Consider the following 69854-nt stretch of genomic DNA (forward strand, 5'->3'; position numbering starts at 1 on the left):
GTTTGCGGTTAACCGCAGCCCAATTGACTGCCATCAGGGTGGTCAACATTCGTATGTAAAAGGTCGAATGGGGTGCCGAACTAAAAAGGTAAAAGAACTCCCGAACGACTGACCACCCAGACCCTGACGTGTGTCCCTAGTTAACTACTTTGAAGCTGCATTTTTTGTGGTTAACCGCAACATAATTGCTTGTCGCCAGGGTGGTCGCCATTCGTATGCCAAACATGTGGCGGTAGCCATCTTTTGTCGTCGAACGCCCAGCGGGACTTGGTCGGCAAACTCATGGTACTGTTTTCGGACAATAGTTTGCATGAATCCCGCTGGGATACAGCTTGCCCCGTCTATTTGGACCTAAACCCCGAAAGACATACTGTTCGACAATTGGTAACTACGAAACTTACACCGGCCCCTGGCCAGACCCCGTGGCCGAGGCTACACGGGCTACTAACAGTCGAATGGCCCCAGAGACAAGTTTCCTCCCCATGACATTCGTATACCATTCATGAGATCTGAGCGCTTTTCGTATATTTTGTGGGCTCAGATCCAAGCTGTCTGGGGATGGGTTGAAGGGGATATCGGAAACCTTATAATATAAAAGTTATTCATTTTCATTTTATTTTGTTCCTATTGGCTGTGACACTGTATTGTCCTGTGTACCATCAGGTCCAGAGGGGTGTTGTCATGCCTTAATTATGATATCCTCTTACTTCCTGGTTCCACGGAGCTTAGCCACACCTCTTCATGACACGGTCTCCCTATTTAATCTGACCGCACCAGCTGATCGACGCTGGATTATTGAACTACGTTCCGTACTCACGAACCGGCTGCAACATCGTTGTGAAAGCCCTCTGTTACCAGACCGGACTGAAAGACTTCAAGTTCCCTTCACCTTTCCTCATCCACGACTAAAGCTGAACTCTCTCCATTCAGGATAAACCGCCTCTGAGGAAATCTCGGGAACTCGTTACAGCTAACTTCAACTCATACTTTGTCTCAGTTAGCTGCATCTGTCTTACTTCAGTTAAAGTCTATGGAACAGCTATTGTAACTTCTTATCACCTAATTAATTAATACTACTAAAGGACTCTTTCTGATTCAGTCACCGTTTACTACTTAAAGCTACAGTACATATAATTGTGGACTTCAGTTATCGTTTATTACTTAAAGCTACAGTGCATATAATTGTGGACTTCAGTTATCGTTTACTACTTAAAGCTACAGTGCATATAATTGTGGACTTCAGTTATCGTTTATTACTTAAAGCTACAGTGCATATAATTGTGGACTTCAGTTATCGTTTACTACTTAAAGCTACAGTACCTGTAAATTGGAATTAAAGTCAATACCTTTTACTTTTTATAATAAATATTCAAACTATACGAAATCTGCAGTTGTGTTCCTTCATAACAAATGTTTAGACGTGACAGAATAATCCAGCCATTGTAATGGATCCAGCAGATTTCGATTCTACTATAACTACGCTGAATCAACGAGTCAATACACTAGCCCAAGGTTTGCAAGACCTTCAAGTTACTAATGAAAGACTTCTCACTTATGTCAGAGATTTACAAACTCGTACTCCTCATACTACTCTGCTCTCGGCTAGCGATCCTGCTGTATGTAACCCTGAAAAATTCTATGGTGATCGTTCCAAATATAAGGAGTTTTTTTATTCCTGCAAATTATTGATTGCTTTAAAACTTAGATCTTATCCCACAGAAAGATCTAAGGTTTATTCAATTATCTCATTTCTGAGAGGTGAACCTATGTCCTGGGCCCATTCCTTTTTGGACAATGATGACCCCATCTTAGATTCACTGGAGGAATTCCTTAAAGCCATGTCTCTTCTTTATGAAGATCCATACAAACAAAATACTGCTGAATTAACAATTAGAACCTTGTTACAAAACCATAGACCCGTTGAAGATTATATTGCTGAATTTAAAAGATGGGCAGTAGAAACGCAATGGAATGACATCGCATTGCGCAACCAGTTTCGAATCGGCTTATCTGAAGCTGTTAAAGATGAACTATCCAGAATAGAACTCCCTACTACTTTGAATGCTCTGATTCATTTATCGATCAGCATTGACAGAAGGCTTAGAGAAAGAAAGTCCGAAAAGGCTCTCTCAACTTCAACTGGGAAAAAAATCATTTCATCCTCCAAAGCCTCCTGACAACCCATCCGAACCAATCGAACCTATGGAAATAGGGATAATAAGAAGTCCCCTCACTCCTGAAGAGAAAAATCGAAGACGTACATTAAACCTCTGCATGTATTGTGCCTCTCAAGTTCATTTAGTCTCTGATTGTCCTTCATTGAAACGGATAAAAGGCAGTAGGCAGTCTCATGCCTCTTCCATCCTAAGTGTACTTCCCTCTACAGCAAATACTCAAATGTCCCCTATCGTTCTTGTATTACAGTGGGACAATAAAATAATTATGACTGAAGCTATCATCGATTCTGGTGCAAATGGAGTATTCATCGATTCAACCTTTGTAACAAAGAATAAAATTCCTTGTGTTCAAAAAGCCATTTCTGTTCCTATTAAAGTGATTGACGGCTCCTTTATCTCCTCGGGACCGATTCTTCATGAAACCATCCCTCTAAAGGTAACCACCAATCATATTCATACTGAATTTCTAGTATTTGATGTTATTCCATCACCTCTCTATCCCGTTATAATAGGGATCAATTGGTTAAGGAACCACAACCCTCAAATTTCATGGTCTCCTTTCTCTATCACCTTTAACTCACATTATTGTAAAGAAACATGTTTACAACGTATTCCAATTCTTCAGTCTACTAAAGAACCAGCTAAAACCTCATGTTGTTCTGAATACCAAAGATCCAATCATATGTCCTCTTCATTCAAGAAATTACATGAGAATCTAGAATTGGCCTCCTCCAATCAAAATAAGTTTTTTGATACAAAAAGACAACCTTCACCCTCTTATAAAATCGGTGATCTTGTCTGGCTTTCCTCAAAGAACATCTCTACAAATCGTCCATCAAAGAAGTTAAGTTCTCTTTTTCTTGGTCCTTTTCCAATCATATCGGTTATCAACCGTAATGTTGTTAAATTGAAACTTCCACCAACTTTAAAGCTACATCCTGTTTTTCATGTGTCCTTGTTGAAGCCTCATCATCCTGACCCTTTCCAAAGAAATGTCACTACTTCTCCTGATCCCATATTGGTCCAGGGTGAAGAAGATTACGAAATTCAAGGTATACTGGATTCAAGGATCCATCGTGGCTCCTTACAATACCTCATCAGATGGAAAGGATATGGAATTGATGAAGATACATGGGAAAACTCCTCTATCGTTCATGCTGACAAATTAATTTCCAAATTTCACAAACGTTACCCTTCTAAGCCAAGTCAATAGCACCCAGAGGTTGCTCATTAAGGAGGGGATACTGTCATGCCTTAATTATGATATCCTCTTACTTCCTGGTTCCACGGAGCTTAGCCACACCTCTTCATGACACGGTCTCCCTATTTAATCTGACCGCACCAGCTGATCGACGCTGGATTATTGAACTACGTTCCGTACTCACGAACCGGCTGCAACATCGTTGTGAAAGCCCTCTGTTACCGGACCGGACTGGAAGACTTCAAGTTCCCTTCACCTTTCCTCATCCACGACTAAAGCTGAACTCTCTCCATTCAGGATAAACCGCCTCTGAGGAAATCTCGGGAACCAGTGTTCTATGTGCCGGAAGCTAAGTAAAACCTCTGTGATAAGCGTTGCATCTCAAAGCTGTTATTTCCTGTCTCCAAAGTCCTTCGTTAAAACAAACTCGTTACAGCTAACTTCAACTCATACTTTGTCTCAGTTAGCTGCATCTGTCTTACTTCAGTTAAAGTCTATGGAACAGCTATTGTAACTTCTTATCACCTAATTAATTAATACTACTAAAGAACTCTTTCTGATTCAGTCACCGTTTACTACTTAAAGCTACAGTACATATAATTGTGGACTTCAGTTATCGTTTATTACTTAAAGCTACAGTGCATATAATTGTGGACTTCAGTTATCGTTTACTACTTAAAGCTACAGTGCATATAATTGTGGACTTCAGTTATCGTTTATTACTTAAAGCTACAGTGCATATAATTGTGGACTTCAGTTATCGTTTACTACTTAAAGCTACAGTACCTGTAAATTGGAATTAAAGTCAATACCTTTTACTTTTTATAATAAATATTCAAACTATACGAAATCTGCAGTTGTGTTCCTTCATAACAAATGTTTAGACGTGACAGGTGTTCCTCTGGCCTGAAAATATGTATTTAAGTATTTAAGGCCTAGCATGAGTACCCATTAAGCCACTTCTATTTTTACCCTCAACTCGCAGCCTCGACTCGTGTTGTAGGGAAAGGCGTATACTAGCTCTACTAATAGCTAGTGGGATTTCTACATTTCCAGGATTATTTGCTGTATGCTGTCCGGACCGGCGCTCTCACTCTCCAAGATCAGGAACTAGGACATCTAAGCTGTCCAACTTCCAGCTAGCCTGGAGGCAACCGTAACAACCACCTTAGCGGTCCACAAAGTAGAGACACTGGGGCAAGCCCTGCTTCGTCAGCTCCCTACCGTATACCTGAAGCAGTCTGAGAAGGAATGTGGAAGGAGATACAGGATGTTATCTCGCCACATTGCATTGGAGAAGCCTGGTTGCCCGCCTGCTGCCTTTGGACCATGGACCAGACTTTAAAAGACTTATTTTCCCTGCATAAAGGCTTAGTCGTGTCTTTCTGCCGGGGTGTTCGGTAGATTTTATCTACCGAACAAACTGCCGAAGGATCAACCACCTGGGAGCTGGAGTGTGCCGCCAATTTATCTCCCTGAAGCTGCGGTTAACCGCAGCTTAATTGACGAATGCAGGGTGGTCTTTGTTCGTTGTGCGCTCAGATCCCAGCTATCTGGGGATATGTGAAATGTCTGTGCTTTATGTATAGAAGGTGACTTTATGTATTTTAAGGTGTTTTACTGTCTTTGTGTCCCCACGTGTATAATGGAGTCTTGCCTCTGTCCTGGGAGATAATTGGATTACTTCTCAATTATCCCCAGGATAGAGAGAGGGAATTAGGATGCATTGTGGGGATGTTTTACCTCTGTGTGTCTGAAATGTGATACATGTCTGTCTGTGATACAGTCTTCCATCTGGTCCCCTAGGGGAGTGTCCACCAGGTGGGAGACCTGCATAAATACTGGGCAGGTAGCCCTGAATAAACCAGACCACTGCTTGACCCTCAACACGGAGCTTTGTCTGTGGTCCTCGTACCAAAGAAAGATGGAACCACACGGTTCTACTTGGACTACAGGCGACTAAATGAGCAGACCACCACCAATGTGTATCCCGGGTAGATTAACTATTAGATCGTATAGCGAGGGGACGTTATCTGACCACAATCGACTTATGCAAAGGCTATAGGCAGATTCCTATGGCCGAGGAGGCTATCCCCAAGTCACATCACCCCATTTGGCTTGTACAAATTTAGGGTCATGCCATTAGGGATGAAGAACGCCCCGGCCACCTTTCAGTGTATGGTGGATAGGCTCCTCGATGGCTTCCAGGATTTTGCCTGTACGTACCTGGATGACATTGCAATCTACAGTGAGTCCTGGGAGGAACACTTGGTTCATGTAGGGGTAGTACTGGATAAGATTCAGGCCGGGCCTGCCTCTTAAACCAGACAAGTGCAACCTGGGTATGGCAGCGGATACATATTTGGGACACCGGGTGGGGTGTGGGAAGCAGTGGCCAGAACCTGCTAAGATAGAAGCGGTCGGTTACTGGCCCACATCCCGCACCACAACCCAGGTATTGGCCTTCTTAGGGAACGCTGGGTACTAAAGACGCTTTGTACCAGCTACAGTACTGTTACGATTGCCTCCGGTCTAGCAGGAGGTTGGATCGCTTGGATGTCCTGGTTCCCGAAGTCAGAGAGTCGAACGAGGTTCCAATCAGTAGAAACCTGTAAATGTAGAGTATCCCACTAGCTATAGTAAAGCTAGGATTCCCGGATCCCTACAACACGAGTCGAGGCTGCGAGTTGAGGGTAAAACGAACTGGCTTTAATGGCACACAAGCATCGCAATTTATGCAAGTCCCCAGGTCCAGGGACAGCCCCCTATGGACCTGATGGGATACAGGTACAGTACAAAGATTCAACCAATCACAATACAATGTATCATTCAAACTAGTACCCGCCCAGCTTGGAGATAATGAGGCCAACGGTTATACAATCTAATTATCTCCAAGCACCCATAAGACCATGCTTTATTGTGTTCCAGAAAACAGCATAAAAATATATAACTTAGGCATTATAGAGAGAATATAGTTCATTCCACGAATTGTTCAGTAGCTCAGATCTGGATGCATCAAGTATGCGAATTGCGCCCAGATCCCACGAACAGAACAGGAGGTTTCTGCTATAGAAAGTCTTGTTCGGTATTTGGATTGTAAGCCCTCGATGGCGGCCATGTTTTTGGGTCCGTCAATGGACAGCAGGACCTCGACTCCATACTTATGGAGCGGAGGTCGGGTACATAGTCACACGAATCCCCGCTATCAGTCTGGTTGTCCCGGCCGATCGGGATACGAACAGTGACCGCCCGGAAGGGGTACTTAACCTGCGGTTAACCGCAAGATGAACGTTCTAATCGATGCCACATGCCAGAACGTAGGTGGTCCCCCATTCGTGAGTTTTTCGGTAGTTTCCCTTTGGGGAATTGTATACGAATGGGGGGTCCCCTGGGACCGTCAATTAGTTTGTGGTTAACCGCAGACCGCAACGCCTTGTGCGGTTAATGAGCGGCACACTCCGCTCGCCGGGTGGTCGGCCATTCGGTACTTCGAGGGGTGACGAGGTTAAGTGGCGGCACACGCCAAAGGCTGGGTGGTCCATCGTAAGTACCGACGTATGAGACTTTATAACAGTTCGTGTAATCCGTTTGTATGGATGGAATGCCGGTAAAATAGGGTTTTAACAAAAAGAGGTAGAGTGTAACAATATAACGGGTCCTTGTAACAAGTACTCTAGCCAAACCCCTGATTGACCTGACGATAAAGAGTTTACCTAGGCAGGTTCTGTGGTCTCTTGCATGTGAAGCCGCTTTCCAGTCTCTTAAACAAGCTCTAGTGAATGCTCCTGTCTTGGCTGCCCCAGTCCCTAACAAATGTTTTATTGTGCACACAGACGCTTCCATGTTCGGACTGGGGGCAGTTCTAAGTCAAGTTGGAGAAGAAGGAGGAGAACACCGTGTCGCGTATCTCAGCAGGGTATTGTTACCCAGGGAGGTGGGCTACGCGGCAGTGGGAAAAGAGTGCTTGCCGTTTGTGACAGACCGCAGGCACTCCGACCGAGTACCTCCACCAATCGATGCTCCTAGTGCTTGCCGAGGACTCCAAGCACTCCAACCGACAACATCAGCGCTGCAGACCCCACTTCCAGCGATGCAGCTACGCCGGGGTCTCGCCGTCCTTCACCCACCCTGGACCCAAGGCCAGGATCCAGCTTTCAATGGGCAGACCTCTCTTCCTCCAGAGAGCTTAGCAGGAACAAGAACAGCTCTTACAAGAGCTTACCCTGGGGAGTATAGTGTGATTATAGCAATCCCCAGTGTGTAGTTATCCCATCCCCCAAGCATGAGCCAAGGCTTCAAGAAAGGGTCAAGCAGGTCTGTTTAATCACCAATAAGTTCAAATAGTGTTTTTAACTGGCAAAGTCTCCCAGGGACCATAGTCACATGGCAAGAGGCTGGCAATTAGTCCTCCAGGCACAAGTGGCGAAGGGCACTTCGTCAGAGCGTTGGTTTGGGTTTTAACCCCTTAAGGACACATGACATGTGTGACATGTCAAGATTCCCTTTTATTCCAGAAGTTTGGTCCTTAAGGGGTTAAAGAAATTGACTCCTTACATGCACGGACAATAATTCACCTTGATTACCGACCCGTTGGTGTGGCTTGACCGCGTCGCAGGGGACAATGGCCGATTACTACGGTGGAGTTTGGCCCTGCAAACCTACAACTATACCATACACTACTGGCCCGGGAAGCAAAATGGCAACGCTCACCAACTGACTAAAACCCGGTCGGCTGCGTTCGTGGGATCTGAGCGCTTTTCGCATTTGTTGTGCAGATCCAGGGTATGCGAAGATATAGGACTTTAGGGGGTACATACTTGTTAAATATGTATTTTAGGGTGTTTTTCCTATGCATGTCATGGACCCAGGGCCGGTGCAAGGATTTCTGCCGCCCTAGGCAAAAAAAATGCTCTGTCATATGGGCCAACGCCAGTCTTCACAAAGTGTCTTTTATCTGAAAAGACAGTGTGTTTACATTAAAAAGCCTACAGGCACAGGCTATAGACACCAGAACCACTACATTATGCTGTAGTGCTTCTGGTGACTATAGTATCCATTTAATGTGAGGTAAATTAGAGATTAGTGCCACTAATAATATATTGGATTGCCTACTTACCACCAGATGAGGACAAGAGGCTGATGATGGGCTCAGTCTGGCTCCACAGGTCTGGTGTAGAAGAGGCTCTCTGGAGACTGCTTTTAACAGTGCTCACAACAATTAACGAACAGGAAGCAGCTCCATTTTTTAGGGCCCCTTACACAGCTCAAGGTCTGGGCCCCCAGGGCTTGAGCATGAGTATGCCTACAATGCCCACCCATAAATACCTACATGGTCCACCCATGAGTTCTCTCACAGGAAGTGGAGTGTATGTGTGTAGGGGATGTTTTATGTGTTATTACCTTCTCCCCCCCCCCTTAAAGGTCCTTACCCTCCTCCCCTCTCCTTAGTGGTCCTCCCTCCTTACCCCCGTTTGGTGTTCCTTCCCCCCCTTAGTTGTCCTTACCCCCCCCAGTGGTCCTTACTCCCCCCCTCCCCTAGTGGTCCTTACCCCCCTCCCCTCCCCTAGTGGTCCTTACACCCCCCTCCCCTCCCCTAGTGGTCCTTACCCCCCCACGCTCCCCTTTTGGTCCTTACCCCCCCACCCTCCCCTCTCCTAATGGTCCTTACTCCCCCCTCCCTTCCCTTCCCCTAGTGGTCCTTACTCCCCCCTCCCCTAGTGGTCCTTACCCCCCCTCCCCTAATGATCCTTACTCCCCTCCCCTAATGGTCCTTACCCCCCTCCCCTAATGGTCCTTACCCCCCTCCCCTAGTGGTCCTTACTACCCCCCTCCCCTAGTGGTCCTTACCCCCCTCCCCTCCCCTAATGGTCCTTACTCCCCCCATCCCCTAATGGTCCTTACTACCCCCCCTCCCCTAATGGTCCTTACTCCCCTCCCCTAATGGTCCTTACTCCCCCCATCCCCTAATGTCCTTACTACCCCCCTCCCCTAATGGTCCTTACTACCCCCCCTCTCCTAATGGTTCTTACTCCCCCCCCCCTTCCCTAATGGTCCTTACACCCCCCTCCCCTAATTGTCCCCTCTCAGGTCTAGTGGGGAATGCCCCTGGAATATGTAGTAAGAAACCCCTTGCATGGGGACTTGCATATAAGGCCAGTTTGAGCTTCCAATAAATCAGTTCCTGCTTACCCTCAACAACAGAGTCTCATCTCATGTTTGTAGGGAACAGCTATACCATGTTTGGATTAGCGTGCTTTGGATTATGATAGCATCACTCTAAATAGGGGAAAATAAAAATCCTTGGCGGCGAGACCCCTCTTCTTCTCGGGGTGGCCGCTACATTTCATTTTCCAGACATAAATTGGAGGACACAGGGACTTGTTAACCAGTTAGGGGAGACATTTTTAACCCCTTAAGGACCAAACTTCTGGAATAAAATGGAATCATGACATGTCACACATGTCATGTGTCCTTAACCCCTTAAGGACACATGACGTGTGTGACACGTCATGATTCCCTTTTATTCCAGAAGTTTGGTCCTTAAGGGGTTAAGGGGTTAAACCTGCTAAATGACATCTTTATGTCTAAGTTAGTAGAAGCACCAACTAGAATTAATACTTGCCTGGAGGAAGATAACATAACTGCACACTGCTCTGTTAGTTAGCGTGGCTTGTTTCAGGCTGTGTTTTCAGTGAGATCCTGGAAAACACAGACTGTTCATGGGTGGAGACATCAAGAAAGGTGCGATATCACCCAACATTCCCACCTCTGTCAATGTAGGGGCTATCAGGGTTTTGCTTTGGGCTGAAGGCCAAGGTAATTCTGGAAGCTAGCAATGCCCCAATAACATATTATGTTACATTTGTCATACAGTAGTGGAGGACTTAAGATACCATATCGCCAACGCACCTAATTTTGACAACACAGTAGTGTTTTTTTATTTTATTTTTTTTATTCACAAAAAAGGGCTAATGGTGAAGCGCTACAGTGGTCTAAAGTGGAAACTATTTTTATATCGACACTGTGTAGTGGAAGATACAGAAAAGATACAACAAGGGATTGTATATCTTAAAATGGTTCCCTACTTTGGAGTCCTAGTTTAGGTATGGTTTCCCTTTAAAATATGAAAAACATATCATAGTCCATGTGGCTTATGCTACATTGGGAAGACCACCAGATCTCTTCATATAAGAATAGAAGAACATGGCCGTAACATCACTAAGGGCTTTGAAAAGCATAAAGTTTCTTTACACTTTTAACAATACCATAATAGTGAGACTAAATGTACTATATTTGTAGGTTTAAACAAAATAGAAAAAGATTGGAGAGGAGGCGATTTTAATACAAAACTAAGTAAGGTAGACTGTGGCAGCTCTAGACTTTGTGAGGCCATAGGCGAAACTCAAACATGAGGCCACCACTAACACCTAAAGTTAAAAATAGGGGTTGCATTGTGTGTATAAGGTGCTGTTGTTGTATTTAAGGACAAGCTTGCAGCGCTGGATACAGAGAGCTTGTCTCTGTATTCATTGTTCGTTGGGTGGGGAGCGGAGGCATAAATACCTTAGGAGTAACTTCTTCCCTCGTGGTCCAGTGGGCTCCCTTTACGGTCTGCCGCTCCGCCGGGTGCAGAGCTGCAGACCATGTGGTAAGTCTAGCCTCGCGATCGCAGCCAGTTACAGCGTTGCCGTGGTAACCCGCGGCAATGCTCTGATTGGGTGAGATCGTGAGACCCCCTCAGTCTGCAGCTCTGCACTCGGCGGAGCTGCAGACAGGCTGGCTCTCCGGGGCAGGCATAGGAGGGGCCTCGCACCCGGTGGCACAAAGGGCACGCCGCCGGGCCCCCTCCTGTGTCAGAGACCGAGGACCCGATCTGTCACACTGCCCTAAGGGGATTTAGGCGGCCGCGAGGCCCCTATCAGCGCGAGGCCTTAGGCGGATGCCTAAATCACCTAATTAGAGAGCCGCCTCTGAAGGTAGAAATGGAGTGGATTTTCAAATTAAACACTCTAATCCCGAACGGATTAAAAAAGCTGATTTTGAAATGTGCCACTTTTTAAAATAAGGACCCTTCGATGACCTATGTGTGTAACGGACCGTTTCGCTCACAAGAGAATAAAAACCGTTTAGGCGATAATCCCCTTTCCAGATGCACCGGCAGCTACTGTAAGCACCAAACTCCTGAACCGCATATAAGGGAATGCTCCAAACTCCCGAACTGCATACAAGGGAATAAGGTAGCACTCCAAACTCCCGAACCGGAACCTCACGAATAGCTGCTAGCAGACGAATAGGAAAAGCATCCAAGCGGCTTACACTCCTAGCAATCAGTCTCTATCAGCATACAGTGAATGCCCCGAAGAACGAGACAAGGCTCCGTGTTGAGGGTCAAGCAGTGGTCTGGTTTATTATGGGCTACCCACCCAGTATTTATGCAGGTCTCCCACTTGGTGGACACTCCCCTAGGGGACCAAATGGGAGACTGTAACAAAAGACAGACAGGTATCAATTTAGGACATACAGTCACAATACTTTCCCACAATGCAACCTGGCTTCCTCCCTTCTGCCTTGGAGATAATTGAGAAGTAATTCAATTATCTCTCAGGACAAAGGCAAATTGCCATTATGCACGTGGTGGGCACAAAAACATTAAAACACTTTAAAATACACAAAGTCACATTTTATACATAAAACACAGAAATGTCACATATCCCCAGATAGCTGGGATCTGAGCGCACAAAACTACCGAATAGCGCTCAGATCCCATTCACACAGTTCAATTGCCATGGAGCCAAAGTATTTAATTACACGAATAGGCTCTATGGCATAGCTATCTGGGTTAACACATTCACATAACAAAAGGAAGCAGACGGCTCAGCGGTGTTCGTGCCAATAAGTGTCCGTCTTTAGTTCCATAGTTCAAGCGCTGAACACCGCTGGGCGTTCGGGACTTCTAAAATGGCCGCCGCCACATGTTCGGTAAATGAACAAAGACCACCCTGCATTCGTCAATTAAGCTGCGGTTAACCGCAGCTTCAGGGAGGTAAATTGGCGGCACACTCCAGCTCCCAGGTGGTTGCTCCTTTGACAGTTTGTTCGGTAGATAAAATCTACCGAAACCCCGGCAGAAAGGCACGAATAAGCCTTTCTGCAGGGAAAATAAGTATTTTAAAGTCTGGTCCATAGTCCAAAGGCAGCAGGCGGGCAACCAGGCTTCTCCAATGCAATGTGATGAGATTGCTCTCGTCACAATGTGAAACTTTCATTTTATTTTTACATTTATTTTTATATCTTTATTAAGTTTTCATAATATAGTTCTTAAGATGACCCCCCTGTTTTACAATTAGGTGCAAAAATATACAGTATATTTAAAGTCAGTTGTCAAATAAATGTTCCAAATAAAACTACAATCTAAAGAGGATTTTCCAAAGTCTAATTAATTAAATAAACTAAAAGACTAACAAAAGATTTGAAAATAAACGAATCTATCCTCTAGTTAAATTACTAAAATATTAATGAAAGAAGAGTCAGTAGAAAAATGTATGTCCTCAATCAGTTCAAATATAAATACCATTAAGAAGATATATAGGTACAAAATATAATCACTAAGATACGAACGAATGTGTTAGAGAAAGGGTATAATGATCTATATCTTTAAGAAGAATTATAGCGAGGTTGTAATGTATCCTATATATATATATATATATATATATATACAAAAAAACATGTGCATAAGATAGTCAGTTCAAAACAGAATAACGGAATAAGGTTGTAATGTAGTATACATTTTATAAGTATGTACATAAGACAGTCCATCCAAGAAACAGAACTGTACAATAATGTCCAATTAAAGATTACACACAAATAATATCTTTTATGATAAATGGAAAATTACGAATTATATATACAAAAGATCTTTTACTTTAAAATTTGATAAGATGAATAAAGATTAATAAGAGCATCCGTGGTATTTTAATATTGGATTTCTCTTCAAAATATAGTATTTCTTTCTACGGTCCGACAAAGAACGCAGAAACAGCGGCTGGAACGCACACTGAACCACAGGACCGGAAGTGACGTAACGCAGCCGGATGCGGAAGTAATACGGACAAAGGCTTGGAATAATGCTTGGAACGCAGGGCATCACCGTTACTATGGTGATAGCCCGCAAAACCACAAGCCTGAAAATAATGATTCCCCCAATAAGGGGGTATATAAAGCAGGAACCAGTCCAAGGAGGACACACAGAGATCTAATCCAGCTGGGATTTGTAAGCAGATATACTCGGTTACTGGACTTATACTTGCCATATAAGTGTAATTTTTTAATTGTATATTTTAAAACCCTTTTCTTTTATAAAAAAAGTGATAAATAAAGCATTTTTTTCCAAATACACTTATGGCACTTTTCCTGCGATTTTAAAGAAGGAAAGTGGTTTAGTGTCGATTTCTGTCTGTTCACCACAAAGCCCACTGGGTACTGCATTATAGAAAATAAGTAAATTGGAGAGGGGACAAGCGGTTTGCAATCTGGCGTTCATATTGGACTTCCAGGTGATGAATATGGAGCATAGCTTGCTCTTTTCGTAGGGTGCCGCAAATAAAATTTGGCCCCCCAACATACAAGCAAGGGAAGGTGAGATTCGTTAAAGGTGCCAAGGCTAAGGAGTCCAGATCCCGCCCGCCGGCTGAGGAAACCTAATGCGCATGTGCGACAATGCCGCGTATGCGCTTTAGAGCTCTCCATAGGAAAGCATTGAAAATGGTTGAAAAAGGTTTTCTGGGCTATAGTCCAGGAAGTGCCCTCTAGTGGCTGTCTACTAGACAGCCAATAGAGGTGGCGTTAACCCTGCAAGGTAATTATTGCAGTTTATAAAAAACTGCAATAATTACACTTGCAGGGTTAAGAGTAGTGTGAGTTGGCACCCAGACCACTCCAATGGGCAGAAGTGGTCTGGGTGCCTACAGTGTCCCTTTAAATGAAGGTCGCTACACATGTTAAAGTTGGTAACTTAAAACTTGAAGAACACCAATATATCCTCATCGATATTGGGGTATATGTTCAACTAAATATCCCTTTAGTAAGGGAGGAGTGGTGTACTAATGAACAATAGTTGTATGAAGAGCAAACACGACACAATTAACTATATAATGCTCTATATTTACTATCAATCAGTAGTAATATTGTTTTATTTATTTACCTATTTATTTCTTTATTTTTTTCCCCCCTTTTTTTCCTCAATGTTTTGTGTATCTTCTGAATGTCCTGCATCATCACCGCTGATAGCGTATATTTTATAGACAGATTAAAGCTTCATGATATGGCGCTTTATCCATCGAACGGAACTAGACAGGGATGTCCACTTCCCCCCTTACTCTATCTAATGGTTATCGAACCTTTGACTATGGCAATTAGGGCAGATAATCAGATCATAGGGTTTCCGGTATTGACAGAAAGTGTTAAGATCACAATGTACGCTGATGACGTGGTGTTGACCCTTTGTGAGCCAGTGTCTTCTATCAACAAATTTATGATGATTACTAACGAGTTTTCACTACTATCTGGGTACAAATTAAATTTAAGTAAATCAGCCACTATTACCTTCTGGGTCAAGAAAACTACTATATGATAATTTTGGGATAGATTGTTCGTCCTCACACTTTATATATCTTGGAATTCAAATAACGAGAGACCCCTCTAATTTAATGGAGGTTAATTTTATGTCCCTACTTAAATATAGTAAAGAATTAAAAGAGTGGAAATCATGGTAAGTTTCGAGTTGGGGAAGAATAAATATTGTAAAATCCTATATTGTCCCAAAATGGACTTATTTATTTTGTATGATTCGTGTGGCGTGTTCAGATAGCTGGTTGAGTCTAGCGCAATCTATATTTAATACATTTATATGGTTCGGGAAATACTCACGTATTAGTACCAGTCGTTAAGCATTGAAAGTCAGTCAAGGTGGTTTGGGGTTAACCCTGATAAACTGATTACTGGAAAGCCTGCATGCTAACACATATTATTTACACTCAGTTTGACACTGTTAAAGAGGAAATCTGGTACAAAATAGAAATGTGTTCGACAAAAGCTAGTGATGTCACTAAAGAATTGAGATCAATATTTTGGCGGACTAAGGATTAAAAAAGAAAAACAAATTGTATAGAGATGCAATCAAAATGTATCTGGGAAAAACTAAGAAGGGAGATAGAATTATCTCAGGTCTTCCAATAACTCAATCCATGTATAATGCTGTTGATTTAAATCTTTCTAAATGGATAAAGGTTGGCCTCAAAAGAATTGAAAATCTACTTAATAATGATAACCTTAAGGATTTCACTCTGTTGAATATAGATTTTGGTTTAAATAATAAAGAAATCTTTAACTATATGAGAATGAAGGGATATTTACAAGAACACTTAGTTCTGGACAGTTCAATTAGACATATTAAATCAGGGTTCACATACTTTTTCCACCTGCACTGTGAATGTTTGCATGGTGTGTTCAATAAAAACTTGGGAACATTTCATTCTTTGTGTGTTATTAGTTTAAGCAGACTGTGATTGTCTATTGTTGTGACTTAGATGATGATCAGATCACATTTTATGACCAATTTGTGCAGAAATCCATATCATTCCAAAGGGTTCACATACTTTTTCTTGCAACTGTATAAACAAAGTAAGCCAGGTTGTTATTTTTACTCCATTTGAAGAAGCAACACATGGTGAAACGCATTATGGTTTTTGTAACGGACCGTTTCAGCAGAAAAATCCGTTTAGGCGATAATCCCCTTTTCACAGACAGGCACAGCTACTGTATAAGCACCAAAACTCACAAATTGGATATAGGTGAATGCACCAAACTCCCGAACTGCATACCAGGGAATAAGGTAGCACTCCAAACTGGAACCTCACGAATAGCTGCTAGCAGACGAACAGGAAAAGCAGACATCAGCTTACACTCCTAGCAATCAGTCTCCAACAGCATACAGTGAATCCCCCCAAGGACGAGACAAGGCTCCGTGTTGAGGGTCAAGCAGTGGTCTGTTTATTGAGGGCTACCTGCCCCTGTATTTATGCAGGTCTCCCACCTGGTGGACACTCCCCTATGGGACCAAATTGAAGACTGTAACAAAAGACAGACACTTAGCATTTCAGGACAAACGGAAGTAAAACATCCCCACAATGCATCCTGGCTTCCTCCCTTCTGCCCTGGAGATAATTGGAGAAGTAATCCAATTATCTCCCAGGACAAAGACAAAACTCCATTACACATGTGGGGACCTAAATACAGTATTATGCTTTAAAATATATAAAGTTACTTTTATTACATTAAACACAGACATGTTACATATCCCCAGATAGCTTAGGTCTGGGTGCACATTATAAGGTGAATGGCACCCAGACCACACAAATACAGTCTAATCGCCATGGAGCCAAAGTCTTTAATCACACGAATAGGCTCCATGGCATAGCTATCTGGGTTACCACAGTTCACATAAAAATACCGAATGAACGGCTGTTCGGCTACATCCCCACGAACAGGAACCAGGAGACGGGCGGCTCAGTGGTGTTCGTGCAAATAAGTGTCCGTTTATAGTTCCATAGTTTAGGTGCCGAACACCGCTGGCCGTACGGGACTTGTAAAATGGCCGCCGCCACATGTTCGGTCGACGAACAAAGACCACCCTGCCTTCGTCAATTAAGCTGCGGTTAACCGCAGCTTCAGGGTGGTCAATTGGCGGCACATTCCAGCTCCCGGGTGGCCGTGCAATCGGTAGTTTGTTCGGTAGATAAAATCTACCGAACACCCCGGCAGAAAAGGCACGAATAAGCCTTTCTGCAGGGCAAATAAGTATTTTACAGTCTGGTCCATAGTCCAAAGGCAGCAGGCGGGCAACCAGGCTCCTCCAATGCAATGTGGCGAGATTGGTCTCGTCACAGTTTTAATTTGTGTATTTTAGCAATAAAAGTCTTTTGGTCACCTAAGTTGTACCAATTCTCTTTTTATTGTGTTTTATATTCACTTTTTTATTTTTTATTCTTCCTGGCATTTTTATCTGTTCCTGTACTCAAAGAAATCTGAGGTGGGGATCATTCCACCAACGATTTACAATAGAGAAGTGTTTCCTGCTCTACACTTGTAAGTATAATTTTATCTATTTTATATCTCATTTTATCATACTGAGAGCACTGTTGTTGTCTTTTCATCATATTTTGGAGCCTTGGATACCCAGACTGTACTGACAGACGCACCTCTCCTGCATAACCCTTAAGCAGGGATCATATCGCTGTATTGCCTTTACTCCAGAGCTGGTATAGCTCTTGTAAATGTGAGTGTACTACCTACATTTTTCATACATTTTATCCCTGGATCTTGGCTTATTGCACTATTAGCTGTTTTCGTATCTCCCATTTGTCTCTCCACATATACAAATATTTTAAACCATCTGGACGGATCAACTCTTGAGGATAGCACCCCTTGTAACGGATCCTGGACGCTTCCTAGCTTGTGCCGAGGACCACAAGCACCGCACTGGACACCACAACCACCGCAACCGCCTTGTCCTTCCACCCTGGATCAGCTTCTGTCCTCCAGGACCGTGTGGGAAAGATCTCTTCCTTCCACTCTGTATGAACCTCCAGCATCCAGGACTGTGTGGGAAAAAACCTCTCCTCCAAGGAGAGCGTAAAAGGACAGCTCTTAACCCCTTAAGGACACATGACGTGTGAGACACGTCATGATTCCCTTTTATTCCAGAAGTTTGGTCCTTAAGGGGTTAAAAGAGCTAAGTGATTCAAGCTCAGGGGAGTACGCAGAGCATAGCAATCCCCAGTGTGATTACACCAGCTCCCTCCAATAACAAGACAAGGCTACATTTTGAGGGATCAAGAAGAACTGTCTAAAACTTTATTTTACTTGGGACTAGCCCATATGGTCATAACATTAACATTGCTGTGAAAACTCAATAAAATTACAAACAGTCAAATCATAGCAGGCAACATACAGTGACTTATTATAACATATTAATATTCATAAATGGGTGGGGAAGACCATAATTAACACAAAATGTCTCTCCTGCATGCAGAATTAGCGATATGCAAATCTACCCAAATATGCAAATTACCAGTCTTGCTATTCAGGTAGTGCATATCACTGTTGCTACCAACAGAGGGCACTACACAAGCTCCATAGCCAAATCCAGCTAGTTGGTAGCAATCCTCAGCAGTACAGGAGAGCAGGCAATACATTTCACAGTACACACACACACTATAAACAATTACATTAAACATACCCTGCACCTATAATGGGTACAGGGTGACTAAAACATAAGAGAAATAAAACAACCTACATAAATAGTCTGTCTGAAGGTAGAATAGGGGCTTTAAAGCCAAATTCATCAAAGAGTCATAGTCACAGGGGAGGAGGCTGGCAAACAGGCCTCTCCAGGACCAAGTGGCGAAGGGCACCCTGGTACTTTATTGGCACAGCCTTACCTGTCTTTGTACTATTTTCTGTCTCTTTGAAGGGTTGGAGGGATTCCCTTCTTCAAGGTTGCTGCCTACCTACATATTGTTCGTAAATTAGCGCTTACCTTTTGTTGTTCTTTGAGTCAGAGACTCTAGTCAAGAGGGACGGGGAGAGATCAGGAGAGGACAGATAGATTTGCGTGTCATCCGCATAGAAATTGTATTGGAAGCCAAAGGAGCTAATGAGTTTACAGAGGGAGGCAGTATAGATGAAGAACAGTAGGGGACCAAGGACTGAACCTTATAGGACACCAACAGAGAGGAGTTGGGGAGAAGAAGCAGAGAAGAGAAAGAAACACTGAAAGAGCGTTGGGAGAGGTAGGAGGAGCACCAGGAGAGAGCAATATCTTGTAGACCGATATTGTGGAGAATGAGAAGAAGCTGTTGATGATCAACAGTGTCAAAAGCCGCAGAAAGGTCAAGGAGAATTAGGATAGAGTAGTGACCACGAGATTTTGCAGCGAGGAGATCATTGGATACTTTGGTCAGTGCCGTTTCCACAGAGTGCTTAGCGCAGAAACCAGACTGAAGCGGGTCTAGCAGAGATTTGGACTCGAGGAAGTCTGTCAATCTCGCATACACAAATCTTTCAAGGATCTTTGATGCAAAAGGTAGTAGCGAGATAAGACGGTAGTTGCATGGGGAGTTAGGGTCAAGGGTGGTTTCTTTAGAATTGGGATTATAGTTGCATGTTTGAAGGGTGATGGGAATATGCCAGAGGAGAGAGATTGAGAATTTTAGTAATAGGTAGAGAAAGAGAAAAAGACAGAGTATGGATGAGATGCGAGGGAATTGGATCTAGGGAGCAGGTGGTGGGACGGGAGCACTGAAGCAGAGCAGAAACCTCTTCCACTGTAACAGGTGCAAATGAACATGGAACAGCAGAGGGAGTGAGGTTATTGGGAAGAAGAAAGCTGAGAGATCTCTTTTCCTGATTGTAGACATCTGGTCAGTGAAGCGAGTTGCAAAGTCTGAGGCGGTCAAGTTAGTAGGTGGAGGAGGAACAATAGGGCAAAGAAGAGAGTTAAATGTGTGAAATAGTCGTTTGTGTTCGCGGGAGAGTGTGGTTATGAGGGTATTGAAGTAATTTACTTTTGCAGAGGAAAGAGCCAAGCTGATTCAGCGCAGCATAAATTTATAGTGGAGAAAGTCAGATGCACAGTGAGACTTTCTCCAACAGCGTTCAGCAGTTCTGGAGCATTTTTGGAGATATCGAGTCAGCTTGGTGTTGTGCCAAGGTTGTTGTTGGGGGCGCTTGCTGCGTTTAAAATTAGGAGGTGCCATGATGTCTTGTTGACAGGAGAGGGTGGAATTGTAGAAGGAGGTTGCAGAGCTAGGACTGGTGAGGTTTGAGATAGGTAAAAGGAGAGTTTGGAGACATTGTTGGTTTCTGTGAGATTGATGTTCAGACAGTGGTGTCAATTTGGGTCTTAGGTATGCCAATGTCAAAAGTCAGCATATGGTGGTCAGATAGAGAAAAAGGAATATTGGAGAGATTAGAGGCAGTACAGAGGTTGGTGAAGGCAAGATCAAGAGTGTTTCCTGCTGTATGGGTTGCTAAATTGGACCATTGCGTAAGGCCAAAGGAGGAGGTTACAGAGAGCAGACGAGAGGCATCAGTGCAGTTGGGGATGTTGATTGGGATATTGAAATCCCCAAGTATAAAGGAAGGAGTGTTAGGTGAGAGAAATTGGGGAAGCCAGGAAGAAAAGTGCTCAATGATTAGTCTAGGATACCCGGGTAGATGATAGCAATTCTTAAGGGAGTGGGTTTAAATAGGTGGACAGTGTGAACTTCAAAAGAAAAAAAGGAAAACCTAAAGAGGCAGGAGTAGCGCTATCAGAGCAGGACAGCCAGGTCTCTCTAAGTGCAAGCAGTGTGAGTGAGTTTTAGATGAAAAAGTCGTGTATGGCTGTTGATTTTAAATTACTGCAGATGGAGCGGGCATTCCAGAGTGCACACTGAATGTTGGTAAGGGAGGGTAAAGGGCAGGGTATTGTGATGAGATTTGTGGGGTTTCTGGTTTTCTTAGTGTGTGTAGAGAAGGTGAAGGGCCCCGGGTTGGGAGAGACTTCACCAGCTGCTAGAAGCAGGAGGAGAGAAAGTGACAGGAGGTGTGAATGGGTTTTGTATGCATGGGGTCCGATTGTGGGTCGGAGTGAGAGAGCAGAAAAATGAGTGCAAGGCATGAGATGAGAGAAGGGGGGAGTGTAGCAGAGAGGGGCATATGTAAATGTGGATGGGGGGATGAGTGAAGTAGGTGTAAGGAGAGATTTTTATACTGAGGGAGAAGGAGGAAATAAAGAGGAGGAGAAGACAGATCATTGCTAATCTGGGAAAAAGTAAATTGGAAATAATTGGAATATCAAGAGCAGGTGAAGGTAGGATAAATATTACGTTTTATGGGTTAAGAAAGTGCAGGAGTGTACTAATAAGAGGCAGTGTGTACACCTGCTATTTTTACTTATCTAAAATTTGGGTGTGACAGACAATCTATAAATGTAATAATGAGCATGGGATATCAGACTTTCTTACAGCAGTATTGTATTGATAATTCTGAAATCAGGCTGTTGAATAAAAATATGTGAGGGTTACCCGTGTTCCGCTACAATGATAATTAGTGATAATGTTACATAACTTTAAATTGACAACCCTACGTGAGAGAAGAAAAAAATAAAGCAATTTTGTTCTTCTACAATTAGGTAGAGAAGTTTGTCATAGTCACTGATCCCATCCATGTGATAACCGTATCTGGGGAGGTAAATGTCCATTTCTCTCCTTTCCAGTTTACTCTTAAAGGCGCTGGGGAAATTCCATTTTTAGCTAATATTATGTTTTTTGCGAAATTCGGTTGTAGTAGAAAATTATTTTCTTCATATTCTCGTATAATAGGAAAAAGCCTCTAAAAATATTATATCTGTGTAACAAGTATTCTTCAAGGATTTTTCTTTTCATCTTCTTCATCAATGTATCTTTCAATTGGAAAAAACAGAAATGTATTATTATATTATTACATTATTGCATAGTTATGTTGCTTGGTTAGTACATACAATGTACTCTTTCTAAAGAACAGTCATAAGTAGACATGTCTGGAAGTAATACTTTATATAGTCCCTTCAAATATTCTTTTAGTTTTTTTGTTTCAATTTCTGAAGGTATACCTCGAAAACGTAAATTTTAACTTCTCGGTCTGTCTTCAAGTTCCAATAATAAAAAATGAGGCTCACAGGGTATATGATAACATTATACAAATATATAGAGAACTAGTACAAAGAGCTTTCCGGTAACCTGTTTATTATCAAGACTGTAAAAAGGACAAGAGGTGGACCATTTAGACTTTGCGACAGAAGCTCCCATCCCATGGACTTTTAGAGAGGCTGGCCTCCTGCCCACGGACTCTGGGCCTAGTCCCAAGAGCCCCTAAAAGTGGCAGCTACCCAGCTGGATATGAGGACCTCAGGGGATTGCCTGGATTTGTTGGTTGGGGAGTCAAGGAGGCAACCTTCCACTAAGTCTGGGAACCCCTTTTGTGAGACTGAGACAAAGCCGCTGTACATCTAAAACTTCTTGCCAGGTCGGAGAATAGCCGCGACCTGGTAAAAACTAAACATTCTTTAACTCGGGTGAGAATTTTCCAATCAGGGAGCATTTGAAGCAAGGGTGCTCGGTGGTGAGTTTTCCATGAATATGTATTGTGTGAGGGTATAGTACATTGCTTTGTATGGAAGACCTAATGAAGGGAAAGTCAACATTGATGTGTATAAATAGATGTTTCCTGTGCAATAAAGATTATTCTACCCACTACATTCAGACTCCTCAGCTTCAGTGACTGGATCTGAAGTGCTCCAGAGCCCGGGTAGCAGCGAGGAAGCTGACCTAGCAGAAGTATTCAGTCGGAGTTCGGGAGCTGCATCACAGACTTGAAGAATGGATGTGACCGTCCATTCTGGTCAAGATGGCAGCTGGTGCAAGATTCCCAGTCACCACGTCCCTAAAAGAACTATTATCACTTAAGTGTCCCTTCCACGCTGTGCCTTTGCTCGACCGGACATTGTGGAGCTGAAACCTCAACCCATTACCATCAGAGACTAGTAAAAGGGCTCATTCAGGCGCAGCGTACACGACCGGGAACTACCCAGAAACTCCATGGAGCTTTGTTTCCCATCACAAGATGCCGAGATCTGGTGAAACTTTACTTGGATAGCACTTGGTCCCAGGCCCATCAAACAGGGAGCTATTTGGAAGGGGAATCGGGAAGGTGAAGAGGTATCTAACGATACTAAGAACTTGAGGGAGCTCCCTGACCTGGAGCTACAGGAAGTCAGTATCTATGACAGGGACTTCCCATCCAATGGCCTGGAACTCAGCGCTGAATCAAGGAATAATTGTAGCCCAGTCAAACTTCCCCTAATGATTGACTTTTTGGAAAGTTTGCCCCACATGATGAGAGCTTTCCAGGGACATGCACAGTTTGGGTATAACCTGGGGAAGGTGTATTATTTCAGGGATACTGTTGTAAGGCACCCTGGTGTCTGGTAGTTAATTATCTCGATGGGATTCAGTTATGTCTCAAACACCAAGGCGCTGGGGAATATATTGAGTGCTGTGATGACCCCCTTTTGAGGACAGGTGTATATACACTGGTATGTTGCTGAAAAAATATGTTCATGCTTTTATCTTACATCAAGCCTCGGCTGATGATTGGGGACACTGCTATCATCACTCTAAACCTCCTGTAACAGTGAAAGGGAATACTGTGTGGAGATACTCAGGCTCATTGTGAGCTCCGCCACAATAGAGATTTCACATATGGCAGAGAAAAAGGTTCTTTATCGTAAGATGTGGAATTATCTGCCTAAAGAGGCTGTTTTATTAGATATTGTCAAGGATATAATAGGTAATATGTGGCGTAACAGTATGTTGATTCCAGAAGAAATCTGACTACCACATTGGAGAAGAAAGATGTGTTTTCCCCAATTTGTGGGAACTCACTTCAAATTGGGATTTTTGCCTTCATTTGAATCATGCAGTAATACAGATATATGAAAGGCTGAACTTAATAGACCTGAGTGTTTTTTTCAGCCTATATTCATATGTAACGACATAAATTATCATGCTAAGTTCTTTTCATCCACCCTCTAAGCACAAGGAATAAGGTAAATCATATGAAACCTGGTGTTATAAAACACAGTGCCTGAATTTGAGATCTTGCTTATGACGTTTTGGTTTTAGTTACTCTATATCAAGTCTGGGAAATGCTAAATACTCAGATGCTGCCATGATGTTTTTCCAGCAACGTTCTACAACATCTGGGGATCAATTCTTTGTCACCCCTGCTGGATTAACTGCGGCTACCTAACTACAATAGAATAATAATGTCAAGAGTTTCTGCACAACCAAACTCTGGTTCGAGTACCTGAGCGGTGCCAAGTGCTACCCATACTGTAAGCTATCACCTAACCATATCTGATTTATTAATATTATTTTATTTAGAAATGTATGCAATTTTCTGGATTTTGCATGGGATTTCCCTTTCGTAAATTAATTTGACAAATAATTTCACGTGTAAAAACCAGCATGGACAAAAACGGAATCTGCAGAAACAAATCTCCATTGTCTACCAGTGGCACAATAAATGTTAATGATAGAAAATAATCTACATTTAGGACAAATATAAGTGGCCTTCAGGCTGGTCTCAGTTTGATGGTCAGGTCACACTGACCAGAACAAAGTTAGGTAATCTATCACTAAATTAAACAAATACACACTGATTACACATTCTAGAATGTCTGACCCCTGTGAATTTTAAAAATGAAATATACAATTATATAAACTGTCACTTGATTAATATATGAAATACATTGTTAACATTTTTAAAATCTTCATGGAGAGGGTGTCAATTGGGAGCCCAGTGTTGAGGTGACCAACTGTTTGTTGGTTCAGAATGATAAGGTCTAAAATGATCCCGGGTGATGTAATCAGAGGGTCACATGGTCAAGATTTCTGCTATAAATTCCCTGGGCTTTCTCTAAAAGTTCATTCACCATCAGCATGAGGGGAATCATCCTAGCGCTTCTGCTTGCACTAGCAGGTGAGTCAGAACCTGGACACAACTTACCTCTGTATTACTCCAGGGGATACTCAGTCCTGTGTTAAAGAATGCAGTTACCTTAATTACCTTAACCTGTTACAGACTGTGTACGTAATTTCACATTTAATTCTTCTTCCTTACTAATTGGTAAAATTCTTAAATTTGTTGCAGGCTCAGAAAACGTAGAAATAGGTGAGTTCTTTGACATGCTCTAAATCTGTTAATCTGTGGAATGTTGTGCAAATATCCCACGATACCAACCATTTTTGTGTATTTACTACAGAACCAGTCTTGAGTGAAAGCAAGACATCTGTGTTTAGCTATGAAGCGGAGATCAAGAATGGAATCCCTGAAATTGACTTACCCCGATCGGGTATGAAACTAAACGCTAAGGTTGAAATCAGCAGATATGCCCAGAACACCTACTTAATGAAGGTAAATTGGAATTTTCCCAAACATAAGCAACACTATTTATTTGTCACTAAGTTTTATTTATTACGTAGTCAGATTTTCTACTTAACCACAAAAAAAAAAATAGAATTACATGATCCAATATAATGTTTCTCTTACAAAGAATGTGATAGTAATTTCAATTACAATTTATAGAAAATATTCCATCACACTTACTACACGGAGCACAACACATATTTTACACCACTACAATATCCCAATGTGTAAAAAATGGGAGAAGACTCAACATACATCTTGAATAAACAACTTATTAAACATTTTCCGGAGCCTGTAAGATATTCCTCTGCTCTTGTTTTTCTAGATCCGGTCTCCAGAAATAAGGGAATTCAATGGTTTGTTTCCCAAAGATCCGTTTATTCGATCAGCAAAGCTCTCCCAGGTCATTGCAGATCAGCTCTCAAAACCTATAAAGTTTGAATATCGCAATGGAAGACTTGGAGATATCCATGCCCCAGATATGATTTCAGAGCTGGTGCTCAACATTATTCGAGGAATTCTGAATATGCTTCAGATAACAATTAAGAGCACGCAAAATGCCTATGATGTTCAAGAGGTTAGTTTGACTGGCTAACAACAATTCTCCTATTTCATTAATTCTGGTAATTTATGGTATTTATTGTGTGTTGAAATGAAATCTATTTAAAGGTGTACTTCTCTGTATGATATAATCAGTGTCCTGAGTCCATTTCATTGTTTTCCACAGTCTGGCATTGGTGGAGTTTGTCAAACGAGATATGTCATCCATGCGAACAAGAAGGGAGATTTAATGAATGTTGTCAAATCTACTGACTTTAATAGTTGTCTGAACAAAGTATCAAAGAGTCTTGGAGTGGCTTTTGTGGAACTATGTCCTTCCTGCAGAGAGGTAAATTTCTTTGAAGGGCTTTAGTAAGTTTAGAGGATCTCAAAGGTCTCTCCTCACCCCCCATATTTCTTTATTTGTATTACTAGATGCATAGAAACTTACGAGGATCTGCAACCTACAACTACAAGCTAAAGAGCAGAGGTACAAAGGTTGTTGTCATGGAAGTTACAGGTAGAGAGACGGTCCAGTTCACTCCATTCTCTGAGCTTGGTGGTGTTGCTACAATGGAAGCAAGGTAGGTAGTTTTGACGTGGTCTGATTTCTGGTTTAGAAAGCATATGCAGTTCTAAGATGTAACGTCTGTTCTTGTATAGATTACCAAAAATTAAGGAGCCTCATTATAAAACGTTGGTCTTAAATTAAAGATACTTTCTACCCACAATAAAGCAGATTCAGAGTGCTGCACCCAGTCCAGGGTATGTAGAATGCCACTGTCTCACCATTGATACATAATCTCAATGTCTCACCATTGATGTAGATGTCACTGTCTCACCATTGATACAGAATCTCAATGACTCAGCATTGATGTAGCTTTCACTGTATCGCCATTGATGTAGATATCACTGTCTCACCATTGATGTAGAATCTTACTGTCTCACTATTAATATAGAATCTTACTGTCTCACCATTGATACAGAATCTCAATGTCTCAACATTGATGTAGATGTCACTGTCTCACCATTGATGTAGAATCTTACTGTCTCACTATTGATATTGAATTTTGCTGTCTCACCATTTTTTCAGAATCTCAATGTCTCAACATTGATGTAGAATCTTACTGTCTCACCATTGATATAGAACATCAATGTCTGATACAGAGTCTCAATGTCTCACCATTGATGTAGATGTCACTGTCTCACCACTGATATACAATCTCAATTTCTGATATAGAATCTTAATGTCTCACCATTGATATAGAATCTCGATGTTTGAAATAGAATCTCAATGTCTCACCATTGATATAGAATCTCGATGTTTGAAATAGAATCTCAATGTCTCACCATTGGTATATTGACATAGATTATCGATGTCTCACTATTTATATATTGATATAGAATATCGATGTCTCACTATTGATATATTGATATAGAATCTCGATGTTTGAAATAGAATCTCAATGTCTCACCATTGGTATATTGATATAGAATATCGATGTCTCACTATTTATATATTGATATAGATTATCAATGTCTCACTATTGATATATTGATATAGATTATCAATGTCTCACTATTGATATATTGATATAGAATATCGATGTCTCACTATTGATATATTGATATAGAATATCGATGTCTCACTATTGATATATTGATATAGAATATCGATGTCTCACTATTGATATATTGATATAGAATATTGATGTCTCACTATTGATATATTGATATAGAATATCGATGTCTCACTATTGATATATTGATATAGATTATCGATGTCTCACTATTGATATATTGATATAGAATATCGATGTCTCACTATTGATATATTGATATAGAATATCGATGTTTCACTATTGATATATTGATATAGAATATCGATGTCTCACTATTGATATATTGATATAGAATATCGATGTCTCACTATTGATATATTGATATAGAATATCGATGTCTCACTATTGATATATTGATATAGAATATTGATGTCTCACTATTGATATATTGATATAGAATATCGATGCCTCACTATTTATATATTGATATAGAATATCGATGTCTCACTATTGATATATTGATATAGAATATAGATGTCTCACTATTTATATATTGATATAGAATATCGATGTCTCACTATTGATATATTGATATAGAATATCGATGTCTCACTATTGATATATTGATATAGAATATTGATGTTTCACTATTGATATATTGATATAGATTATCGATGTCTCACTATTGATATATTGATATAGAATATCGATGTCTCACTATTGATACATTGATATAGAATATCGATGTCTCACTATTGATACATTGATATAGAATATCGATGTCTCACTATTGATATATTGATATAGAATATCGATGTCTCACTATTGATATATTGATACAGAATATCGATGTCTCACTATTGATATATTGATATAGAATATCGATGTCTCACTATTGATATATTGATATAGAATATCGATGTCTCACTATTGATATATTGATATAGAATATCGATGTCTCACTATTGATATATTGATATAGAATATCGATGTCTCACTATTGATACATTGATATAGAATATCGATGTCTCACTATTGATATATTGATTTAGAATATCGATGTCTCACTATTGATATATTGATATAGAACATCGATGTCTCACTATTGATATATTGATTTAGAATATCGATGTCTCACTATTGATATATTGATATAGAACATCGATGTCTCACTATTGATATATTGATTTAGAATATCGATGTCTCACTATTGATATATTGATATAGAATATCGATGTCTCACTATTGATATATTGATATAGAATATCGATGTCTCACTATTGATACATTATCGCAATGTCAACCACTAAATGTAGAATCTCGATGTTTCCCCACTGTAAATATTAGCTGCTACATAACACAATCAGTGATGTACTTTATGCTCTTTATTGGGGAGGAAACTGTGTGATTCATTACCTTCCATAACAACTGGAAGATCACAAGCAATATTACAATATATTAAATATTATTTACTCTGCTTTTCTCACAGACAATCATTGACCTATGTAGAAACCACGAAAAATCCCACAAATCCTCCCGAAATTCAACTCCCGAACCGTGGAAATATTCATTACAACTTTGCCAATGAGCCCCATCAAATACCTCTTCTGTTATTAGCGGCCAAGAACCCAGAGGCCCAGGTATGTTCCTGAATTCATGCTGTGATAACAGCAGGAAACCACATGTGATGTGCCCATTGGTTTCCTCTGAATATTGCTGTTCGAACCTTAGCTGGGATTATTCTACATATAGCAATCTTACAGAGAGTATATATAGGGGCCACTTATACTATATAGAAATGGCAAAGCTAACAGCCTTTTTATATTTCCACGAATAATTAGCAACGTTTTGAAACTACTTGACGTACTTGAAAACCAGAGTAATCTGAATGTACCTTTCCTGGCTAAATACTTTGTTATTATTATTATTATTATTCAGTTCCTATAGCCAAAGGATGGTGGGATCTCTTATCGTGTGCCTTTGCTGTCCTTAGTTTCTATAGTAATGACTATAAAAAAACGTCGGTCACTTTCATTGATTATGGATTAGAATTCATACCATTCTCGGGGGTGTGGCTAGCTGAGTAACGGATCAAATGTGTCTGATAGGAGCTCTGGATCCATAGGATCATAATTAGCCTTTTTGCCACAAATTTAGAGAACTCACCAGACACAAACTACAACCTGAACCCCCACAGAGTGAAATATTGTGCAAGCAAAATAGAATAGCCCTCCTGGAGAGCTCCCTGATATCCATACATCCTTTGACAGGCCGCAACCGCAGGCCTTTCCTAAGATGGCGCCTAGCAGAACACGAGTCTCAAGTGAATCAGACAACTCAGAAGGAGAGGAAAGCTCCGCAAACTCACAGGAGCCCAGCAGAATACATCGGCAAACAGATTCCGACACAGACATTGCTCCGTCTATTAAAGAGTATTCAAGAGGCTATTACTCAACCTCTGTGCTGTGTGGAAGGCTGACCTAGCTGGGGTACAAATGAAAATCAGTGGCCTAAACTGCCGCATAGGCGAAGTGGAATCCCGTGAAGGAGAACGGGAGAGCCGGCTGGTGGAAGCCCGATCCCAAATGGACACAATAGCAGTGCAGGGACTCACCCGCACAGTGGCATCACTGGAGGATACGGCGGAACACCGGAGCCCAGAGACCCTGCTTAGCTATGCTAATAAGGTAGCAGGGGCATTGGGGGTGAAAGGAGACAATGAGGCACTGCCAATACTGTCAGCATTTAGAATCCGGAAAACTCCCACCACCCCGGCAGACACACCAAGGGATGTCATAGTGGTAACATGAGAAATCTCCGTTAAGACAGCTATCCTGGCGCGCTCCAGAAACTACCCCAATGTCATAGTGGGGATAGTCACATGAAAATCTTCGAGGACCTGCCATTTGTGGTGTTGATGGAGCAGTGCAGATTAATGCCAACCACCAGGATACTCAGACAGAATGGCGTTCGATACAGGTGGGGAGCACCAGGGATCTCAAGGAGAATCGGTGCTGACGTTATCTGCAGACGAAGATCCAGCTAAATTTCTGAGCCTCCTAAAGCTGCCTTCACAGGAGCGACGAGAAACAACAGTCGACCTGACCGCTAAAGTCTCTGGACGGAGACCAACTGCCCAGGAGAGAACCCAAGACCCCCCCCCATAAATGGTTCTGCCCAGCAAAGAGATCCTCAAGCTACACCGTGAACTCCACTCGGGTTGTTCCGTAACAGTGACTTGAAACAGGCTGTCTTTTTGTCCTTTACTCTTCCTCACCGTTTACTTTATTTTCTTCTCTGATTAACATGGTGTTTATTTTATTTTCTTCTCCGTCTATTATGGTGCCATACTGTGTGCCTCCCTTAAAGTAAACTTGCCTCCCTAGAGAATGTGTGGAGGGGCGGGGGCATGTATGGAGCCGGAAAGAAGTGGGATCGTGGGAACCTAGAGAGCCCAATACAAAGATGGCCTAATTTGGCCACATGATGAGTCTCCAAGCCCGGGGGTATTCTGTGCCCAAGGGGACGCCCAACGGTGGGATGACTGGGTCGGGAGAGGGAGACCCGGATGGCCAATGGGGTAATACCGAAATTCCCACATCACACACAGGCTGTGCCCCAACCCTGTATGCAATTTACCCTTTTAAAAATGGGCTGTATCCACTTAAGAGAGGGAGTTAACATGTTGGGACCGTGTAGTATGTTAAGGTGAGGAGGAGAGGGACTGGAGGAACTAGGAGCAAGTGAGGAAGTTCGCCCTACATTTCCCTTGTTAGTTTACGTTTCTTATTTTTGTTTTTTTCTCATATCTACAATATGTCTGATTTATACGATTACCTACTAAACAGAAACGTGTGGTATATGTGACATTGCATGTCCGCTTTATATGATACCACCATGAAAAATAAAGTAAAAAAAGTAATACAATTAAATTTAAAAAAAATAATTCATTCTCTAGTTTAATTCTCTGACGGAAATGTAAATATTCTAAATTAGCATAAATAGGCTCTGGATGCCCTCTGGTAGTGGACTCGGATAACAATGCTCTGTTTTGGCTGTCAACAGATGGCACAGATTCTGCAGCACCTGGCACAGAATAACCAGCAGGACATACATAGTGATGCACCTACCAAATTCCTGGAACTGGTCCAACTCCTGCGGCTAGCTAGCCATGACACTCTTCAGTCCGTGTGGAAGCAGTTCAATTCAAAAATCCATATCAGGTCATTATTGTCTCCTCCTTTCCGCTAACTTTGATAATTTTGTACAATGCCGCTGTCATCCAGTGCTGATACTCACCCGAATTATTATGATAGTAAAGATAATATTGTAAAGAATAATTATGTAAATATGATGTATTCATAATCACTTTCCTCGCTTCACGCAGACGTTGGCTCCTGCAAGCTATCGCTGAAGCTGCAACCAGTGAAGTTTTGAACCTACTCAAACAGGAAATTAAAAATGGCGGACTGCAGGGGAGAGAGGCAGCAATGGCAATATCTCAAGCCATACTGGCAAGCAGACCCTCCAAAACCAATCTGAAAATCAGCAAGGTGCGTATCAACAGAAATTTCTACTGCTTACACAGACACATTTAGACTTTACTTAAACTGCAATAGTGTAAAGTAGACTTGTGCATTCGGTTTCCAAAGAATCAAAATTCCTATTTTGGCTGATCGGTGACCAATCCTACACTCTGAAACACCATATCACAAAACAAACTAAATGCGGAAATGAACATGCAGTTTTGTTTGTTTTGTCTGTGGCACAAGTAGAATGGGGAGAGAATGAAGAAGAAACTGATGTAGAATGAAGACGAAAGGAGCAGAATAGTTTGCCATGAAAGACAAGAGGTCTGCCCAGTGATGTGGGCTGCATCTCCTGTCCAAGCAAGAAGTGGAAAAAAGATGATTAATGGAAGAAAAGATAATGATGGTTAGGGGACAACTACTACATATTGATTTATTCACATAGCAAGTTATAAGTGAACAGCAAAGCTAAAATAGGAGGAGCAGTTGTAAATGAATATAGTTAAAAGGATTCTTCCAAACACTTTGACATTAGAAACTGAGGGAGACAGAGCAGCAGAGAGAGATTGTCGGCTTTTACCCTTGCAAGGCCTGTGTGGGTCTGGGAGACATTGTGTCATTGATCCTAGTGTGAGGCTGGTGAGGTAGGTGGGTGGGTAGTTCACTGATGTGCCCGGTCGCTGTGATTGCTACTTACACCAACCTAGATTCACTCATTTAGATTTATTTTACCAATTTGAAATTAGTTTTTTCATGACAACCGACAAATGGTATTGCAAAAATTGCCAATTGCTGTCTAGATGTTAGGCTAGGCAATATTTGAGCTGTTTTTGCATTGCAGTACACTAATAAGAGAATTTTCGGGCCATTTTGGTATTTCTACATTGCAATTCCCAGAATGCTCGCATGGGCGAAATTAGCTGGAACCACAATGCCGCATGGATGAAAAAAACGAATTGTTTTTAAGACAAAATTTTTTTTTTGCGAAGCAGAAGTCTAGTGTTTACTATAGTGTTTACTATTTAATATTAATTTTACTTCACTATTTTTCAATTTCCAGGATTTATTAGAGGATCCAGTAATCCATAAATGCAAGACTCTGTACAGAGCAGCCGTACTTTCCTATGGCTCCATGGTGAATAAATTCTGCAAGCCTTTACCAAGCTGCCCTGATGAAGCCCTAGAGGTAAGTTGTTTTTTATTGTATAAATGTGGAAGTAAATGGCAATAATGACCTGTTTGTGGGAGTGTGTAGCTAAATGTGAAATCCTGTATATAAGAGTACTTTTTATTTATGTTTAGATAATCAGGTATATTCTTTTCCTTATGATCTGATGTGTCCATTTCCAGCCTCTGCACAATCTTGCGGCTGAAGGAGCCGCCAAGGGTCACCAGGAAGACATTGCCTTGGTGCTGAAAGCTTTGGGGAATGCTGGCCAGCCAGAAAGCATTAAGCGAATCCAGAAATTCCTGCCTGGATATTCCAGCAACGCGGCCCAGCTCCCAGTTCGTATCCAGGTTGACGCTGTGATGACCCTCAGGAATATGGCGAAAGAGAACCGTCATAGAGTGAGAAATGTCCCAACCCCTTCAAATAACGATCCTCTTCAACTGCTTTGCCTGCCATGAGTGTAAACATGATTCTTTTTTTTTTTTAGGTTCAGGAAATGCTCCTCCAAATCTTCACAAACCCAGACGTTCGCACCGAGGTTCGAATGATGGCAGTTCTGGCTCTGTTTGAGACTAGGCCAAGCCAGGCTATAGTAACCATCGTTGCAAACGTGGTTGCCAGAGAGAGCAAAAGAAATCTACAGCTTGCAAGTTTCACCTATTCTCAGATGAAGGCTTTAACTAAAAGCAGAGTCCCCCAGCTTGAACCTCTGTAAGAACATATAATGATGTAGTTATTAATCCAATGTTTAATTCATATCGCTTCAATTTTAATCCCTCTCATTACAATTCCCGCCATTTAGAAGACCTCCTTCTTCAGGAGTACATGGAAAAGTTCAGATTAGATTGTCCTTAATGTGACTGCCTGTGCATTAAATGGAGATTTGTCTTCTTGTAGGGCTGCTGCCTGCAGTGTCGCTCTCAAGATGCTCAATCCAGAGATCGATAACCTGGGTTACAGATACAGCAAGGTCCTGCGTATAGATAACTTCAAATGTAAGTCAAACAGAAAAGAAGACAAAAAAAAAAGTTCTATCTCCAACTGGGATTCTCAAGATTAATTATTATATCTAATAGCATCACGGGCACTGCATAGTATAGGTTATGGGTTCCCTATATCTAATAACATCACTGGCACTGCATATTATAGGTTATGGGTTCCCTATATCTAATAACATCACTGGCACTGCATATTATAGGTTATGGGTTCCCTATATCTAATAACATCACTGGCACTGCATATTATAGGTTATGGGTTCCCTATATCTAATAACATCACTGGCACTGCATATTATAGGTTATGGGTTCCCTATATCTAATAACATCACTGGCACTGCATATTATAGGTTATGGGTTCCCTATATCTAATAACATCACTGGCACTGCATATTATAGGTTATGGGTTCCCTATATCTAATAACATCACTGGCACTGCATATTATAGGTTATGGGTTCCCTATATCTAATAACATCACTGGCACTGCATATTATAGGTTATGGGTTCCCTGTGTGTAATAACATCACTGGCACTGCATATTATAGGTTATGGGTTCCCTATATCTAATAACATCACTGGCACTGCATATTATAGGTTATGGGTTCCCTGTGTGTAATAACATCACTGGCACTGCATATTATAGGTTATGGGTTCCCTGTGTGAAATAACATCACTGGCACTGCATATTATAGGTTATGGGTTCCCTATATCTAATAACATCACTGGCACTGCATATTATAGGTTATGGGTTCCCTATATCTAATAACATCACTGGCACTGTATATTATATGTTATGGGTTCCCTGTGTGTAATAACATCACTGGCACTGCATATTATAGGTTATGGGTTCCCTATATCTAATAACATCACTGGCACTGTATATTATAGGTTATGGGTTCCCTGTGTGTAATAACATCACTGGCACTGCATATTATAGGTTATGGGTTTCCTATATCTAATAACATCACTGGCACTGCATATTATAGGTTATGGGTTCCCTATATCTAATAACATCACTGGCACTGCATATTATAGGTTATGGGTTCCCTGTGTGTAATAACATCACTGGCACTGCATATTATAGGTTATGGGTTCCCTATATCTAATAACATCACTGGCACTGCATATTATAGGTTATGGGTTCCCTGTGTGTAATAACATCACTGGCACTACATGCTATAGGTTATGGGTTCCCTGTGTGTAATAACATCACTGGCACTGCATATTATAGGTTATGGGTTCCCTATATCTAATAACATCACTGGCACTGTATATTATAGGTTATGGGTTTCCTATATCTAATAACATAACTGGCACTGCATATTATAGGTTATGGGTTCCCTGTGTGAAATAACATCACTGGCACTGCATATTATAGGTTATGGGTTCCCTATATCTAATAACATCACTGGCACTGCATAGTATAGGTTATGGGTTCCCTATATCTAATAACATCACTGGCACTGCATATTATAGGTTATGGGTTCCCTATATCTAATAACATCACTGGCACTGCATATTATAGGTTATGGGTTCCCTATATCTAATAACATCACTGGCACTGCATATTATAGGTTATGGGTTCCCTATATCTAATAACATCACTGGCACTGCATATTATAGGTTATGGGTTCCCTATATCTAATAACATCACTGGCACTGCATATTATAGGTTATGGGTTCCCTGTGTGTAATAACATCACTGCCACTGCATATTATAGGTTATGGGTTCCCTGTGTGAAATAACATCACTGGCACTGCATATTATAGGTTATGGGTTCCCTGTGTGTAATAACATCACTGGCACTGCATATTATAGGTTATGGGTTCCCTATATCTAATAACATCACTGGCACTGCATATTATAGGTTATGGGTTCCCTGTGTGAAATAACATCACTGGCACTGCATATTATAGGTTATGGGTTCCCTATATCTAATAACATCACTGGCACTGCATATTATAGGTTATGGGTTCCCTATATCTAATAACATCACTGGCACTGTATATTATAGGTTATGGGTTCCCTGTGTGTAATAACATCACTGGCACTGCATATTATAGGTTATGGGTTCCCTATATCTAATAACATCACTGGCACTGTATATTATAGGTTATGGGTTCCCTGTGTGTAATAACATCACTGGCACTGCATATTATAGGTTATGGGTTTCCTATATCTAATAACATCACTGGCACTGCATATTATAGGTTATGGGTTCCCTATATCTAATAACATCACTGGCACTGCATATTATAGGTTATGGGTTCCCTGTGTGTAATAACATCACTGGCACTGCATATTATAGGTTATGGGTTCCCTATATCTAATAACATCACTGGCACTGCATATTATAGGTTATGGGTTCCCTGTGTGTAATAACACCACTGGCACTACATGCTATAGGTTATGGGTTCCCTGTGTGTAATAACATCACTGGCACTGCATATTATAGGTTATGGGTTCCCTATATCTAATAACATCACTGGCACTGTATATTATAGGTTATGGGTTTCCTATATCTAATAACATCACTGGCACTGCATATTATAGGTTATGGGTTCCCTGTGTGAAATAACATCACTGGCACTGCATATTATAGGTTATGGGTTCCCTATATCTAATAACATCACTGGCACTGCATAGTATAGGTTATGGGTTCCCTATATCTAATAACATCACTGGCACTGCATATTATAGGTTATGGGTTCCCTATATCTAATAACATCACTGGCACTGCATATTATAGGTTATGGGTTCCCTATATCTAATAACATCACTGGCACTGCATATTATAGGTTATGGGTTCCCTATATCTAATAACATCACTGGCACTGCATATTATAGGTTATGGGTTCCCTGTGTGTAATAACATCACTGGCACTGCATATTATAGGTTATGGGTTCCCTATATCTAATAACATCACTGGCACTGCATATTATAGGTTATGGGTTCCCTGTGTGTAATAACATCACTGCCACTGCATATTATAGGTTATGGGTTCCCTGTGTGAAATAACATCACTGGCACTGCATATTATAGGTTATGGGTTCCCTGTGTGTAATAACATCACTGGCACTGCATATTATAGGTTATGGGTTCCCTATATCTAATAACATCACTGGCACTGCATATTATAGGTTATGGGTTCCCTGTGTGTAATAACATCACTGGCACTGCATATTATAGGTTATGGGTTCCCTATATCTAATAACATCACTGGCACTGCATATTATAGGTTATGGGTTCCCTGTGTGTAATAACATCACTGGCACTGCATAGTATAGGTTATGGGTTCCCTATATCTAATAACATCACTGGCACTGCATATTATAGGTTATGGGTTCCCTATATCTAATAACATCACTGGCACTGCATATTATAGGTTATGGGTTCCCTATATCTAATAACATCACTGGCACTGCATATTATAGGTTATGGGTTCCCTATATCTAATAACATCACTGGCACTGCATATTATAGGTTATGGGTTCCCTATATCTAATAACATCACTGGCACTGCATATTATAGGTTATGGGTTCCCTATATCTAATAACATCACTGGCACTGCATATTATAGGTTATGGGTTCCCTGTGTGTAATAACATCACTGGCACTGCATAGTATAGGTTATGGGTTCCCTATATCTAATAACATCACTGGCACTGCATATTATAGGTTATGGGTTCCCTATATCTAATAACATCACTGGCACTGCATATTATAGGTTATGGGTTCCCTATATCTAATAACATCACTGGCACTGCATATTATAGGTTATGGGTTCCCTATATCTAATAACATCACTGGCACTGCATATTATAGGTTATGGGTTTCCTATATCTAATAACATCACTGGCACTACATGTTATAGGTTATGGGTTTCCTATATCTAATAACATCACTGGCACTGCATATTATAGGTTATGGGTTCCCTGTGTGTAATAACATCACTGGCACTGCATATTATAGGTTATGGGTTTCCTATATCTAATAAATTCACTGGCACTGCATATTATAGGTTATGGGTTCCCTATATCTAATAACATCACTGGCACTGCATATTATAGGTTATGGGTTCCCTGTGTGTAATAACATCACTGGCACTGCATATTATAGGTTATGGGTTTCCTATATCTAATAACATCACTGGCACTGCATATTATAGGTTATGGGTTCCCTATATCTAATAACATCACTGGCACTGCATATTATAGGTTATGGGTTCCATGTGTGTAATAACATCACTGGCACTGCATATTATAGGTTATGGGTTCCCTATATCTAATAACATCACTGGCACTGCATATTATAGGTTATGGGTTCCCTGTGTGTAATAACATCACTGGCACTGCATATTATAGGTTATGGGTTCCCTATATCTAATAACATCACTGGCACTGCATATTATAGGTTATGGGTTCCCTGTGTGTAATAACATCACTGGCACTGCATAATATAGGTTATGGGTTTCCTATATCTAATAACATTACTTACAATACATTTCTATAGGTTATGGGTTCCCTGTGTGTAATAACATCACTGGCACTGCATATTATAGGTTATGGGTTCCCTATATCTAATAACATCACTGGCACTGCATATTATAGGTTATGGGTACCCTATATCTAATAACATCACTGGCACTGCATATTATAGGTTATGGGTACCCTATATCTAATAACATCACTGGCACTGCATATTATAGGTTATGGGTTCCCTATATCTAATAACATCACTGGCACTGCATATTATAGGTTATGGGTACCCTATGTCTAATAACATCACTGGCATTGCATATTATAGGTTATGGGTTCCCTATATCTAATAACATCACTGGCACTGCATATTATAGGTTATGGGTTCCCTGTGTGTAATAACATCACTGGCACTACATGTTATAGGTTATGGGTTTCCTATATCTAATAACATCACTGGCACTGCATATTATAGGTTATGGGTTTCCTATATCTAATAACATTACTGGCAATACATTTCTATAGGTTATGGGTTCCCTGTGTGTAATAACATCACTGGCACTGCATATTATAGGTTATGGGTTCCCTATATCTAATAGTATCACGGGCACTGCATATTATAGGTTATGGGTTCCCTGTGTGTAATAACATAACTGGCACTGCATAATATAGGTTATGGGTTTCCTATATCTAATAACATTACTGGCAATACATTTCTATAGGTTATGGGTTGCCTGTGTGTAATAACATTACTGGCACTACGTCTATAGGTTATGGGTTCCCTGTGTGTAATAACATCACTGGCACTGCATATTATAGGTTATGGGTTTCCTATATCTAATAACATTACTGGCAATACATTTCTATAGGTTATGGGTTGCCTGTGTGTAATAACATTACTGGCACTACGTCTATAGGTTATGGGTTCCCTGTGTGTAATAACATTACTGGCACTACGTCTATAGGTTATGGGTTCCCTGTGTGTATTTACATTACTGGCACTACGTCTATAGGTTATGGGTTCCCTGTGTGTAATAACATTACTGGCACTACGTCTATAGGTTATGGGTTCCCTGTGTGTAATAACATTACTGGCACTACGTCTATAGGTCATGGGTTCCCTGTGTGTAATAACATTACTGGCACTACATGTCTATAGGTCATGGGCTCCCTGTGTGTAATAACATTACTGGCACTACGTCTATAGGTTATGGGTTCCCTGTGTGTAATAACATTACTGGCACTACGTCTATAGGTTATGGGTTCCCTGTGTGTAATAACATTACTGGCACTACATGTCTATAGGTCATGGGCTCCCTGTGTGTAATAACATTACTGGCACTACGTCTATAGGTTATGGGTTCCCTGTGTGTAATAACATTACTGGCACTACGTCTATAGGTTATGGGTTCCCTGTGTGTAATAACATTACTGGCACTACGTCTATAGGTTATGGGTTCCCTGTGTGTAATAACATTGCCGGCACTACATGTCTATAGGTTATGGGTTCCCTGTGTGTAATAACATTACTGGCACTACGTCTATAGGTTATGGGTTCCCTGTGTGTAATAACATTACTGGCACTACATGTCTATAGGTTATGGGTTCCCTGTGTGTAATAACATTACTGGCACTACATGTCTATAGGTTATGGGTTCCCTGTGTGTAATAACATTACTGGCACTACATGTCTATAGGTTATGGGTTCCCTGTGTGTAATAACATTACTGGCACTACATGTCTATAGGTTATGGGTTCCCTGTGTGTAATAACATTACTGGCAATACATGTCTATAGGTTATGGGTTCCCTGTGTGTAATAACATTACTGGCACTACGTCTATAGGTTATGTGTTCCCTGTGTGTAATAACATCACTGGCACTACGTCTATAGGTTATGGGTTCCCTGTGTGTAATAACATTACTGGCACTACGTCTATAGGTTATGGGTTCCCTGTGTGTATTTACATTACTGGCACTACATGTCTATAGGTTATGGGTTCCCTGTGTGTAATAACATTACTGGCACTACATGTCTATAGGTTATGGGTTCCCTGCGTGTATTTACATTACTGGCACTACGTCTATAGGTTATGGGTTCCCTGTGTGTAATAACATTACTGGCACTACGTCTATAGGTTATGGGTTCCCTGTGTGTAATAACATTACTGGCACTACGTCTATAGGTTATGGGTTCCCTGTGTGTAATAACATTACTGCCACTACATCTATAGGTTATGGGTTCCCTGTGTGTAATAACATTACTGGCACTACGTCTATAGGTTATGGGTTCCCTGTGTGTATTTACATTACTGGCACTACATGTCTATAGGTTATGGGTTCCCTGTGTGTAATAACATTACTGGCACTACATGTCTATAGGTTATGGGTTCCCTGCGTGTATTTACATTACTGGCACTACGTCTATAGGTTATGGGTTCCCTGTGTGTAATAACATTACTGGCACTACGTCTATAGGTTATGGGTTCCCTGTGTGTAATAACATTACTGGCACTACATGTCTATAGGTTATGGGTACTGTATTAGGGCTATTTGTGGCACTGCTCTTGAATATCCTGCTAACCCGAATCCAACAGGCTACGCTTTCAGTGCCGCTCCCAGCCATTTCCCACCAGACAGCTGAAATGCATTCAATGACTAACATAACAGCACTTATTAATATCTAATCACAGATAATCTAATGGCTGGTGCTGTTGCCAAAGTCTACATTATGAACAGTAGAACTACCATGTTTCCAGTTTTCTTACTCACTAAAATCAGAACGTACATTGCGGGTGCAGAAGCTGACCTCATAGAGGTAAATATTTTGATCATATGACTGATTGAATGTGGTTTTAATTACACAGTGCTGAATTTCAGTGGCAACCTATCCTGTTTCTTTTGTAAATTAGATATTTGCAGCGTAACATGTAAATCACAAATAGAATAAAGAATTCAGAAATTTGATATTTTAAAATTAGCTACTGCTAGTGATTAACAAGCGAGTTTGATCAGCTTTTTCATGTAATGCGTAGACATGTTTAGGCCAATTTTTGGTCACAATGACCAGTAGCCAGAACATGTTTACGGAGTTCTGAAATAACGCAAGCTGAGCACTTTGTACCAGAATGTTTTAATATGGCGTATATGACTGAACCTGATAGACATGTCATTTCACACCACTGGCACGATGTGACACAAATAATTGGTCATGTATTTTACTGTAGATCGGTATTCGAGCAGAAGGCCTGGAAGAGGCTCTAAAGAAACAAAATATCCCTTTTCCTGAGTTACCAATGAAGAAGAAAATCGCCCAGATTGTGAAAACGGTAACATAAATTTTTTACTCTTTTACTCTTCTCCTTCCTGAATCCCATGGTCGACAGTCAGTTTAACTTCCTCTTCTCTTCCTCTTCTCCAGTTAGTGGGATTTAAGGGAGTGTCTTCACAAGTCCCTCTCATATCTGGCTATTGCAAGATGTTTAGTCAGGAAATTGCTTTCACCGAGATCACCAGAGACGTCATTCAGAGTATAATTCGGGTAGGTACACAGGCTGAAAATGGTGAACCTTCCTCACATCTGTTTTTGCTGTTGACCCAACAGAAGAATAAAAAAATAAAAAAAAGTTGGAAGCTCTTTCCAAGAAAAAAATACTTCTTGACTCCAGAATAGCAGACAGATACCTCAGTAGATCAAGAAGCTATTTACCAACCAATCAAAAATTATATCTCAGAATATTATGTTTTCGCAAGTATTCATCCAGTTGCTGTTTAAACATCTGTATGGACTCTGATAAAACCACCTATTCAGGCAGAGAATTCAATATACTTATTGTTCTTACTGCAAAAAACCTTTCCTTTGCCTTAGACTAAATCTTCTTTCTTCCAGTCTAAACGCATGACCTCGTGTCCTATGTATAGTCCAATTTTGTGAATAGATTTCCACATAATGGTTTGTATTGGCCCTGGATATATTTGTATAATGTTATCATATCTCCTCTGAGGCGACATTTCTCTAAACTAAGAGGTTTACATTTTTTTAACCTTTCTTCGTTAGCTAAAATTTTCCATTTCTTTTATTAATTTTGTAGCCCACCTCTGCACTATTTCTAGTGCCATAATATCCTTCTTTAGAACAGGTGCCCAAAGTTGCACAGCATATTCAAGGTGTGGTCTTACCAGCAATTTATAAAGAGGCAAAATTATATTATCATCCCGAGAGTTAAAGGGACACTATAATCACTAAAACAACTTGAGCTTAATGAAGCAGTTTTGGTATATATATCATGCCCCTGCAGTCTCACTGCTCAATTCTCTGCAATTTAGGAGTTAAATCCCTTTGTTTATGAACCCTAGTCACACCTCCCTGCATGTGACTTGCACAGCCTTCCTAAACACTTCCTGTAAAGAGTCATCTACAGTTTATCCTTCCTTTATTGCAAGTCCTGTTTAATTTAGATTTCCTTTTCCGCTGCTATGTTAATAGATTGCTAGACTCAGCAGGAGCCTCCTGTATGTGATTAAATTTAAATTTATAGAGCAAGAGATAACATTGTTTAAGGTAAAATACATCTGATCGAAAGTGAAACCAGTTTTTTTTCATGCAGGCTCTGTCAATCATAGCCAGGGGAGGTGTGACAATGGCTGTATAAACAGAAACAAAGTGATTTAACTCCTAAATGACAGTGAATTGAGCAGTATAACCTGAGAGGCTTTATCTATACACTATAACTACTTCATTAAGCTAAAGTTGTTCTGGTGACTATAGTGTCCCTTTAATACCTTTTTCATACATGACAAAACCTTACTGGCCCTGGCCCTTGACATTGCTGCCTAATTTGTTGTCTATAACAATTCCCAAATCCTTCTCATGTGTAGCTATCCCTAATTCACTACCATTTAGGGTGTAAGTTGCTTGTGCATTCTTTACCCCGAAGTGCATAACTTTGCAATTATCTTAATTCAATTTCATCTGTCATTTGCTGTGACTTGTTTATACTGACCTCGTTGTCTGTATTGACCAATTATCTCATCTTTTACCCGGCAGGCATTGAACGAGCCGGCAGAACAACATTCTATAATAAAGAATGTGATCAACAAACTGTTGAGTGGATTTGTTGGACAATACACACGTGCCATGCTGGCTACTGAGATCCAACATATTATCCCAAGCATTGTTGGCTTACCCATGGAATTCAGCTTATACACAACTTCTGTGACTAACGCTGCCGCCAGCGGTAAGTTGTCATTTGACACATTTTCACACCATGCATTGTTTATGATCCAGCAATGACACCATACTCCTCCCTATTACAGCTGATCTCAAAGTGACACCATCACCATCCTCTGACTTTAGAGTCACACAGCTCCTGAAATCTCAGATGCAGCTCAATGCTGATATCAATCCCAGGTAATAAAACAGGATAGTATGACCTGGTAAGACAGCCATGGAACCAAGTGACACCGCCATCACACTAATAGAGACTGCCCTCACACTAATAGAGACTGCCATCACACTAATAGAGACTGCTAACTAACCAGAAGATAATGCCATCATACTAATAGAGACTGCTAACTAAGCAAAAAAAACTGCCATCAAATTAATAGAGACTGCTAACTAATCAAAGGAGACTTCCATCACACTAATAGTGACTGCTAACTAACCAGATGAGACTGCAATCTTATTAACATAAATTGCCATCTAACCAGAAGCAACTGCTATCTAACCGAGACAGACTATTTAGTCAGCAGAGATTACTATCTAGCCAGGAGAGACTGCTATCTAACCAAAAGACAGCCATCATACTAATAGAGACTGCCATCACACTAATAGAGACTGCTAACTAACCAGAAGATAATGCCATCATACTAATAGAGACTGCTAACTAAGCAAAAAAACTGCCATCAAATTAATAGAGACTGCTAACTAATCAAAGGAGACTGCCATCACACTAATAGTGACTGCTAACTAACCAGATGAGACTGCAATCTTATTAACATAAATTGCCATCTAACCAGAAGCAACTGCTATCTAACCGAGACAGACTATTTAGTCAGCAGAGATTACTATCTAACCAGGAGAGACTACTATCTAACCAAAAGACAGCCATCATACTAATGGTGACTGCTATCTAACCAAGAGAGACTGCTATCTAACGAGGAGAGACTGCTATCTAACCGAGACAGACTATTTAGTCAGCAGAGATTACTATCTAACCAGGAGAGTCTGCTATCTAACCAAAAGACAGCCATCATACTAATGGAGACTGCTATCTAACCAAGAGAGACTGCTATCTAACCAAAAGACAGCCATCATACTAATGGAGACTGTTATCTAACCAAGAGAGACTGCTATCTAACCAGGAGAGACTGCTCTATAACCAGCATAGATCTGCTATCTAACCAGGAGAGACTGCTATCTAACCAGGAGAGACTGCTCTATAACCAGCAGAGATCTGCTCTATAACCAGCATAGATCTGCTATCTAACCAGGAGAGACTGCTATCTAACCAGGAGAGACTGCTCTATAACCAGCAGAGATCTGCTCTATAACCAGCAGAGATCTGCTCTATAACCAGCAGAGATCTGCTATCTAACCAGGAGAGACTGCTCTATAACCAGGAGAGACTGCTATCTAACCAAGAGAGACTGCTCTATAACCAGCAGAGATCTGCTATCTAACCAGGAGAAACTGCTATCTTACCAGGAGAGACTGCTCTATAACCAGCAAAGATCTGCTATCTAACCAGAAGAGATCTGCTATCTAACCGGAAGAGATCTGCTATCTAACCAGAAGAGACTGTACATTTGCTTTGCTACTCTGATCTTTATTGTCACTTTTTCTCTTACAGCATTTTAATTCATGGAGTGGCAACAATGGGAGTTAATACCCGACTTATTCAAAGCGGACTCGAGTTTCATAGCAGAATTCAAACAAAAATCCCTGTGAAATTCACTGCTTACCTGGACATGAAAGAGAAAAATCTGAAAATAGAGTCAGCTCCCGTTCAGCAAGAAAACAAAGTGATCCAAATGAGGTATTTATTAGTTTGTTTTCTTTCTCTTAATTCTTAACGTTTCCAACTCAAGTCAAACAATTCGACCAAATGCAGTATTGAACGTTCCTCGTGTCCTGGATATTGATCAGTGACCTATTATCTGTAAATTGTCCCATGTTCCTCCAGTGCCAAGACCTATGCCATCAGTAGGAATGCGGTTGAGCCAGAAGCAGCAAAGAAGACACTGATTGTCCCAAGAGATGGAGTTCAGGATATTCTGAAGGAACATTTTGAGACCACAGGAAGGACTTCAGCAGAAGGAGCCAGTTTGATGGTAAATACATAGCTTCATGATACAAATGACTTTGTTTAATTTCATAAGACACTATAAGCATTTAATTGCTCTCCAATTTACATATACATTAAAAAGTGATGTTTTTCACAATATCACCAACCATGTGATGAAATCTGGGCTGCACCGGCAACCTTTGTGGTCACATTTTAGGAAATATTGTCTAATGGTGAAGAAGCTATGTCAGTCCATCATTTAGCAAGACAAAGTGCGATGTTTAATGCATCAGTTGTCAATTATGGGGGAACATTCTCTCTCATTGCAGGAAGCTTCTTCTGAAACCAAGAAGTATGTCAGTTTTGCAGCTGGACAGCAGAGACCTACTCCTCAAACATTTGCTTTATGTGTGAATATCTTCCACCTTCCATTACACGTATGTGTTGGGAAAAAAAATAAAAATTCTGCACACAAGAAACATTCCTTCTTTTACCAAGTGCTTGGAGATAATGAAGCTCATATTTCAGTAAAACCCGGTAGGTAGCTGTTAGAACAATTTATATTTTGTATATTATACGGGTGACACATTGTCTGACCTCATGTTTAAGTTGTCCTAGTGGGAGGTGGGATGCTAGGTTCCATCTGATAGGAAAAGAGATATTCCATAGGTTCCATCTGATGGGAAAAGATATATTCCATAGGTTCCATCTGATGGGAAAAGAGATATTCCATAGGTTCCATATGATGGAAAGTGTCCAGGACAGACACTAAGGGATAACCCTTGTAGAAAATTGTGAATAAGAAAACTAGAGAGCGTGATCTCTCCTAATAGTACCACAAATATAATTAAGATGACAATTTTAAAATATAACATTTAATGGGTAAAACACGGGAAAAAATAAAAATACAAAAAAGGAATTACTGAAAATTCACTATACAAATGCTGTATAGTTGAAGGTATCGAAGTGGTAGAGATCAGAATTAAAGGAACACTATAGGGTCAGGTACACAAACATGTATTCCTGACCCTATAGTGTTTAACTCAACATATAGGTGGCTTGCCCCTCCCCCTAGCCCCCCTATAAAAAAGTTTAAAACTCACCTTATTTTCAAGTGCTGCGGGGGTCTACCTGCGCTGGCTCCTCCCCATTTGTGACATCATCAAAATGGCAGAATTTTAGCCAATCCAATGCTTTCCCATAGGAAAAGCATTGGATTGGCTAAAATCGGCACGAGTGCGGGGCCAAATGCCGTTTTGGCCATTCAGGACCTCCTCATAGAGATGCATTGAATCAATGCATCTCTATGAGGAAAATTCAGCGTCTCCATGCAGAGTGTAGGGACGCTGAACGGCAGGGCTGCTTTTTCAGCAGCACTGACCCAGTAAGCACCTCCAGTAGTCATCTAAAGAGTGACCACTTTGAGTTGTTTCTAGAGGCAATGTACACACTGCCTTTTCTCTGAAAAGGCAGTGTTTGCATGAAAAAAGCCTGAAGGGAACTATTATACTCACCAGAACAACTACAGTTGCAAGAAAAAGTATGTGAACCCTTTGGAATGATATGGATTTCTGCCCAAATTGGTCATACAATGTGATCTGATCATCATCTAAGTCACAACAATAGACAATCACAGTCTGCTTAAACTAATAACACACAAAGAATGAAATGTTCCCAAGTTTTTATTGAACACACCATGCAAACATTCACAGTGCAGGTGGAAAAAGTATGTGAACCCTTGGATTTAATAACTGGTTGAACCTCCTTTGGCAGCAATAACTTCAACCAAACGTTTCCTGTAGTTGCAGATCAGACGTGCACAACGGTTAGGAGTAATTCTTGACCATTCCTCTTTACAGAACTGTTTCAGTTCAGCAATATTCTTGGGATGTCTGGTGTGAATCGCTTTCTTGAGGTCATGCCACAGCATCTCAATCGTTGGTGTTGGTGTGCTGTGCCTCTTTTTCGCCACACATAGTGTTGTGTGTTTCTTCCAAACAACTCAACTTTGGTTTCATCTGTCCACAGAATATTTTGCCAGTACTGCTGTGGAACATCCAGGTGCTCTTGTGCAAACTGTAAACGTGCAGCAATGTTTTGTTTGGACAGCAGTGGCTTCCTCTGTGGTATCCTCCCATGAGATCCATTCTTTTTTAGTGTTTTACATATTGTGGATTCGCTAACAGGGATATTAGCATTTGCCAGTGACTTTTGTAAGTCTTTAGCTGACACTCTAGGATTCTTCTTCACCTCATTGAGCAGTCTGCGCTGTGCTCTTGCAGTCATCTTTATAGGACGGCCACTCCTAGGGAGAGTAGCAGCAGTGCTGAACTTTCTCCATTTATAGACAATTTGTCTTACCGTGGACTGATGAACAGCAAGGCTTTTGGAGATACTTTTATAACCCTTTCCAGCTTTATGCAAGTCAACAATTCTTAATCGTAGGTCTTCTGAGAGCTCTTTTGTGCGAGGCATCATTCACATCAGGCAATGCTTCTTGTGAAAAGCAAACCCAGAACTGGTGTGTGTTTTTTATAGGGTAGGGCAGCTGTAACCAACACCTCCAATCTCATCTCATTGATTGGACTCCAGTTGGCTGACATCTCACTCCAATTAGCTCTTGGAGATGTCATTCTTTGTGTGTTATTAGTTTAAGCAGACTGTGATTGTCTATTGTTGTGACTTAGATGATGATCAGATCACATTTTATGACCAATTTGTTCAGAAATCCATATCATTCCAAAGGGTTCACATACTTTTTCTTGCAACTGTACATTAAGCTGTAGTTGTTCTGGTGACTATAGTGTCCCTTTAAAGATCACTAAGAATAAGGTGTAAATTAACTGGTATCTAGATTGCCCTACAAGAGATATGTTGTAACGTTGAATTGTAACAATATGATCGAGTCCCTAGATAGGAAGTGCAAGAGAGTAAAAAAAAGTAGCAATCTGTAGTAATGGTCAGTACAGCTACCATATATCTCATGTGTGGCAAACAAGAAGGAAAAAGGGTAAGTAAATCCTAATAAAATGGGAATATCACCTAAATGTCTAGATGAATCAGAATCGAGACCGAGAGATAAATGCCCTTCAGACCAGGGTATATCTATTTAGCAAAAGCGAATATGACAGTGCATAGAAAAAGCAGTATTGAGTATGGGATAAGTAGAATGCAGCATATATGCAGGGCACGTTGCTGAATATTAAATATAAGAGCCCTAAACCTGTGCCTTCGAGGGCACCTAAATGTCTGCTCAATATATGCCTAACTGTAGACTCCCAATATCTATTAGTAGCATTAAAAAAAAAACTAAAGTTGTGCCTTCAAGGGCACCTAATCTACTGCCAAGTGAGAAAAACAAAAAAGCCCTAATGATTGCTATCTATGCACTACAGTAACAAACACCCTCCCTGCCAACCTCTAAAATCGATCAAGCAATGTAGAGGAATAGAGTAAGTACAAATAAAGCTGATAATATCTATATGAAGACGTTAAGCAGGGTAAGGAATACAGCTGAGCCCCAACACGCTTTTCGCCAGTAAGTGGCTCTTCAAGGGGGAACCCATGTCCCGGGTTTTGGGGTTTAAATGTCGCGCCCATTGTTCTGATAGGTCCACTGAGACGGTGATGATGACGTCATGATCAATAGTTTTTTACGAAAACAAAAGGAATTAAATAAACATTTCTAAGAGTTCTACTTAGGTCTCAAGTTGTGAATATATATGATGTGATAATTGTGTGATTGCAAACAACTATGTTATATTTATTAAATGTATACGTATTTATTAAATGTATACTTTGAAACAGATAAAACCAACAAGCTGAAAAACATTAGCTTTGGCGGTCCTCATTAGAGATGTTACGGAACCAGTGTGGTATCCTATAGGATTAGGAATGAGTCACAGGGTTGTTCATCATTGTTGTTAGTTGCTTTCAGTGGTGGCTTTCTCATGGCTGACATGCATATTGTCCATTTATGTTCCTAGAACGTACTGATGCAGCAGTTGAGAAACTGCAGCTGGAAGTAACAGCTGGACCGAAAGCTGCTTCCAAAATCATTGCTCTGACAGAAGTGGATAATGAAGAGGAAGATCAATTGGACGAGTCTGTTATTCAGAAAAGACTAAAAACTATTCTTGGAATTGATGAGGACCTCAGGGTAGGTGGATATGAAAAATCGGTTTCATATTTTTGAAATAAGTGCCAGATAAAGAAATGCTCCAATACAGCAATATTATAAATGGCCATTTTTTCCCCCTAAACAGGTCAAGAATAGGAAACAAAAACGAGATAGAGCTGAAAGGAGAAAGAGACACAGGAAGCATTATCGGAAAACTAATCCAGAAGGTGTAGACGTTGTAGAAATACGCAGGTCAACATCAAGTCCCTTTATCACTTCATTATCTTCCACATCATCATCAAGTTCCTCAAGATCTTCTTCATTATCAAGCTCATCATCTTCCGTTTCCGAGAGATCCAAAAACAAACAGCATCAAAACAACCGTCTAAATAAAAAGTCAAGCAGCAGCAGCAGCAGCAGCAGCAGCAGCAGCAGCAGCAGCAGCCAACAAGAGCGAGACCAAACAAAACCACATCAAAGTCCCAAAAAAAGGCAGAGCAGCAGCAGTAGCAGCAGTGGAAGCAGCAGTGGAAGAAGTAGTATTAGCAGTAGTAGTAGCAGCAGCAGCAGCAGCAGCAGTAGTAGTAGCAGAAGTAGTAGTAGTAGCAGCAGCAGCAGTAGCAGCAGACTCGGAAAAGAGGCCAGAAATAAAAACAGGAGAAATGAAGGTAGCAGCAAGGGAACTGATGTAGTGGTCACACGTCAAGATCATTCCCGGAGAAACTTGCCTCATCACCAAGACCATTCCAAAAGACGTCCTGGCAGAAGCAGCAGCAGCAGCAGCAGCAGAAGTAGTAGCAGCAGTATCAGTAGTAGTAGTAGCAGCAGCAGCAGTATTAGTAGCAGCAGCAGCAGTAGTAGTAGTAGTAGCAGCGGTAGTGGGAGCAGCAGCAGCAGCAGCAGCAGACAAGGATACAAGGTAATTAGAACATTGCCCTAAATAAGAAGTCCATGTGATCTTTACAAAGGACAATCCTGCATCATATACCGTGTTCCCCTACACTGAATTCATACATACTGCCAGTCCTTACATTGGCTTCCTGTATCCTATAGGAGTCAATTCAAAGTGCTAACCCATACATTTAAAGCATTGAACAATCTCTTCACAGATCCATAGGTATGCCCCTCCTCGTACCCTCCGCTCTGCCCGTGACCACCTCCTGTCCGTTGTCCGCACCCATACGGCCAACTCACGCTTGCAGGACTTCTCGCGGGTGCTAGCCTGCCTACCACCATCAGACTCTCCCCTAGTCTTCAATCGTTTAAGAAGTGCCTTAAAACCTCTCTCTTTAGGAAAGCTTATGGCCTCCCAGACTAACCTCCACCTTACATACCTGTCTCTTGCCCTCTCCTAAAAGGCGGCACTCTACTCTCTCCTCCAGCTCTGCTTCACTCCCACTTTGATTGCTATATCCTGTCCTAATGTGTTTTACACCCCACCTCCTATTGACTGTAAGCTTGTTTGAGCAGGGTCCTCTTCAACCCATTGTTCCTGTAAGTTTTCTTGTAATTGTCCTATTTACAGTTAAATTCCCCCTCTCATAATATTGCTACAGAATCTGTAGGCGCTATATAAATGGCAATAATAATAATACATTGTAAGTGATGCATTCCGTGCCCGCACACTGTGAAAGATGGATTCCGTGCTCGCATACTGTGAATGATGCATTCCGTGCTCATACAGTGTGAGTGATGCATTCTGTGCTCGTACAGTGTGAGTGATGCATTCCGTGCTCGCACACTGTGAATGATGCATTCCTTGCTCGCACACTGTGAATGATGCATTCTGTGCTCATACAGTGTGAGTGATGCATTCCGTGCTCATACAGTGTGTGGTGCATTCCGTGCTCGCACACTGTGAATGATGCATTCCGTGCTTGCACACTGTGAATGATGCATTCCGTGCTCGCAGTGTGAGTGATGCATTCCGTGCTCATACAGTGTGAGTGATGCATTCCGTGCTCATACAGTGTGAGTGATGCATTCCGTGCTCATACAGTGTGAATGATGCATTCAATGCTCGCACACTGTGAATGATGCATTCCGTGCTCGCACACTGTGAATGATGCATTCCGTGCTCGCACACTGTGAATGATGCATTCCGTGCTCGCACACTGTGAATGATGCATTCCGTGCTCGCACACTGTGAATGATGCATTCCGTGCTCGCACACTGTGAATGATGCATTCCGTGCTCGCACACTGTGAATGATGCATTCCGTGCTCGCACACTGTGAATGATGCATTCCTTGCTCGCACACTGTGAATGATGCATTCCGTGCTCGCACACTGTGAATGATGCATTCCGTGCTCGCACACTGTGAATGATGCATTCCGTGCTCGCACACTGTGAATGATGCATTCCGTGCTCGCACACTGTGAATGATGCATTCCGTGCTCGCACACTGTGAATGATGCATTCCGTGCTCGCACACTGTGAATGATGCATTCCGTGCTCGCACACTGTGAATGATGCATTCCGTGCTCGCACACTGTGAATGATGCATTCCGTGCTCGCACACTGTGAATGATGCATTCCGTGCCCGCACACTGTGAATGATGGATTCCGTGCTCGCACACTGTGAATGATGGATTCCGTGCTCGCACACTGTGAATGATGGATTCCGTGCCCGCACACTGTGAATGATGCATTCCGTGCTCACACACTGTGAATGATGCATTCCGTGCCCGCACACTGTGAATGATGCATTACGTGTTCGCACACTGTGAATGATGCATTCCGTGCTCGCACACTGTGAATGATGCATTCCGTGCTCGCACACTGTGAATGATGCATTCCGTGCTCGCACACTGTGAATGATGCATTCTGTGCTCGTACATGTAGGTAATTATAAAATGAAGTGGTTGTAGTTAACATATTTTCCTGTATTGCCTCTTCTTGTTGCAGCACTATAGAGAATTTTATGACCTTAAATTCCGCCGAGGAAATAGAGTCTGGGTAAGTTAACAATTTTGCTCCTTTTAGGACAAGACCCATAAAACGGGCAGAAAATGAATTAATCTGGTTACATATGTTGCTGCTTTCTGAAAAGTTGCTGCTCCCGCTCTTCCAGTGGTCAGCCCAATAAATCCATTATTATGGATATACAAACAGTCAAGGCCACGTTTTGGTCTGTTTTAATAACGTTTGTAATTACTTAGCAACAAAACAAGCAAAGCAGTACTGCAGATGTCAATATACATTGTCGTATAAATTATCTATAGGAAGTACTTGGTTCAAACTAAACCTTTTCACATAATCTCACATAAAAAATGAAAAAGGCTTGAAACCATAGCGATCCATTTTAGTCTGTTACTAGCTCTCAACGCTATTCATGGGAAGACATAGCCTTATGGGGGCTGAATCATTTGACATATTTTCCATAATAATTGGACATAATTATTTCTGTAAAAAAAAAAAAAAAAATACAAAAAAGATACTTAAACATGCTATCTCCACGTGCAAAAGACGCCACAATGTTTAATGTTGAAAAAAACAAATAGAAAGTTAAACCCAATGTTACACAACCACAATATCTGAATGTAACTGCTGTTTATTTCACAAAAGTTGATTTGGAATTAGACTGACTATAACTTTAAACCAATAATCGTTCCCAAAAGTTGATAAACCTGGACATTTCTACGCAATCACATAGGTATGAGTTATAATTATGTATGTATATATGCGGACATCAATGTCACAAACCAAATTGTTACTGCTTCTCTGTATTTGCATCTTTAAAAAAACAATAAAAAGAAAGATTGACAAAAAAAAAGATACTTAAATTATAGTAAACTGTAGTTAAAAAACATCCAGCGTTGATACTTTTTTTACATGGAAGGTTAATAATTTATTGATGCAGCCGGAGATATTAAAGTAACTCGACTAAATGATCAGAATGTAAAGATACAACCCACAATCCTGTAATGGTGACCCCAGTATGAGATATGATACACTATATTCATCGCATTATTCATTTTGTTACATGTATTACTGGTTTTAGCAGCAGACTGCCAGCAGACCACGCGCAGTATCTTCTTCCTCTTCCTCTTCCTCTTCCTCTTCTAGTCGTCGTTCTACTTCTAGACGCTCGGTGAGGATAAGGTTCCTTGTGTTTTTTTTGTAGCCCACTAATATTATTATTAAAAGCATACTGATTGCTTGCTTTGATTTAATTTATTTAGGCTAAATTTATTGGTGACAACAGTAATCCGTTGCTGGTTGTCACTGCCAAGGCCGTTCGCAATGACAAGAAATCCCAAGGATTCCAAGTGATTGTCTATGGAGATTACCAAGTGAATAAACCTCGGGTCCAGATCTACATGGTGGACGTCTCAAAAACCAGCAAATGGAGAGCATGTTTGAATGCTGCTGTCCTGAATCCACACGAAGCACGGGTATATTTATACATATCTATCACTTGTGAAATTAATTTATTGCAATTGTCTGGTTGTGAAGGCAAACCTTGAATCCATGGCTATCCTGTATAGCAGAATAGTAGGATAGATGCGTATCAAAAGTGGTCAGAAAGCCAAGTTCAGTTCGAATCAAGAGGGGCCAGGAGACAATGTAATCCCTATACCAGAATTCTGATGCTCATGTTGCAGTATGGCAGCATCTGATTAATGGGCGAAGCACATAGAGTAGGCATAGCTAAACAGAATGACACAGGTACTGTTACAGTGTATTGCATACAAGTTAACATTTTGATATTTGGGTTATTTTAGGCAACTCTAAAGTGGGGTCAAAACTGCCAAGATTACAAGATCATTACCGAAGCCCAAACTGGCCACTTTGGTCACCAGCCAGCACTGAAAGTAACTGTGAACTGGCCTAAAATCCCTCCCAAAATGAAGTCAGTCAGCAAATAGTAAGTATGAGAAGATTCGAGGCATAAAAATGTCTTTCTTTTCTAGATATAGGTCATAATTACCATTTACTTAGTGCCTAGATCATAGAGGAAATGTATTTGTACTGAATGGTCACATACAGGCTCTGTCACTCTTTTACAGTCTGTCTGAATATCTTCCCGGTGTTGCATACATATTGGGATTCTCCCAGGACAACCGGAAAAACCCACCTCATCAGGCCAAAGTCATTGTCGCCCTAAGCTCTCCACGAACTTTTGATATCGTACTCCAAGTGCCCAAGGTAACAATATTCTTGTATGTATAAGGAGATCGTGAAATCCATAAAATGTAAGCTTGTTAGAGCAAGGCCCTCACCACCTACTGGTCTTGTTACAACTACTGGTTTGTTAATCTGCCTATTGGACAGCGCTATGGAATCAGTTTTCTATATATAAATAGTAAAAGAAATCATCAAAATTAATTAGTTTCTTGCTTATATTCTTTTCACACATTATGACTGATTGATTAACTCCCTTTTCCCACTGCAGGCAACACTGTATTCAAGAGCCTTGAAGCTACCTCTGCCCATCCCAGCTCGTTTTCCTTTCAAGGAAGCCACCATGCTTGCTCCTACATTGGGCATGATCTCCGAAATCCCCCAGAGGTTCATTGAAGGCCTACAAGGTGGAATTAAATTTTTAATGGAATTTAAAGCCATGCCTTATTGTAAAATAGCAATTTCACACAACTAATACCTGTTTCTATAATACAGGTGAATGCAAAGTATCCCATAATAAAATTACCACTTTCAACGGGGTCAATTTAGCACTTGCTTTGCCTGACAACTGCTTACATGTCCTGGCCCAAGACTGTAGCGATGAATTCAAATTTATGGTCTTGATGAAAAAAGTCCAAGGCTCCCCAGACCAAAAGGTTATTAATGTCAAAATCGGCACTTAGTAAGTAATTTATTGCTTGATTATTGCTATTTTATTAGTTTTATGTATTTATATAACTATTTCATAATAACTGCTTTGGAATGATGAGCGAGATACAATGTTTCAGACATATATTGACTGTGAAAGATTTTGGCTAATATTCTGTTTCCTCACGCTCAGCGAAATCGACATGCTCAATTTGTCTGGTTCAATGAAAATGACAATTAATGGATTCGATTTATTAGAGGAGCATCTCCCGTATAAATCACATGGAGGTAAGAATTTAATTTAACATTCATTCAAACACAAATGACTTTACTTAAAATGTCTGTACACTGCTGAATAAAAGTAACCATATTTTCTTTCGTAGAACCAACTGTCGAGATTCACAAAAAGGAAAATGGAATATCTCTGTTAGCGCCGGATTACGGTGTTGAAGAAATTGCTTTTGATGGAGTAACATTCAAGGTATTCCTTTTAATAATTAGAAAATATTTATGACGCCCGAAGCAGGCTTTACTGAAGATTCTGCAGGTATAGTTACATCTTAAAACAAAGACAGCATTTCCACAGTTTGATCACTGAGACTAGAAAATGCAAGCAGATTCCCACGGTTTAATTAGACCTTTTTTAAACCTCTGTAAATAAATAATTGGGAGGCACAGATGCTGCAGCCTTGCTGTTGTTAAAGGAACACTATAGGGTCTGGAACACAAACATGTATTCCTGACCCTCTAGTGTTAAAAATAACATCTAGCCCCCAATATAGTAAAATCTTACCTTTATTCTGGTCTGCTGCTGCTGGTTCTGCCCCTGATCCGCCTCCTTGGCTGTCATCAATAGAAGTGTTGATCTCAGCCAATTACAATGGATTGACTGAGACTGTAAAGGAGGCAGATCAAGGGCAGAGCCAGCACAACCCAAACACAACCCTGGTCAATCAGCATCTTCTCATAGAGATAAATCAAATCAATGCATCTCTATGAGGAATGTGCAGTGTCTGCATGCAGAGGGCAGAGACACTGAATGTCAGTCACACTGTGCAGCACTGCCCCAGGAAGCACCTCTAGCAGCCATCTAAGGAGTGGCCAGTGGAGGTATCCCTAGGCTGTAATGAAAATGCATCTCTGAAACTAACAGTATTTACAGCAAAAAGCCTAAAGGGAATGATTATGCTCACCAAAAAATACAATAAGCTGTATACTATACAATAAGTTGTATACTGTACATTATGCTGTACACTATACAATAAGCTGTATACTGTACATTACACTGTATACCGTACACTAAACTGTATACCGTGCATTAAGCTGTATACAGTACATTACGCTGTATACCGTACAATAAGCTGTATGCCGTACAATAAGCTGTAGTTGTTCTGGTGTCTATTGTGTCCCTTTAACTAGAGTAATTATCGTAGATCTTGTGGCCACCTGGGTTTTAGACGAACAGGTTTATTCATAATAGTGAGAATTAAAGGTGAATTCAAAGTGAGTTTCCAATTTAAAGTCACAATAGCCAAACTGGAAACTTTCTCTAAGTCAGCTACTCTGGCCTTAAATTTAAATTCTCACCTTAAAACACATTAAATATGTCAATCTATTCTATGGCCGTGTGTCGGCACACACAAACCGTATCTCTATGACAAGCATGTAATAGGATATGACTTCACGGTAGAGTGGCAGCCAGGAGAGTGTCTCGGCCATTGGTTACTACTACGTTTTACGGATATTTTTAACCCAAGGACCAAACTTCAGGAATAAAAGGGAATCATGACATGTCACACATGTCATGTGTCCTTAAGGGGTTAAAGTCATGGAACACTTCAAATAAAAAAAATAAAATATAAATAAAAATAAATATATATATTATACATTTTGAAATCAGAGCTTCCTTTGAACATTTTTTTGTTGTTGAATATGATATGTCATTTTTTGATATCTCTGTCTTCTAATATGTTACACATTGAAAATACTAAGATTAGGATGTACTTGGAAAATAGCAAAAGCTAAATGTCCCCATCCAGCCTAGATAATGTGATAAGATTATCATAACCACACAATCTTGCTTTCTGGAAACAGTTTACAACTTGCAGCCCAGGTTTGAGAGAGTCTCATATGAGACAATACGACTTGGCGGTCAATGAAGACAGCAACTATACATGCTATCATTATGATTACAGGTGAGGCCGACCCTGTGGATGAAGGCCAAGATGTGTGGTATTTGTGGCCAGAATGACGATGAGACAGAACAGCAATTCAAGATGCCAGATGGATCGATTGCAAAAGATCAGATGAGCTTAATTCATTCCTGGATTCTACCGGCAGAGTCGTGCTCCGAAGGTATCCATTACATAGATTTCTTTTATATTGCCGAGAGAGAGAGACTGTGTGTGTGTTAGCGTATTCTATGGCACTGTGCAATGCAGTGATACATTCGTTATTACAGGTTGCCATTTGCAACGTTCAATTGTGAAAATGGATCTTGAGAGTGAGGAAGAGAAGCCAAAATGTTATTCAGTTCAGCCCATTCTTCTGTGTGCCAAAGGCTGCATGCCGATTAAAACAACTGAAGTATCTTCAGGCTTCCATTGCTTGCCAGCAGGTGAGTACCTCGAGCTCAGTGCTTGGTTCATAGTAAATCCTTATTGCGGGCCTACAGTCCTACGGTTGCAAAATGTTGGCCCATTGTATTCGTTCAGGGGTGACACAGATAGCAGGTATTATTCCACGGACCATCTTTTATTGACCACGACTTTCTCACTGTTCTCACTCTTCCTCTGCAGACGCCACGCTGGACCTGGCCGAGGGACCAATGAAACTGGAGAAGGCCGAGGACTTCACACACCTCGTAGAAGCACACACTGCCTGCTCATGTGAACAGTCCCCTTGTGCAGCATGAATGGATCTATCTAAATATTCTCTGGGAAAATGGGGATTTTAACACATAATCTGGGAACCCAGCAGACAGATAATCTTATTTCAGGAAAAAGAAACATGATTTGTAACATATTCACAATAAACATTTGCATCCAAAAAAAAAATAAAAAGTAGCAGAGTTTCTGATTTCTTGGCTGATGCTCATAGGAGGTCGTTAAAAAGGTATAATTCAATTTGTGGGTCATACATGCTTTATCCAGCGGATGCTTGGGAAGAAGAAATATATAAAATAGCATCAAAGTATTTAGCCCTTTGATACCTAAATTGAAAAACAGAATTCTCTGCCAGAAGCCAATAGCATACCTCCCATCCCAATATTTTACATGGAGAGAGGGACACTTTAATTTTAGGAGTGTGAGTGGTGGTGTGGCCATGAGCAGGGAAGATCTGAGAATGAGTGGGGGTGTGGCCATGGGCAGGGATGATCTGAGAATGAGTGGGGGTGTGGCCATGGGCAGGGCTGTTCTGAGAATGAGTGGGGGTGTGGCCATGGGCAGGGCTGATCTGAGGTTGAGTGGGGGGGTGGCCATGGGCAGGGCTGATCTGAGAATGAGTGGGGGTGTGGCCATGGGCAGGGCTGATCTGAGAATGAGTGGGGGTGTGGCCATGGGCAGGGCTGATCTGAGAATGAGTGGGGGTGTGGCCATGGGCAGGGCTGATCTGAGAATGAGTGGGGGTGTGGCCATGGGCAGGGCTGATCTGAGAATGAGTGGGGGTGTGGCCATGGGCAGGGATGATCTGAGAATGAGTGGGGGTGTGGCCAGGGGTGGGGTTGTTCTGAGAATGAGTGGGGGTGTGGCCATGGGCAGGGCTGGTCTGAGAATGAGTAGGGGTGTGGTCAGGGGTGGGGTTGTTCTGTGTGTGAGTAGGTGTGAACAGAGGGGGAGAGGGGCTGTTCTGAGAATGAGTGGGGGGTGTGGCCAGGGGCAGGGCTGTTCTGAGAAATTTTAGGTCACTAACTAATAATTTATACAAGTAAAATGTTATTTAGAACAAAAACAATGTATCCTATTTACATGGACTGATTTCTAAATGCATTTATTGTAGTTTAAGCCCTTAAGGACCAAACTTCGGGAATAAAAGGGAATCATGACATGTCACACATGTCATGTGTCCTTAAGGGGTTAAAGGGACATTACTGGGAGTATTATTGCTGTAGAGCTCTGTTATATACTCAGACACACCATCAATATGGAGCTCCTAGAAAAGAGGGGCATAAGGACTTGAACGTAAACATAGGCGTGCGCAGCCTATTGCATTAGGGTGTGCACCCTAAAGCACAAACACACACCGCATGTATATATATATTTTTTTGTTTGTTTGTTTGAGAGAGAGAGATATATATATATATATATATATATACACACACATACATATACATACACACACACACACACACACACACACAGCTGTTTGTGTGTATGTGTGTGTGTGCTGTTAGTGCGCTGTGTGAGGGTGCTGGTAGTGTGCTATGTGGGTGAGGGTTTTGTTAGTGTGTTGTGTGTGAGGGTGCGGTTTGTGTGTGAGGGTGCTGGTAGTGTGCTGTGTGTGAGGGTGTGTTAGGGTCCTGTTAGTGTGCTGTGTGAGGGTGCTGTTTGTCTGATGTGTGATATGTGTGTGTGTGTGGGTGCTGTGTGTGTGAGGGTGCTGTTTGTGTCATGTATTTGTGAGTGTGCTGTTTGTGTGAGGGTGCTGTGTGTGAGGGTGCTGTTAGTGTACTGTGTGTGAGAGTGTTGTGTGTGTGACGGTGCTGTATGTGTGCTGTGTGTGTGAGGGTGCTGTATGTGCGCTGTGTGTGTGCTGTAGTAAATATCCCCCCTCCCTTCTTACCTTATGATAGGGAGGGGAGATCCTTGCTGCCATGTGCCATCCCTGGTGGTCCAGTGTAGAGTATACTCTAGCCTGCGGGGCTAGAGTTCACTCTCGCGAGATCTGAGCGTTGCCCCGGCAATGCTCAGATCTCACGAGAGGAAACTGGCGAAGCTTCTGTCTAGAGCTCCCCGGGTCCTCTCCTGCCTCCCTCTATGCTGCTGTGGGCCGGTGAGGTAGATCTTTGATCTCCCCGCCGGCCCATGGAGGCTTAGAGCAGAGCCGGCACTCAAATAGTGCCGGCTCTGCATGAGCCTACAGGGGAGATCCAGAGATCTCTCCTGCCGGCAGGGGTCAAGTCCTGGGGAATAAAGTGTAAGAACTCTCCCAAGATTCCCACCCCCCAAAAAAAATATACACTTGTGTATATATACGTGCACACATACACTGACAGACACACACATATATATACGCGTACACACACACATACACTGACAGACACACACATACACTGACACCCACCCACACATACATTCACAGACACACACACTCACATACTCAGACACACACACAGACATACTTAGACACACACACACAGACATACTTAGATACACACACAGACATACTTAGATACACACAGAGACATACTTAGACACACACACACAGACATACTTAGACACACACACACACACACTTAGACACACACACACACACACATACTTAGACACACACACACACATACTTAGACACACACACACACACACTCACAAATTATTATTTTTTTAATTAAAAATTGTCCACCCAGCCTCCCTACCTGGAGTGCTGGCGTGGACTTGTCCCTGGGGTCCAGTGGGTCGAGTGCCGGTCTCCATCTCAGCCGTGTCGAGGGAGCTGTGTGCTGTCTGCTGTAGCTGGGAGCCGGAATATGACGTCATATTCCGGCTCCGGCATCAGCAAACGGCGCGCGGCGAGAGGAAGCAGACAGCACACAGCTCTCTCGCCGCGGCTGAGATGGAGACCGGCAGGGGGGGGGGGTCCATTACCTCTTGCCCTCCCCCCATGACAGGGGGAACTCGGAGGGCATTTGGGGGTGGCAGAGTGCCTGCAGGAACGCGTGGGAACATTGTTCCCACGCGTTCCTGCAGGACTCACAGGCGTGCGCACGCCTATGAACGTAAAATAGGGATTGTATGTCCTAAATAGGATGCTTCAGAGGTATTGACTAGTCACGGAAAATGTCAGCTCACCCCCTGCTTCCGAACTGTACAGGAAACTTTGATGGGTCATACCAGTCCTACAGTCAGGGAGGAGGAAGAAGTGAAAGTACTCAACTATTTTACTGTCAGCATTAAATTAACATTCCAGAGATTGACAAAGATTGCTATAGCAGTTTTTATTACCTTTATTTTAGAAATATATTTAACTGTCTCTACAGTATGTGGGCATTTTTTTACATTCTGTTGCCATTTTCAGTAAGCTGTACGGTTAGTAATGCTCTCAGGGCTTTTACAAAGAACTATAAGTAATTTGATCCTTTATATTTATCTATTTTTTGTCACATCGACCCTATGTGAGAAAATTTTAATTTTGCCCCTATACTAACATTTCAAACTCTGTGTAAAATACTGCAAGATAAAGGACACTGTATACTGTCTAAAAGATTTTAATTTCCCAAATGTTTATACAAGCGACACGAATAAATGAAAAATAAATAAAATTGTGTAAATTAACAAAATGTAAATGTTTATATTTGCCTGCAAATCAAACTGTAATCAGAATTCCTGTGGCATGTGATGTTCTCATACTAGCTATGTATTCCTTGCTGTAAATCATTTTTAATATTAGATTTCCATATCTGTGTTTTACAAGTGAAACAAACAAGACATACGAAAACCCTGCAGTAACAAATGCTCACATATGTGCATTGAAAATGCTGAGCGCACACAGTTTTTCTTTGTAGAAAATAACACTTTAGGGTTAGGAATACAAAGATAAAGATGTTCCTCGGCCGCCGCAGCCCCCTACCATCATTGTAAAGGGTTAGATAACCTCATTCCAGCACTCAGCCTCCTCTGACGTCATTCGATTTGGGAACCTAAAGTGTAAGAGCAGCAAGTGCCCATCAATGCTTTCCTATGGAGATTTTAAAGACGTTGGACTTACTCATGCAGAGCGTCAGGACGTTCAGCATTGTTTTAACCAGACAGCCACTAGAGGCAGTCTTAGAACTGCAACGTAAACAATGCAGTTACTCTAATACATGTTTCACGTTGCAGGACAAATGGGCGCAGGGACACCCAACCTAGAACAGTTCAATGAGATGAGGTGGTCTGGGTGCCCAACGTCGCCCACAAGCAGCGGTGCAGTACAGGTTAGTGTGTTTCTGCTTACCTCCTCTGCATTAACCATTACAGTAAACACTGCACTGGTGAGAGAACGGAAGAACGGTCACTTCTAAAAGATGTTCTAGTGCACGCTGCCTGGCTTTTAGTACATAGAAAAAAAAAAAAAGTAATTTGTTTTACAGCATTCCTACAAACTGTCAGTTGAAAGGAAATTTTACCCCATTGTGCATCATATCAATATGTAATATCCAATAGCCGGGCGATATATTTTTACTGTACACCATATGAGAGTACAATAATGAAAGAATATGGATGGGGTGTATGGCAGTAAATGATGGAGCCATCGCTGAAAGCTTGGTGCCATGTTGTTGTAGATAAATAAAATAAAGGATGGGTGGGCATCGTCAGGCTTAGTGTAGGTAATTTAATGAAATGTTAGCAGATAACTGCTGAATTTCCCTTTAATAATATAAACCCACATAGTATAACTATAACCTAACCCATACAGTGCATCCAACATGTGTGGGAGCCTGGGATATCCCTATAATAATATAAAATTCCTGTTACACTCTCTCGAATAGGAGAGGTTTACCCACTGGAAGCTGGATCCTGGCCTTGGGTCTAGGGTGGGTGGAGGACGGCGAGACCCCGGTGCAGCTGCATCGCTGGAAGTGGGGTCTGCAGTGCTAATGGTGTCTGGTGGAGTGCTTGGAAAACACTAGGAGTATCGATTGGCGGAGGTACACGGTCGGAGTGCCAGTGGTCCGTCACATCCACCAAAAAGGAGGAGAGATCACATGACAAGTAATACACCGTGAAAGTTGCTGAGAGTGGATTCACCACTCCAGAATCAAGCCTACCTCTGCTCCATAGGAAGTACTGTTTGTTGATCCTGACAACCCTTTGAAACTCCATTTTAACCCCTTAATGACACAACTTCTGGAATAAAAGGGAATCATGACGGAATATATCCGTCGTCTGTCCTTAAGGGGTTAAGCGAATAAAGATATTTGTTGGACAAAATATAAACAAGTAGGTGTTTTGATGGCCATAATAACGCCTGACCACCTGCCATCGATGGAAAGCCGAGGAGCCCCAAAGGAGGCTTTGTGAAGCCGAACAGAATCAGAAGTACTCCTTCCCTGCAGCCCTCACATCTGGGAGCTGAGGTGTCGACGCACGGTTGAAGCTTCTTCAGGATCATCTGCTCATCTGGAGTTTATGGTGATATTAATATTGAATAAATGACCTGAGCCCATCTGTATTGAGATGGCATGGGATAGAACGCATACGTTAAACAATAAGTAGATGTGCCCAAAGAAAAGGGATTGCATAGATGGTGGGTATAACCATTGCTCCTACTGATGCTGTGTGAGTTGAGGCACCTATAAATCAGATACCCTATCTGAGAGTCTGCAGACAATGCCGGCCACATCTAGTTGAGGTCCCGGCCCCTGTAACCCCTTTAACCTGACACTGTTTAATCCCCTGGTATTCCTATACAAATTGGGCACCTTCCATGGTATGCAGATATATGCTTCTAGTACAGGCCCGGGAACCATACCACATTTGAATATTGAAATTGAAGTCTTAAATAGTGAGACCCACCAGGTTTTTCAATCTTTTTAAGAAGAAATGGGATTCCAGATTGAAAATTCTCATAACACTCATAATTTGTTCCTTGACCTAGCTGAAAACATAGTACGATCCCTAAATGTAACTAGTTGCTATGTATGTGGTGGCACCACTATGGGTGATCAGTGGCCCTCGGAAGCACGTGAGACAGACTTGCTGGTAATACAGCAGGGAGAGAGGGAGATACAGTACCCCGACCCAAAATGTTAATAGTTGCTAAAGATCTCCATAATTGGGAATGTGTGCATAAGCAGATCTGGTCCAGAATTTGAGACTTTTGTATGTACTCTCACGTGTGTCTAGGGCAGCAAACGTATAATTATTTTGATAGAACCACTTTCTGGTGTTCTGCAACCAATGCATCTGAACCATCCCCTAGTCCCTTTTGTAATTACCCACATCTAAAAGATGTAGGAACCGATTTGTCTGCAGGGTCCACTTAGATAGCACCCAATAATATGTATTGGATTTTGTGGCCTTAAGGCCTACTCTGAACTTCCCAGAGATTGGTCGGGAGCCTGTGTTCTAGGAACTTTGAAACCTTCCCCTAAGGGAGGGCGAGTCACTTGGATCCTTGGTGTATGAATAGCCCTTAAGGCAGCAAAGGGCATTGACGGATCAATGGAAAAATAATAAGTGGCCCCCTGTGTAACGGATCGCCTGGCACCCCGACTGGCTACCTTGGTTGACGGATGCTCCTAGTGCTTCCCAAGGGCTCCAAGCACTTCACTAGACACCATAACCACCGCAGACCCCCACAAAGCGCCGCAGCTTGGTTGGGGTCTTGCCGTCTTCCACCCACTCTGGACCTAAAACCAGAGTGGACCAAAGTACCAGCTTCCAGTAGGTAGACCTCTCTTAGTCCAGAGAGCAGGAACAGGAACAGCTCTTACAAGAGCTAGTGATTATACTCTGGGGAGTATAGTGATTACAGCAATCCCCAGAGTGTAGGTAGTTCTAAAATCCCCCAAACATGAGCCAAGACTTCATGAAGGGTAGAACTAGTCTGAGCCTTTATTGGTACAGGTTGGCTTATATACAATTCCTCAGGCCAGAGGCACACCCCTTGGACCTGATGGAACACAGGTACACAAACCATTTAGAACAATACAACAATGTCCGACACTCCCACTTAAAGCACACAATCCCTCCCCTCTGCCTGTGATATCATTAACGAAGACAATGGGCTAACTCAATCTAAACAGAAAAAACATAAATTTTTACAAAACGTACCCCAAAATACAACATATCCCCTGATAGCCCCAATCTGGGTGAACAACATATCCAAAAATCATCCAGATCGGTTCAGGAATTTCCTGTAAGTCTTATTATTGCCCCACTGTGCACATGGTCCCATGCCCAAAACAGTTCCACACACTCAACGACAAAACACCGCTGGACAATTTAAGATGGCCGCCTCCACATGTTTGAATCTGTTCCAGTTAAAAGTCCAAGGGGCAGAAACAGTACTTTTGAACATGGGTTATCACAGGGCCCATAGTCCCAGCTTAGGAGCCTGGCAAACAGGCCCCTCAAAAAAAACAGTGGCGAAGTGTATTTCGTCACACTCTGAATGTATAATTGACAACTATAGTTCCGCTACATGAGCTGATGATGGGACTTATGGTTGTCGTACCCCTATCTATATGTTGAATCGAATAATCAGGTTACAAGCTGTAATTGAGATTGTGACCAATGAAACTGCAATAGCCCTCAATCTTTTGGCCAAATAGAATACCAGAATGCAGTCTGCTATTTATCAGAACCACCTAGCTTTAGACTATTTGTTAACCACTGAAGGGGGTGTATGGAAAGTTTAAACTTGTCTAATTGTTGCCTTGAGATTGATGATGAAGAGAAGGCCATAAGTGACATTGTTGATAAAATAAGGACAGTGGCCCATGTTCCAGTACAGACATGGAACGGACGAACCCTAGTGGTTGGTTCACAGGATGGTTTGAATCCTTTGGGGGTTGGAAAACTCTAGTGGAAGGGTTTCTACTCCCGTTTTGTATGCCACTCCCATGTTTGATTCCATTGCTGCTCCGTTCCCTCTGTAGTACAATTGACGCTACAATAGAAAGGAAAACAGCAGATCATGTCCTTGCCCTATGGAGGTATACACCGCTTAATCAAGAAGATACTGTGTAACCTCACTTGCCTAGCACCCACTGCTAGATTAATATGGTATTCTGGTTATGATGCATATCGGCCACCTGTATCCAGGTATTGAAGCATCAAAGGAGGGAATGTGGCAGAAGCTACAGGATTTTTAAGAAAAGTTCAGTACTCACATGGTAAAAACTACTGTGCAACGATCTTGGACCAGGGCGCATGTGTGGAATGTCCGGAACACCCACTATTAGATAACATATGTAAGAGAAAAGTTTTAGTTTAAAAATTGGATGTAACAATTGTAATGTGGGTGTAATTTTTTTTCTTCTTTGTATACGTACGGAATACGTCATTTGTGGTATATATTCTTTGTTCTCTTGTAAACGCTTGCTCAGTCAGCTATTCCAAGACTATTGTCTGACTGAGACATTTGAAAATAAATCAATGTTTGCTTCCTGTCCATTCTCTTATGTACTTCTTAGCCTTGAATTCCTATAACAGACCTACACAGTGCACCTCACGTGTGTGGGAGCATGGAGTGTCCCTTTAATAATATAAACCCACCCAGTATAACTAACTGTAACCTAACCTACACAGTGCATCTAACGTGTGGGAGCCTGGAGTGTCCCTCTAATAATATAAACCCACCCAGTATAACTGTAACCTAACCTACACAGTGCATCTAACGTGTGGGAGCCTGGAGTGTCCCTTTAATAATATAAACCCACCCAGTATAACTGTAACCTAACCTACACAGTGCATCTAACGTGTGTGGGAGCCTGGAGTGTCCCTTTAATAATATAAACCCACCCAGTATAACTAACTGTAACCTAACCTACACAGTGCATCTAACGTGTGTGGGAGCCTGGAGTGTCCCTTTAATAATATAAACCCACCCAGTATAACTAACTGTAACCTAACCTACACAGTGCATCTAACGTGTGTGGGAACCTGGAGTATCCCTTTAATAATATAAACCCACCCAGTATAACTAACTGTAACCTAACCTACACAGTGCATCTAACGTGTGTGGGAACCTGGAGTGTCCCTTTAATAATATAAACCCACCCAGTATAACTAACTGTAACCTAACCTACACAGTGCACCTCACGTGTGTGGGAGCATGGAGTGTCCCTTTAATAATATAAACCCACCCAGTATAACTGTAACCTAACCTACACATTGCATCTAACGTGTGTGGGAGCCTGGAGTGTCCCTTTAATAATATAAACCCACCCAGTATAACTAACTGTAACCTAACCTACACAGTGCATCTAACGTGTGTGGGAGCCTGGAGTATCCCTTTAATAATATAAACCCACCCAGTATAACTAACTGTAACCTAACCTACACAGTGCATCTAACGTGTGTGGGAGCCTGGAGTGTCCCTTTAATAATATAAACCCACCCAGTATAACTAACTGTAACCTAACCTACACAGTGCATCTAACGTGTGTGGGAGCCTGGAGTGTCCCTTTAATAATATAAACCCACCCAGTATAACTAACTGTAACCTAACCTACACAGTGCATCTAACGTGTGTGGGAACCTGGAGTATCCCTTTAATAATATAAACCCACCCAGTATAACTAACTGTAACCTAACCTACACAGTGCATCTAACGTGTGTGGGAACCTGGAGTATCCCTTTAATAATATAAACCCACCCAGTATAACTAACTGTAACCTAACCTACACAGTGCATCTAATGTGTGTGGGAGCCTGGAGTAACCCTTTAATAATATAAACCCACCCAGTATAACTAACTGTAACCTAACCTACACAGTGCATCTAACGTGTGTGGGAGCCTGGAGTTTCCCTTTAATAATATAAACCCACCCAGTATAACTAACTGTAACCTAACCTACACAGTGCATCTAACGTGTGTGGGAGCCTGGAGAGTCCCTTTAATAATATAAACCCACCCAGTATAACTAACTGTAACCTAACCTACACAGTGCATCTAACGTGTGGGAGCCTGGAGTGTCCCTTTAATAATATAAACCCACCCAGTATAACTGTAACCTAACCTACACAGTGCACCTAACGTGTGGGAGCCTGGAGTGTCCCTTTAATAATATAAACCCACCCAGTATAACTAACTGTAACCTAACCTACACAGTGCACCTAACGTGTGGGAGCCTGGAGTGTCCCTTTAATAATATAAACCCACCCAGTATAACTAACTGTAACCTTACCTACACAGTACATCTAACGTGTGGGAGCCTGGAGTGTCCCTTTAATAATATAAACCCACCCAGTATAACTAACTGTAACCTAACCTACACAGTGCATCTAACGTGTGTGGGAGCCTGGAGTGTCCCTTTAATAATATAAACCCACCCAGTATAACTGTAACCTAACCTACACAGTGCACCTAACGTGTGGGAGCCTGGAGTGTCCCTTTAATAATATAAACCCACCCAGTATAACTAACTGTAACCTAACCTACACAGTGCACCTAACGTGTGGGAGCCTGGAGTGTCCCTTTAATAATATAAACCCACCCAGTATAACTAACTGTAACCTTACCTACACAGTACATCTAACGTGTGGGAGCCTGGAGTGTCCCTTTAATAATATAAACCCACCCAGTATAACTAACTGTAACCTTACCTACACAGTACATCTAACGTGTGGGAGCCTGGAGTGTCCCTTTAATAATATAAACCCACCCAGTATAATTAACTGTAACCTAGCCTACACAGTGCATCTAACGTGTGTGGGAGCCTGGAGTGTCCCTTTAATAATATAAACCCACCCAGTATAACTGTAACCTAGCCTACACAGTGCACCCAACGTGTGTGGGAACCTGGAGTGTCCCTTTAATAACATAAACCCACCCAGTATAACCAACTGTAACCTAACCTACACAGTGCATCTAACGTGTGTGGGAGCCTGGAGTGTCCCTTTAATAAGATAAACCTACCCAGTATAACTGTAACCAAACCTACACAGTGCATCTAACGTGTGGGAGCCTGGAGTGTCCCTTTAATAATATAAACCCACCCAGTATAACTGTAACCTAGCCTACACAGTGCACCTAACGTGTGTGGGAACCTGGAGTGTCCCTTTAATAATATAAACCCACCCA

The 69854-nt window shown here is 41.5% G+C and overlaps 1 protein-coding gene across 2 annotated transcripts; it reads left to right on the plus strand.

The window, feature by feature from the left end:
* The first annotated feature begins 24953 nt into the window (after nt 1-24953).
* On the plus strand, nt 24954-58925 carry LOC134568919 (vitellogenin-A2-like). 2 transcript variants are annotated; one of them, XM_063427630.1, is made up of 35 exons: nt 24954-24999; nt 25171-25191; nt 25283-25434; nt 25772-26023; nt 26174-26335; nt 26422-26570; nt 29038-29188; nt 31614-31771; nt 31936-32101; nt 33138-33263; nt 33428-33646; nt 33736-33959; nt 34146-34243; nt 41418-41542; nt 41952-42053; nt 42146-42265; nt 43772-43961; nt 44041-44134; nt 45576-45761; nt 45909-46056; nt 46340-46547; nt 49997-50169; nt 50276-51049; nt 53038-53088; nt 54134-54223; nt 54315-54527; nt 54858-55000; nt 55143-55281; nt 55529-55664; nt 55753-55939; nt 56099-56193; nt 56289-56386; nt 58101-58260; nt 58367-58522; nt 58704-58924. In XM_063427630.1, the coding sequence occupies exons 1-35, from the start codon at nt 24960-24962 to the stop codon at nt 58817-58819; spliced, it is 5622 nt and encodes a 1873-aa protein (XP_063283700.1). In that variant the 5' UTR covers nt 24954-24959; the 3' UTR covers nt 58820-58924. The 2 variants fall into 2 exon arrangements, with proteins under 2 accessions (XP_063283700.1, XP_063283699.1); XM_063427629.1 differs by having other exon boundaries at nt 24960-24999; nt 54137-54223; nt 58704-58925.
* Nucleotides 58926-69854: the final 10929 nt, after the last annotated feature.

This window comes from Pelobates fuscus, chromosome 7 (assembly GCF_036172605.1).
Source record: "Pelobates fuscus isolate aPelFus1 chromosome 7, aPelFus1.pri, whole genome shotgun sequence".
Taxonomy (NCBI): Eukaryota; Metazoa; Chordata; class Amphibia; order Anura; family Pelobatidae; genus Pelobates; species Pelobates fuscus.

Bases quoted from the DNA above. Each gene is read 5' to 3' on its own strand.
- LOC134568919 (XM_063427630.1), top strand. From the start codon at position 24,960: ATGAGGGGAATCATCCTAGCGCTTCTGCTTGCACTAGCAG. The intron at 55,940-56,098 runs GTAAGTAATTTA...CCTCACGCTCAG, and splicing joins AATGTCAAAATCGGCACTTA to CGAAATCGACATGCTCAATT. The intron at 58,261-58,366 runs GTATCCATTACA...TCGTTATTACAG, and splicing joins GGCAGAGTCGTGCTCCGAAG to GTTGCCATTTGCAACGTTCA.